This window comes from Lycorma delicatula, chromosome 4 (assembly GCF_047948215.1).
Source record: "Lycorma delicatula isolate Av1 chromosome 4, ASM4794821v1, whole genome shotgun sequence".
NCBI classification, from domain to species: Eukaryota; Metazoa; Arthropoda; class Insecta; order Hemiptera; family Fulgoridae; genus Lycorma; species Lycorma delicatula.
In genome coordinates this window covers 44,596,260-44,668,348 of record NC_134458.1, presented here as the reverse complement: position 1 = coordinate 44,668,348, position 72,089 = coordinate 44,596,260, and positions in this window count along the sequence as shown.

The window sequence follows — 72,089 nt, the reverse complement described above, 5'->3', positions numbered from 1 at the left end:
TTTGCCCAGCCCGTATTCACCCACTATATTTCCTTCCTTGCCTTTTCCAATGCTTGCATTCCAATCTCCAACTATTATTAAATTTTCATCTCCTTTTACGTGTTTAATTGCTTCATCAATCTCTTCGTATATACACTCTACCTCATCATCATCATCATGGGCGCTTGTAGGCATATAGACGTTAACAATCGTTGTCGGTTTAGGCTTTGATTTTATCCTTATTACAATGATTCTATCGCTATGTGTTTTGAAATACTCTACTCTCTTCCCTATCTTCTTGTTCATTATGAAACCTACTCCTGCCTGCCCATTATTTGAAGTTGAGTTAATTACTCTAAAATTACCTGACCAAAAGTCGCCTTCCTCTTCCCACTGAACCTCACTAATTCTTACAACATCCACATTTATCCTATCCATTTCTCTTTTTAAATTTTCTAGCCTACCAACCTTTTTTAAGCTTCTAACATTCCACGCTCCGACTCGTAGAATGTTATTTTTTAATTTTCTGGTGACCCCTTCCTTAGTAGTCCCCACCTGGAGATCCGAACGGGGGACTAGTTTACCTCCGGAATATTTTACCAAGGAAGGCGCCTCCATCATTGTTATATGAAAATGCAGAGCCACATTTTCTTGGAAAAAAAAACAGCTGTAGTTTTCCATTGCTTTCAGCTGCGCAGTACTCAGAGGACTGAGTGATGTTGATATGGCCGTTTAAGTCATTGTGACTCACGCCCCTAACAACTACTGAAAGAGCTGCTGCCCTCTTTCAGGAATCATTCCTTAGTCTGGCTCTCAACAGATACCTCTCCGATATGGTTGCACCTTCGGTCCAGCTACTCTGTATCCCTGAGCACTCTAGCCCCCTCACCAACGGCAAGGTCTCATGATTCATAGAGGAGGCGATAAATGTAAAATTAATAAATGTTCTTTTTTTTGTAACAAATGTATTTTAATTATAATCTCTAAAATACATTTCAGGTAAAAGTAATAAATAAGTGAATACTTGATGCCACTGTTAGTTGAGACAATTAAGTAGCATAGGTGACAATTAAATTGCATTTCTTATGGGAGTTACGAAGAATTATTCATCTTGTAAACATTTACTTATACTGTTGTCTTTGCAATTTTTTTTACTTTTCATTTTTTACAAATAAATCATAAAGTACTTGCTAAATGTTTTATATTTGTTTTGCTGAAAATATATAGGAATCTGGTGACTCCATTATCCTGTGGTAGTGTCATTGCAATCAACCTCTTCAAAACCCCTACTTTTCTCTATTGTACCTGGAAGAATTTTACCTTAAGAATTTCATTATTTCCATTTACTTGTCTGTATTCCTTAGACTCTCTGTTAACCTTTCATCCTTTCTGTTAAATCATGAAAAATCTTTATGGAAATCTTTGTACTATATAGAATTTGAGTACTTGGGGTGCCCTTTTCCTCCCTTTATTGGCATTTATTATTCTTTCTGGCCAACAGAAAGGGATAAAATTACTACAGAAAGATGCACTGTGTTGTTGCAGCCTATAAATAAAGAAAAGTTTGGAAAGGCTTAATGTACCCCAAAAACAATGCATGGAATTTGCAAAACTAGATGTCTCATTATAAATGGATTATACCTAAACTGAAAAAAAAAAAATTAAATAAAGTTGTGAAAATGGCAGTAGTTTATATTAAATCATTCACTGAGAGCCAAAAATTTCACGTATGCATTTTATTAATTACACAATTTACCATTTATTTATTTCACCTGACACACAATTTTACATAAAAAAATCCCTGATATAAAAAATTATTACACTATTAATTATTCTAAAGTTTTTACTCACTAAAATATTATTATTAAGAAAAATTAATACTTTATTCTGATCAGAACATAAATATAGATTATGTCATAAATGATAAGTGTGATAATCTGTGGGTAAATATAAAAAGGAATTGTTTTTAACATTTATCTCAAAGGATCAAAAAACACTGGGGAAACCTTAATGAGAGCAGTATCAAAAACAAAAAAAGTGGTTATGAAATATCATATTAATATATAAAATAAAACAGAAGGGCTCTCAGTTGCAGTTGGTTGATCATGACCTTTCTTTGTCCCCCTCCTTTCCTTATCCTTTATTTCTACTATTTTGGACAATTGGACAAGTTCATGGGAGTTGGGTCAATCAGCCTGCTTTCATTTGTAATATCACCCTGGCACCTTCTGGTGGCTTTCAAGATAGCCATTTCTTTATTGGAGTTTAATGGCACAGAAACCCTATATACCTGTGGAAGTATCTAAGGGCTCTGTTTCCCATTTGGTGGTTGGGTTATGAGCCAACCTAGTGGAGGTGCCTACTGAATAAAGTTAGATCTCCTATTTCTTTTCCTAATCTAGTTTCGTCTGGGAGGACAAAATCTTCCCTGGGGAGGCCAAAATATTATGCATGTTGTAAATGGATTACAACATAAATGCTGTTGAGCATTTTTGAAAATTAAATAGCATTCAATTAAACACTGAATACTGAAATGCTGTAGTAAGCACAGAGGCAGAATGCAGAGAAAGAGAAGATTAAGCTTATCTTAAAATCTAAGGTATTTAATTGTAAAAAGTTGTACTTGTAAAAGGTTTTTCTTGACTAAAGTACTTTTAAGAATAGACAACAGCAGTTCATCATATATTTCTAGAACAAGTAAAAGTTTATGCTTGATAAATAAAGATTTTTTATTAAATTGGAAAAAATTGAACTGCCTCTTCGGTTGCAGAAATATGGAACTGTATGCTTAAACATTACCGAAAGAAAATGATTCCATGCCTGATCAGTGAAAAGAAATAAACGTGTTGAACCATGAAAGAAGTCAATCATCATGATGGAAAAGACCATTAATGAAATAATGCTTTCCTTAATGCTACTTGTTTTCCATTTTATATAATTTTCTATAGTTTATTCTAAGAATGCAGTGGGTGAAATTATTTGAAATATATCAACAAAATTGAGTCTAACCTACCTAATTATTCTTTTGGACCTGTGAAGAAAAAAAAAATTGTTATTCTACAGTTAAGTTTTTAATTATGTATGAACCATTAGTTCATATTTTAACTGGAATTAAGTACTTCTTTTTCCAAATGAAAGAACCAATAATGAACTTGGATTCATGATTATAGCATTTGTATTGTTAGGAATAAATGTTTTTAAAAATTATATTTAAAGTTAAATGATTTGCATGTATTAAATATATTTAAGAGCCTGCAATTTATCACAAAATTCATACACCCAGTCAGAATAATATTTAGTATTATTTGTATTGTTACAACCACTCCTTTGTATCTAATTAAAATGTGAGGTATAGACTATGCTTCTGGCAGATCAACCATTCTAGTTTCTTAGATTGTAAAGAACCATGTTGTTTCCAACACAATCAAATGACTGAAATAGGTCACTCTGTCCCAACTAAGGCCCTCAAACTCTTATAAACCAAATAAAAAATTGTACCATTAATAATTCTCCCCCTTTTGATTTTACCGTATAATTTATCTCCAGCAAGATCTTTCACTTCATAAATTGTAAATATACCAGCATCTCAAAAGTGTTTGAGAACACCAGCAGCAAAGAAATACTTCTGTAATTATTCATTTCCTGAGTAATGTCTTCTTAAATTTTGGTTTCAAATTAAATTTTTTTCAATCTTCTAGAAAGCATTTTTTAAAATTTGTTAAACATATGAATGAGTGGCCTGTTAATAAACTATCTTTTATTTTTATTTTTAGCAGTGAACAAGACTTTTTTTCCAAGCAGTTTGTATTTTATTTCATACTGATTTACCTGATAATATTAAAAAAAAGTTTACAACTTTTAAGGGTTTTGAAATTAATTTACTTTGTTTTTAAATACATTATATTAGGTTTAGTACCCAATACAATGAAATCAATAAGTGAGTGTTGATCCCACTTAGTTTCTTACTAGTTAATTCACGTTTTGATAATTTTATTCATTTTTAGACTATCAACCATTTTTATACTTTGATGTCCTGATTTTTATACTTCAAGTACACATTTTTTTTTTTTAATTTTCCATAAATAAAAGGCCCTATGAGTTACATTTTTACTCTTAAAACTGTATTATTCTTCTATCCTGTATCACTAGCATTATTACTTGTTTTTTGTTCTTCTGTCAACATAGTTTTTCCTATATGTTTCCATGAACTGTATCTTCTACATTCCCAAAAAATATATTTACTGAGATCAGATGATGGCATCACTTAATGGAATATGGGAAACAGTTAATTTTTGATTATTATAAATGATAGGCTGAATAACCATTAGGAGACTGGGAGTAGAGATGTATAATCTACACTTTCTGAAAATATGTTATACAGCATCTTCATTTTTATCATACACTGACTCTACCATTAACTGGTATATATGTGTTGAGCTACTATTAGAATATGTAATATACTTAATAAAGAAAACATGAAGAAGTAAAAAGAGTTCTTTGGTGTTCAGTATGATGGAGTGATGGGAGGAAGTAAAATAGTTTGTTTCCAGTAACAGTATAACATTGTGTATCCTTGGTCACCATTACAGAATTTTTTTAAGAATTACCTGCCAGACACAATTAGTAACAGGAAAATGCTCAAAAACTATTTACAAAAAAAAAATACTTAAAAAATGTTTACTTAAAATGGTAAATAGTATATATATTTAAAGTAAGAAATAATAAATATTAATTCACAAATAAACAGTAGTTATGAGACAAATATCTGTTGGAGATTTCAGTGGTTTGGATGTATATAAAATAAATTTACACTTTTGATTAATTGCCTAAACTATAAAAGTTCTTAGATGGAATAAAAGAAATGTGGTGAAATTACCATTATAATACTTGTCATATTAAGTAGGTTACTGCGTGAAATCTGTTTTAAAGGTTTCAACTTACAGAATCTTATTTCTTCATTTATTTCTCAAAAGCCATAAAAAATCATGAAGCAGTTTTTAAGTCTTTAATCTTTAATGTTAAGGGTTTGTTAAGTCATCAAATAAGACTGCGTGCTATGTAAGATACAGTGCAATCATTCAGATATTGCACCATATGTCTAAGTTTATGAAGAAAGAAATCATTTTAATTTACTGATTCTTGAAAAATTTTCTTTTGATATTCTTTTTAAATGTTCATTTTAAAAATCTTTGAGTTACTAAGCATTGTTATAATTAATGCAGACTTTTTAAAATAAAAATATAGTTACGTAGATTTACGAATATTGTTTAATCTATAAATTTGCATTGTCTACAATTATATGTTGTTTATCCAAAAACTCAAACTATTTGTGTCAACAGGGTCAATAATTCTTGATAACTAATTCATCAAGAAAGCCTGAAAACTTAGATGTGTTAACATTGTATATCCTGGTCACCAGTACATAATTTTTTAGGGATTGCCTGCCAGGCACAATTAGTAACAAGTTAGAAACAGAAAATGCTCAAAAACTGTTTACAAAAAATTCTACTAAAATACTGTTTACATAAAATGGGAAAAAGTATATATATATATATAAATTAAGCCAGGAAACAAATTAATCCAGGTTTTAAGAAGGAAAATGAGTATGACAAAGGAAATAAGTATGAGTAAAAGTAGTCTTTACTTGATAATATATTTTTATATTTATTTGTACAAGTTAAACTAACTGGTAGTCCTCCAAGCATCATTTCTTATTTAATACACAGAAAGGAACCTAAAGTAAAAATTAAAAAAAAAACATAAAAAATTGTTCCAGATTTTATTTTTTTATTATCTCCCTGAAATATACTAAAATTATCTATACCAATCAAACCATAAATAACTTTCATCGCAAAATGGGAGAAGAAACCTATCTCCCTTTTTAATTTCAAAAACGTTTCTGTAAAAAATGTTTACAGTTCTATTTGATATAGTTTCAACTGAAATTACAGAAAGGAACAATATAGCTATCTAGAAAATAATTAGTTAGTGATGCAAAATATTACAATGTGAAACATGATGCTGTAAAATACAACATTCTGATCTAAGCCTTATTGCTCTCCCATTGATGAAGTTGTCTGGATAAATTTACACTTAAAGCCATCCTTAAAGCTTTATAAATACAAAGGTAAAAGAATCATTGAGATTGGCGAAGTGGTTCCTGAGTTTTAGACAAATATCAATACATATTAAAAAGAATGTATAGACATGATTTACATAGGTAGTATGTAATATATTTATCAATGTTATGCTAATAAAGTTCTTTCCTTATAAAACTTTCTGACAAGCAAAACATATTGTTTTGCAACACATTTTTAAAATACTTTTTTGTAATTCTGATATTTCTTAGATAACACAAAAAAGTTAATTTTGTAAATAATAAGTAATTTTGATCAGATATGTTAAGTATGAGCTTGAGTTATTTAAGATTATTAAAAAGCTAATAATTTTTTTCCTTTTTTTAGGGAAAAATGCTTATTATTTGTCAGGGAATAACTTTATATATTTCTATCTCCCATTTACAAAGTTTCCCCCCACCATTTGTGATAGTTGAGCTATGTAGTATGTATGATTACATGCTACTAATTAGCACAGTAACTGTGCTACTATCAATGACATATTATCTAATAAATTAATCATTGATTAAGTCACCTTCATGCTTTACTAATCAAAAAATAAATGTAAGAATAACCTTTTTCCCTCTCTGTTAAAGAAATTAGATTTTTCTGTGATGTGGTAGAAAATAAACAGATTAAATAAATTTATATATTAATTCTTAAACATACTCGTATTATGCACTTTTTATATTAGATATAATATTAAGATATTATATTTTATCGCAATGATATAGGTATACTTTGAAGTAAGAATGATTGATTGAATTTTTATTCATTGTTAGTTTTGAATGAACTTTTGGAACACCATCAAACAGGATACATATTTATATATTTATAAAAATACATTAAAAAAAAAATCATAATTTTATAAACAAGAAAGCCTAATAAACAGACCCATGAAATACAGTCCCCATTCATTCAATTTTGGTTATAATAAATATTAAAAAACCAGTCTAATATGATTTTCATGTTAAGCAAAAGAAATACAGCAAACAATAATTCAGCATCCTCTCCAATTGCTCATTTGATTTCTCTGTTAAAATGTTATATGTACTGCAATAATCAAAGAGGGACATAACCAATGTCATAATAATTATCTTCTTAATAGCAGTTCAAAAATGGTCTTATCTGAAAAGAAGTGGTGGCTTGTGTGTAGGCACTGTGAAATTGCAGCACCCCCCCTATTTCCATGTGATATTATCGATAACATTTAATATAATGAGTACTTTTTTCTTTAATCCTTTCTTTATACTTGTACAATATATAATCCTTAAGCTTAATATCAGTAGCCAACCTCCAGTTTATGAAAAAGATACAAGGATCTTTGTATGGAACTGTGCACTCCACAGTTCCAGCAGGGTGTATGGCTGTTGTGCGCATGCACACATAGGAAGCTGCATGCAAGGTTGTGCAGGGAGAGAGCACTGTCACTCCCGCAGTGTTGATCCTGGCGTGCTGGTGGAAGGTAGTTTTTTTTTACTTCGATGTGTATGGAATGTTCCTTGTTGTTCCCTTTTCTAGTTTAATCAGTGAAAGGAATATGAAAGTTATTTAGTTGTTTTTTCAGTAGTGATCAGAAGATGGTGGAAAGCAAGAGCTCTTTGATTGCCAAATCTGTCCAAAAACTTATTGGAAGGGCAAAAGAGAAGATAATTAGTAAAAACTAATTATGTATTTGTTTCTGTGCACATAGAAATTTAAATTAAGCACCATTGGACTATAATGTTTTTAAGCGGACATTTCATTAAGTTATTATCTAATAATATTAAAAAATATTGTCTATATTGACATTTTATTATTTATTCAGTTAAACCGTATACCATATTCTTGAATGTGATATAAAGTGTAGAATTAGATTATGATCCTGCTTCCAGGTATTCTATTTGATTCATCTTTTTTCAGTTCTTTTATTTTACAGAAAACTTTAAGCATGGGCTTGAAAAGGCCCAGAAAAAATTTTCTGGAACAGCACCCCCACTAATTTTAGGTACAACCACCACTGCTTGTAGCTAAAACTGGACTAGATGGGACTAGTCCCATCTAGTCCCTCCATCAATCACTCCATCATCAGAAGATTTTACTTGCTTGAGATCATACAATATATCTTAAATAACTGTTCAACAGGAAAAAAAAAAAATTGAACAATCTATACCGAAAAATGATACATATTTTTTGGTATGAGACCACTGGTTGGGAGTGTACTATTGGTCACATTTTAAACGAGTAGTGAAATATATTAAATAGCTGCCATTTAAGTTAAAAATTGTTGTAGATTGATGATTTTTAAGTAAAATTGTTTGTTTATTTTTTTTTAATGCCCTTTAAAATAATGGGGCACTCTAGGTGCTTGGGGTTGGCGGTCTCATACCGAAACTCGATCGATTTGAGATGGGATCATTTGCTAAATTTCATTTTTCTTTGCTTTATTGTTGGAAAGTAATTTAAGTTTATACTTTAATTTTATATATACAGGGTCCGGCATATAAATCTGACGATTTTGTAGTAATTGTTATGTTGGCACCACTGTCAATGAGAAGGCGGGAATGTTGTACATCGACAAGTCTATTCATGCTATTTCAGTAGCCAAGTATGTCATGGTCGGGAGAACAACGAGCGTTTGTGATTGAAGCCTATTTTAAAAATAATGACTCTGTTATTGTAACACAGCGTTTATTTCGCAGACATTTCAATTTAAATCGACACGCGTCGGTTCCTAATAGGAATACGGATTGTTGTGGGTAAAGAATTTTATGAACACATCATCTGCTTTAAAAATGAAACCAACAGGACTAAATCGGACTGTGAGAACGCCTGAAAACATTAATGCTGTAAGGTTAGCTGTTACGCGGTCTCCACGACGTTCAGCAGCGAGAGATGCTGCTGCGCTAGCCATTTCTGATCAAAGTGTACGACGAATTCTTCATGCCGACCTGAAATTCCATCCGTATAAGATGATGTTAGTGCAGCAACTTAATGCAAATGATCGGGCGTCTCGCAAAGCAGCTTGCGAGGTCATCCTCGAAAATGTCCACCAGGATGCCATTATTCTTTTAAGTGACGAGGCGCATTTTCATCTGTCAGTATTTGTGAATAAACAAAATTACTGTTATTGGGCTTCGCATAATCCACTGCAAATTCTTGAAAAACCACTTCACAGTCAATATGTTACAGTGTGGTGTGCAGTTTCAAAGTTCCGCATAATTGGCACATATTTTTTTGAGGAGTTAAATCGCAGAGTAACAGTAACATCTCATCGATACGTAAACATGTTGAATGAATTTCTGCAACTGAAACTGAATTACTTTCAAGGACATGAAATTGATGGTGCCACCGCCCATACTGCGAGAATCGCAATGGATGTTCTGCGAGAAACCTTTCTTGGACGTTTGATTTCCCGATTTAGCGACATTCCTTGGCCAGCGTGTTCACCTGATCTGGCTGTTTGTGATTTTTTTCTGTGGGGGTATGTCAAAAATAAAGTCTTCAGTAGTCGACCACAGTCAATTGCAGAACTGAAGGAGGCCATTCAACGAGAAATTGAAGCAGTTCCACAAGTGATGATTGAGCGAGCAATGTCAAATTTTAGAATGGGGTTAAGTGAGTGTGTGGGGAGTAATGGAAAACATTTGGACGACATAATATTCAAATAAATAAAAAAATCTATGTAAGTAGTTCACTATAAATGGCAAAAATTGATCTTTAATTTGATATATTAAATGTTTTAATAATACGAAACACAGTTTAATTATATCCCTAAAAAATCGTCAGGTCTATATGCCGGACCCTGTTTATATATAATTATAAAATAATTTTAACATATAACTAAATGTATATATATATATATATATATACAGAGTGTCACACGAAGAAAAGGAGAACATTTCAGAACATGTTCTACTGATGAAAATAATGAAAAAAACGGAAAGCCACCGGAAATATTTTACGTCGGGCAGAGTGTTGTGCACATTGTGAAAGAGGGAATTTCGAACAATTGCTGTAATTGAGGTTTGATATTCTGTTACCATTTATAATTTCATGTATTTTATTATTTTATTTTGCTATATTAAGAATAATGTTTATTAGGTACAGAAAGAATAATACGATTTTCTGTGTATTCTTCGTCTGTTTTGCTTCAATAAAAAACCGATTTTTAAAAGTTGTTATTTACTTTTTATCGGCTGTATTTACATTAATTTTATCAGAATTAAATTCTCTTCAAGAGTTTTTACTAAATCTTCCGCATTATTAATCTTTTAACAAAGCTATTGTACTACAAACCTAAAAAACTTGTTTTTCGACACCGAATTTTGGGTTTTACGTCAGATATCTTAAAAACTACTGGAATTACAGACCTGAGAACTGTTATCATATTTCCCAGCTCAAATTACATAAGAAATCACCAACTTTATTCCTTAATTTGGGTCCCAAAAATTACAGTAGGGCTTCTTTTTATTAGAAGAGCTAAAATTCTGGCGAAATCTTTCGCTAGCCGTAACTCGAAAACAAAACGTTTCCAGACCTATGTTTATATAAACTTTTTTCATTATTTTCACCAGTAGAACACATAAAATTTTCTCCCTTTGTTCGTGGGACACTATGTAATACTCGTGTGTGTGTGTGTGTGTGTGTGTGTGTGTGTGTACGAGTATATTACAGAATCCCACAAGGAAACCGACATACTTCATAGGTATATTCCTCTCATCAAAATAATGAAAAAAGTTCATTATTTATTTTTTGTTCTGTTTCTTCTTCAGTAAAATTTTATTTTTTAAAACGTTTATTTCATTTTTATTGCGCTTATTTACATCGCTACTTTTAGAATTAAATTCTCTACAAGTTTTGTTAATACATTTTACGCATTTTTTAATCATTTAACAAACTTATTGTATTGAAAACCTAAAAAAAAAAAACGGTTTTCAGACAACAAATTTCTCAGTTTTACTTTGGATATCATGAAAACTACTGGCATTACTGTTCTGGAACCTATTTTATTTCATTTTTCAGGTCAAAAACCATAGGAAACCATTAATTTTTCCCCTTAATTAACGTCCTAAAAATTTCAGTACGACTTCATTTCACCGTGGGAGCAGAATTCCGGGCTAAATCTTCCGCTAGCCGTAACTCGCTAACGAAGCGTTTCTAGACCTGTGTTTATGTGAACTTTTTCATTATTTTGATAAGAGAAATACGCCTGTGAAGTATGTCTGTTTCATCGTGGGATACCTGTATATATATATATATATATATATATATATATATACATACATACAGGTGATTCAGTAATTCCACATTTCAGTCTCTCGGAAGATGATTCTATAACCAAAAATAAGAAAAAAAGTTCATATAAATGTAGGTTAGAAAACGGTTCAATAGCGAGTTTCGGTTCGCGAAACCTAAAAAATATGTATTTTCCGACAAAACATTTTCGTATTTTACTCCGTTTTTCTTAAAACCTAAATGCGATAGAGGTCTAGGACCACTTTTATTTAATTTCTTAGATGAAAAATTATAAGGAATCACTAAATTTACCTCTAGATTTGTACCTCAAGAATTTTAGTACGGTTTAATTTCACAGAGGGAGCAGAAAGCAGGGCTAAATGTTTGACGAGTCGAAACTCTCAAACAAACCGTTTTCTGACCTATGTTTATAATAACGTTTTTTATTATTCTTGGCTGCAGAGTCATCTCCCGAGAGATTCCCGTGCAATATATATATATATATATATATATATAAAGAGGAAGAAGGTTTTTGTTTGTTTGGGGTAAACAAAAAACTACTCGATCAATCCCACCCAAATTTTTACCAATGTTTCTTTGCATAACTGAGAAGGTATTTAGATATATTTTATCTCGAAAAAATAACGTACTTGTATATATTTATATATGCAATAGTGGCGACTGGCCGGTTGAGCACAGAATTTAATGAACTGTGAGTCTCTATCACTGTGAGTTAGGTTTGATCTGAATAATTCGAATCAATCAAATGAATAATATTACAAAAATAATAAAATTAAATTTACGTTAAATAAAATAACATTTAATAAATTGAAAAAATTTCTGTTTAACAATAATGGGCTTCCGGTGGGACTGCGTGTGAGGCTAGAGTGCGAGCCCTCGTGGGAGGCTAGAGCAATCATCACCATCAACTGGTAAAACTCCTGGTGCTCCTGAGGCACTGTTTTGGGAGGTACAATGGAGTGCTCTTATAATATCTTTGCAAACAATCGTCCGATTTTCAAAATTCAAACGGGGTACTCATGTATATATATATATATATATATATATATATATATATATAAATTTTGTCTGTTTATTTGTTATCGTGTCATGCAAGAACCAACAGACCGATTATTTTCAAATTTGCAGGATAAATTTGCGTTATACCAAGGAAGGTTTTAAGCCATTGACCGAGACCCTAGCTGCGTTGAAGGTTAAGATATTAAAAATATTCATTATTTCTTCGTCTCCAAGGAGGGTGAAATTGTGAATTAGAGATATTCATTAAGGAAAAAATAAATTAATCATTTTACTTTCTTATATTTCTGCCACCATGACAAAGAAATAAATTTTAAATTTTTCGTTGTCAAAAGTGTGTGTACTTTAGTTACCATAATTACAGTTATTCTATCTTTTTAATTTAGTATCTTTTTCAGATTTCTATAAAGCCGAATACTATAATTATTTATCAGTATTATTCTCACAACCATGAGGATAACGTACAGTGCGGGGTCCAGGGGTTGGAGCCCTCTGGTAGATGGGAATGGGAATTGAAACAAGCTCTGCGGATGTCCAGGACGCCAGACCCCCTGGCAAATTGGGAATGGCAAGGAAAGCGAGCTCTGCGATCATGGCTCTTGGCTCCAAGGAGCTCCTGGGATTCGCTTGGGCTGACCTGAGCCCCGAGGGTCCAGCTGTTTTATACATCCACACAAATATCTATAATAAAGTTGTGAGTGTGTATATTTACTTATCCATATATATTATCTATGTATATATATATATATATATATATATATATATATGTATATATACAGAGTGTCCCATATAAAACGCAACCCATCAATCACTCAACCATGAAATTTCAAAAGTCAAGCTTACTCACCTACTCGTTACTGAAATGGACTCGTCCAACATCTGAACATCGCGGCGACGCAGTAGAACACTACTGATAGTAACAACAATGCAATCATAACGTTCAGTGTATTGCTAGAGACAAGATGGTGTTTTCACTAGGCGAACGTGTTTTCATTGTCGAGTCGTACTTCAGTACGAAATCAGAGGTTCCAGTGCAAGATTTGTTTCGCCATAAGTACCCAGATAAATCAGTTCCTAACAAAACATCAGTATTAAGGTTAGTCGCAAAATTTTGAGAGACCGGTTCTGTTAATAACAAGGAACATAAAAGATCTGCGTCAGTGTTAAATGCAGATACAGTCACTGAAATCAAAGACCGATTACTCGCCTCGCCAAATAAATCGATCAGACGTTTGTCTGCTGAAATTAATTTGTCTAAATCAACCGTTCATCGGGCGACCAAAAAATTACAATTACGACCTTATCGCATTCAAACGGTTCATCGACTTCTTAAGCCCGACAAAGAAAAACGGCTACAATATTGTCAACGGTTCCGTCGATTTCTGCGTGAGGGAATTAATGTTATGGATTCGTTATTTTTCATAGATAAAGCACGGTTTCATTTGGATGGCTACGTAAACAGCCAAAACAGTAGAATTTGGAATGCTGAAAATCCCCACGTTTATCACGAAAAACAATTACACCCGCAGAAGTCGGGCGTGTGGTGCGCGATAATGCGGAAGAAAATAATCGGTCCTATTTTTTTTGAGTACACCATTAATGCAGAACGATATCAGGATATTTTATTTCAGTTCATCGCACTCTTGGAAGAGGAAGACAGACACTACCGGTTACAACATGACGGTGCGACATCGCACTACGCAGGTTCAACTTCTGATTTCGTCGAGGAATTCTTCGGTAATCGTGTTATCGGTCGAGACTTGTGGCCACCAAGATCTCCAGATTTGACTGCGGCGGATCTTTTTCTACGGGGTTACCTCAAAGAAAAAGCCTACGGCAACAAACCACGAACACTTGAACGATTGAAAGTCAATATTGAACAAGCTGTATTAAATATCCAGCCACACAAACTTTGAAAAAAGTTGCAAGAAACGCTGTAAAAAGAATTAAAGCTTGTATTCAAGAAGATGGCGGCCACTTCCAACATTTACTCTAAATGTAAGGTAATGGATGGTAATAATAAAAATTACATTTACATTTACACATGCCTTTTTATTAGTTCAATACCTACCAATATAAGGTTGGGTTGTGTTTTATATGGGACACTCTGTATATATATATATGTGTGTGTGTGTGTGACCGTGTGAAACATGTAAGTCATTCATAATCAATGCCAGCCAAAACTAGTGAAGATAAATTGATGAAAATTTGTATACACGTTCTTCTTACGGTGTAAGTACACACTATGAAAAGAATTTATTGAAATTCCGAGTTTAAAGAATTAAAATGGAGTATCAATGAAATTTACTATTTTTTTAATTTCTCGGATAGAAATATAGTTATCAACGTGATTTTTGGTGGGTGTAATTTTAATGTGAATATCTAAACATCAATTTATACATTTTTAAATTCTGAATTTAAAGGGTTAAAATGGATTTTTGAATTTTGTTTGAAACCCAGCAATTTTTTTAATTTCTCGGTAACAAATGAAAATATCAATTTGATTTTTGGTAGTCTTCATCTAAGTATCTAAAACAAACTTTCAATATTTTCTGAAATTCGACCTTGAAAAGCGGTGAAGGGTAAAATAAATTTGAACAATGTTAGCAAATTTTCCCGATTTCTGACTATATTTAACGAGTTATTCAGTAGATTTGGTCTTGAAAATACTCTTCAGACAAATATCTAAAAACAATTTTTGTTTTTTTTTTTAAATTCCGATTTTTTAAGGGGTGCGAGCGCGGCGGCTAAATCAACACAGCCACGGCCACTGTTACTGTATGTGCGAGACGACTGCCTGAACCTGCCTCCGGTTACTTGACTAAAAAATATATATAAAAAAAAAATTTCTACGACAAAAGCAAATAACCATATAGAGCGGGTGAAGCTGCGACAGGATGCTAGTATAAAATAAAGCGTACTCGGTAGCATGCTTATCGGAACAGTTGACCAACCATTTTACCGTATTACAGGGGTTCTAGCCCGTACAGAAAAGTTGTAAAAAAATTTTTTTCGCAACTTTGTAATTAACCTTCATTAATTTCAACTGAAAAAGTAAACAAACTCAAACAATTTTCAATTTTGGTTTTTATTAAATAAAAAAAAAAATTGAAATGTATAAGAAAACTTACTGGGGGACGTTAGATTTAACAAATTCTTTATGTGTAGCATATCTCTCCCATAAAAAAAAAATAATTTAAATGATGTAATATTTTAATTACGTTAATTAAAATATAATAACTTATAGTTCATTTCTACCTTATTTTATTATTAGTATTATTATTATTGTTATTCTTGTTTATTTTTTAAATTTTCGATTAAAATTCTAAATTTTTACGTGCGTGGTTGAATTTTTAAAATCTTTTAATTGGAAACCTAGAAATCTGATCAATTATGGTTGAATTTTATAAGCATTTCTACTATTACGTTTGTGGCAAAGCTTTTACATAAAACTTAAATTTATTATGTTTGATTTTGTAATTAAATTTAAAGACATATTTATTAACTAATAACTTAATATTTAACTTAATTAATTAAGTAATAACTTCTTACTAAATTCTGAAGATTTTTTTTTATGATTACAAACGTTTGAGAGGTTTATGTGTTAGATGACCTATGTAAAGTTATGGATAGTTTTATACGAGGTATATTCTTTAAATTTAGTCTTAAGTACATCCAGATGTTTCTCATAAGATGCTTTTTAGCCAGATTAATCGAGATTCTAATTAATCGATTCTAAAGCGTATATTTATTTTTATCATTACTGATTTTTAGAAATTTTTTTTTTATATTTGTAAGGTTGATATAAGTTCAAAGTAAAAAACTTTTATATTTTAATCCTTCTTAATCTAGTTAAATTGAAAATAAGTTTGGATAATCTTTATATTTTCAATAAGATTTATGGAAAATGCAATAAATTATATATTTATGCAATTATACTCTTTCAAAGCATCTTATGAACCGATGGTTGAAGGTCTAGGTCATGATAAAAAATATATAAAATTCTTGTTTAATTTACTATACTGAAATAAGTGATTATGATATAATTTTTTTAAGCTAGATTTCCTAAAAATGTAATCATTTATAACAATATTATATTTTTTTATTTAATTACAGCTTTGTGAGAATTGTGGAGAGGCTGCACCACTCATGCGGAACAAGTGAATTTTCGCTGCTATCGAATCTCGCGAGTTACGCAGTAATATAGTTACTGTAGATTTTTAAATCGACCGTGCAGCTAAATCAAGTGTAGGACTTAAAGAGTACAGGTTGTGGCACTGTAGTTCATTTTCAAATTTTTTCCTAATTTTTTGTACAAGAATCTTTAAAATTACATTTCTAGATACATACTGTGTGTATAATTATTATTTTATTTTACTTATTTAAACATAAAAAAATACCCCAATAATATTAATACCTTGTATACATTTGGATTTTTTCAGGATATTTTTAATTCTTTAATTAATTTCATCGTTAAAATATAACTTGTATGTATTTATATATTTTCTTATATTAAAACTAGTATTCTCCGTCACGGTTTCACCCGCGAATACGTATAAAACTTTAAAAATTGGAAATAAATTTTTTTAGTAATTACGTAAGGGCTGTTGCTCTCAGAGTTACTGCTATTCTCAACTTACCGGATAAAATAGATTAATTTTGATAAATAACTTTTCAGCATAATAAAATTTCATAAAACACGATAAAGTAAGTGAACTATAAAATTTCTGGTAAATTATATTTTTTGTTTTGTCACCCGTTCGTATCAAGATTATTTGATTATCAAATAATTGGCCGTGGGACAAATGCTCTGAACGGTGATCCACTTCAACGGGATAGAAAATATGAACTTGTTTGTTAATAGTAGCAAAAAACACTCTGACGAGGAGCTGTAAACGTTTAAATTGAAATGGTAGATCTGTAAAGATCATAGGTATTCGAGGAATAAATGAAATTTCTCCAGTCGCTGGTACAGTAAAAATTATATTTTCGATGATATTTTTACGCATAGCTCTGATATGTTGTCTGCTACCAATACACAGATCCGGAGGTTGATGTTTACGTAACAAGATAATTGGAGAACCAACTGTTAATATCAGGGTATGAGATGGAAATCCTTATAGATTGAAAGCATAGAGAAACTCTTGTGGATAATGGATTGCATCATCTGCGATTAAAACTGTATCAAAGGATAGATATTCACGGAAATCATCGTTTTAAAAAATAATGTTATTTATTTCTTCGGCCTTTATATTCTATATTAAATCTCAATCACTGATTGTACTAACAAAATTACGTATCTTTTGAATGACAGTTTTAAATCCGTTATATTTTTCTATAGTTCCATCATCAATTTTCTACAATCGGATCGGAAATTCAGGGTGTCTTTCATCAAGATGAGTTCTCATGTTCGTGAGTAAATTGTATTTTTTTATACGTTTCCAAATATGTGAAAACTTTAGAGATGTCTTTATAATGTCAGCCCGAGTACCTTTAGAATTTCTGGTAAAATCTGTCAAAAATCTCCGGCAAAAACAAGGATTACAAAACCCATAAGTTAATTCGATCTAAGATCTCGTAATTTTCGATCAATGGCTTCAATGTGATTCTTATGACTCACTGTACACTGATCTCATACTATGAATCTATATAAGATAGACGATGGTCGATGTAAACAATAACAATCGATATAGACAATGACACTGAACTTATTAAAACAGATTCTAGGTTACTTATTGGCGAGGTTTGAAATGTGGTAAACATTCCGGGGTCATAAGAAAGCTGCAGTTAAAATTTCGTAGTGATTGGTTTTGTAACTTTCGCGGTTATCGGGAACAAACGAAAAATACGTTGTATATTTGTATAGTAATAAGATAAATGCACTTTATATTTATTCATACGGTATTTTATACAAAGAACTTCGATAACAGTTCAAAATAAATTGGTAAACAAGAAAGCGCTTACATATAGATAAAACCGTTTACAAAAAAAAGTTTTACTTAAAATCTAAAATTAAATAGAATTTTTTTTTTCCATAATCATCGTAAAATAAAATGTATAGATCATATCAGGAAACTGGTAGTAAGTATGCTAATTCATACATAAAAAAAGAGGAACTGCCCTAGTGTTTGCCAAGACAGATCAAGAAAACCGTGGTAAAACTTTGATCAGAACAGCGCCACAAAAGAAAAATAGTAAATTAACAAACAATAATTATAAATCAGAATAAAAATAAAAACAATCTTTCAATCAAAAGTATAAGTATCAGTTTAGGTTAGTTTAAAACAATCTAAACCACTAAAATTTTAATTCAGATTACCTATCAGGACTTAATGAACGCCTCTTATAAAGGTGGTAATATAGATAATAAATTATCTCAAAAATGACAGGGACAGTATGAACCTTAAATCAGTCAAAGAAATCACCGCCCACAAACAAAATTTAATAGAGGGGACAACGTTTAATGTTCTTATCGTATAAAACCTCACAAAAAGATTTTTAATAATTTTAAAATTCTTAAAATCCAACAATTAAATGTCGGTATCATTGTTAAATTTCTTAAGTAGCTAATTCCTTTTAGTTATGGATGTATTTTTTTTTAATTCTAGTTTTTAATTACTAATTTTGTGACCAGTTTTTAACAAATATTATCAATTTTCCTGGTCTTCTATATTTATAATGAGCCAATTTCTTTTTTATTTTAATTTAAATATTTCTTTTAATTTGATCTTCGTATCTTATATTACAATTATTGCCTTTACAAATCAATTAATAAATACGGGTTTAATAAGTTTAGTTTTCACGGTATTTCAAAACTTAGTCTTTCCTCGGGTTTTATCATGCCGTATCCAATTTTTTGTCCTTTATTCACTCAATTTAATTTTTTTTTCTTTTCATCTCCTAAAATTTATTTAATATTTTTTAATTAATTTTTATTTTATTATTGTAATAAAGATTTCGTTGTGTGTATGTATAATCATTATATTCTAACAATTTTTTTAATGCTTTATTTTTATATTTATATTTATTTTTTTCGTATTTTATTGATTCAGTATCATTGTTTGAAATATATATATGTATATATATCGAAAGCAAACAAGATATATTTAGATTTTTTTTTTTTTTAATTGAAAAATCAGATTTTATAGTTATTTTAAATTTAAAGATAAGTACCATGAACAATACCTCAGTCTTGTTAACTGTTCTCAGATTTCCGCATGTTCAGCAAATTTTACAAAGGGATTTAAAAAAATAACAACGGAAAAAGTAAGTGTAAATATTATTTATTATACATGCTTAATTGATGATGTATTATTTTTGCGTAACAGTAAATTCTTCCAATTTTAGGAATAAAATATATCTTTGATAAAGTAAAAACATAATTAAAATTGAACTGGTGGGTTAAAAATTGTACTTTACAATCTAAACTATAAAAAAAGAAGAAAAAAAATATTTATTGCGTATGCTAGTATTTATAAAATTGTTGATAAAAAAAACAATACTGCATCCCGTGTGAAATGTTTGTGTATATCTAATTCTAATGTATTTAAACAAGAACAAGAAAAAATCGTAACGGAGGGGAGGTAATTGTGATCATAAATTGGTAACAGCATACGCGTTCATAGAACTGCGGTTAGAATATTCAAGGTCCCGATAATTAGTCTTATGGATATATCATAAGCTCTGTGACCACACTGGATGCAGGGGAGACCTAACATGAGTCACAAGTCAGTTCTACAAATGACAAAGATATCTTTTAGAATAATAAGTATCTCATGCCAAGCTTACAAAGGAAATTGAGAAGTGCAGTGATTTTCCATTACCTTCGTCCCTGAGCCAAATATTCAATTTCGTAACTCCGAGCCAAGCGTAAATAAATGGAGGGTATACTCACTCCTGTAGGATATACCTTTATTCTGTACACCAAAGAGGTTGACTTTACGGTAAACATAATTATTTTCAAAGAAGGCTGAAAATGACTTGTACTCAGATGTTTCATTTGTGCCACAGCTATAGCAAGGAGTGTGGCAGGGTAATGGAAATCTGTAGATTACTTTAACCGTTTCTGTAATAAAATAATACGTTAAACACTACAATTCAGCATTTCAATTGTCCAGAACTGAGACAGGTATAAATGACATTTAATTATTTAATCTGATTTGATGTAAATATAATAATTTATTGTTAATAGTAACTTTCTTGAGTATTTATATAATTATTACAGTTTTACAGACTTTTATAAAAAAGATGTTTATGGGTTCTAGTAAGAAAGATGATTAATTTAAACCCTTTTCAATTTATTTATATAGAAATTTTTATTCAAAATTGTTTACGTTTTAAAAAAAAAAAAATTCGTTTTATTGCATATTTAGAAAAAAATGTTAAGTTATTGATAAAATTATGGATGTCAGTCTAAGGTATTAAATAGATAATATTATACATTTGATTTATCAATTTATAATTTAAAAATATTAGAAAAAGTTTAGAAGAGGTAAGCAATCTAATAGGGTGTTTTTAATGATATTTCTATTTATACAAACTGAAAAAAATAAACAATAATGTTTATATTTTTAGTTAGATTTATAAAAAAAAAAACTAATGAACAATTTTTCGTTTTATCGGTTTTAATTTTTTTTTTTTTTATAATTAGTGATTGCTTTAGTAAACCTGACTTACGATGTCGATAACGTATCAGGTAAAACGTCAAAAGTCTCAGTTTTTTTTTTAATTGAAGTGGATGAGATATTTTTACTATTTCAGTTTTTTTTTTTTTTTAGTGAAAATATAAAAAATTACAAGTGGGCAATTTCTCTATTATTTTTTTAAATTATAGATTGAGGTAATGCTTCTGAAAATCCGATTAAAAGGCTTAATATACTTTACCGATACTATTGTCCTCAACATGTTTTACTTACTTATATGTAAAGAAGTGGATTTCAGTCAGTTTAGGTTTCTTCCCGCGGTTTTTTCTTCCTTAGGTTTCCCTTTCCGTGCTTAGAGGCAGGCAATGCTAATGACCGAGACCCGATCTCTGGCGGGCGGGCTGGGTACGACATAGTCGGTCCTGGTTACCGTCCGCTCGGGATTTGAGGCAGGCAACAGAAGATCCAACCAGGGGGCTGACCAACCTTGCCGGATTTTTAGCCGGTGGGTGGGGAGGCCTCCTTTGAGTTAAAGGACACGCCCCCGGGCCGAGTATACTTAATTGGATGTCCGGCCCGGGGATATAAAAAAAAAGGTTTCACCTGTAAGTTGGTGAAAACATTTAGGTTTAAATTTATACAAACTGTATCGCAAAGTTTTCCCGGGACTTTCATAATCTATTCTGCTCGTGAAAATAATGGAAAAAAATCATATAAACATATGTTCTAAAATGCTTAGTCTGCGAGTTATGGCTAGTGAAAGATTTCGCTCGGGTTTCAGCTACTCCGGTGAAATGAGGTCGTACTGAAATTTTTAGAACGTTAATTAAGGGACAAAATTAGTGATTTCTTATGGCTTTACCTTAAAAATCTAATAAAAAACTCCCAGAACCGTATTTGCAGCATTTTTTAAAAATCTTGGGTGAAAACCAATAAATTGTAGTAAAAACTCCGTTTTTTATACTTGACGTACAATAACCTTGTTAAGTGAGTAATAAATTCATAAAAAATTTAAACGATACTAGTAGAGAATTTAATTCTGAACAAAATGGTGTGAGATAATTTGAGAAAAGCAAAGAAAAGTTAAAAAAATAGTATTTTTTTTTAGAAACAGTACATTACTACATTTATTAGAAAAATACTTATTTAATGTTAACAAAAACTAAGCTAATATGGTATTTATGTGAAATGGTAATGTTACAATTGCTGTAGTAGATTATGAAATACGTTTTCCGAATTGCAGGATTCCAGATGCGATAACAATTAGCGCGAAATTTGGGAATCTTCGGGAAACAGGTTCTCTACTTAGTATTTATTTGTATCAGCTACGAACGATCTCTCCAACACGACGCTGTTATTGATGAAATTATTATCGCAGTTATTATCAGCGCAGTTCCGGCGTCAGTACTCGATGTTTTTCTAAGCGGATCGAAGTTTCGCATTTGATGGTTTGGAGGAGACTTAAACAAAAAAGTCTTATCCTTATCATAAACAGCCAGTTCAACATCTACACCCAGGAGACGGTCCGCTACGCTTGGAGTTTTGCAACTAGTGAAACACAAATTGACAACTCTACAAGTATGTTTTGTTTACCGACGAGGAAAATTTCACTCAAGATGGCGTCAGTAACTTACGTAATGAGCATACATAGCCAGAACTAAATCCTCATGAAACGGTGGAAGGTAATTTTCAACACCGATTTAGCGTCAATGTATGGTGCAGCCTTCTTCACAGTCAGCTGATTGGAACATTCATATCACCTCGCCGCTTAAATTCTAAGGTCTACTTGCACTTTCTTCAAGAAGAATTGCCGCAGCTGCTTGAAAATGTTCTTCTAGCGTTGAGACGCTAAGTATACTTCCAGCACGATGACGCGCCTCCCCATTTCTTTTCTGCCATTTCCACTCACTTAGGTCACTATTTTCCTGAGAAACGGATTGGTCGTGTAGGTCCACATCCTTGGCCATCAAGATCGCCAGATCTAACAAGTTTAGATTTTTGCGTCTGGGGATGGATGGAAAATATTGTATACAAAACAAAAACATATTCTCGTGAGGAATTAATTGCTCGCATTATGGATGCGACCGAGTAACTTAAGAACAGTTCTATAGAGTTAAAAAAAGTAACAAAAGTAGTACAGAAGCGTGCCAAAAAATGTGTTGAAAATGGCGGGCTCATTTTTGAAGATTTATTATTGATTACAGATTTTTGTACTGTTTCTAAATAAAATTCGAATTTTTTTTAACTTTTCTTTGTTTTATTCAGCCTATCTTACAACTTTTTGTTAAGAATTAAATTTTCTACAAGTTTTATTTAAACGATTTATGTGTTTATTACCCATAAAACAAAGTTATTGTACGTCAAGCATAAAAAAATATGATTTTTTACACGTTTATTGATTTTCATCCCAGATTTCTCAAAACCTACTACAAATTCGATTCTGGGACCTGTTTTATTTAATTTTTTCTTGTAAAAATACCATAAGAAATCACTAATTTTACTTCTTAATTAACGTTCTAAAAATATCAGTACGATCTCAGTTCACCCCGGGGTAGCTGAAACCCGAGCGAAATCTTTCACTAGTCGTTTCACAAACGAAGCATTTTAGGTTATATATTTATATGATTTTTTCCATTATTTTCACAAATAGAATAGGTTATGAAAGTCCCGCGGGAACTTCGTGATACACCGCCATATATGTATGTCAGAAGGTATGATCAAATAATTGTAGGCACATCACACGAGTTACTGGAGATGGAAGAGCTATCCTTAAGAATAATTATAATCTTACCCAGCTTTAAGGATGAAATTGAGATATGGTTTCCCTTTGCGTTATCACTGAGATGAACATAATGTTCGTTATATTTGGTTCATTTTTGGGTGTACCAAGTAAAAATAAAATGTAGATTTTTTTTCCTTATAAATAATAGTTTTGTTTTTTACGCTGTCGGTTTTTTGAACATCATTACTTTAAGGAAAAATAATTCTGATGGTACCTCTTTCACTCTGAGCTTTAAATCCATCACCGATGGCTGACTTTCAAAATGTATTTCATTGAAAATCTTTATTATTTTTTCTATTTTTAAAATTATTTATTTATTATTATATCATTTTTAATTTAACGTCCCATTTTATTTTTTACAACAGTTCAGTTCCTTACAAACAGCAGGGTTTAGGGCAATTGCAGTTCTATATTCCTTGTTGAAATTCCCAGCTAATTAAAAAAAAAATCGATTAAGGATTTAAAATTTCTTCTGATAGAAAAAATTAAATCGACACAAAAAAGTTGAAAAATGGAATAAGCAGGACATTTATAAAACAATACCACTGACGTTAAAAAAAAGTAATCACCAAAAGCATTTGCTGTGACCTTAGTCGGCATAACGGTGAATACCACGTGGGTTACATAAAACTGGATATAAATACGCGATCGTATGTTGAGTAAAAGATTTTTTGATTCTTTTGCTTCTTATATGTGATGTATCAAACACAAAGCTGTGCTGTTTTGGGAAGACTGCTGTTAATCCAGATTCAAATTTGAAATTATAAAAAAATATTCTGTGTAACTGTTTACTAATCATATCCAATCATATCAAAGAACCGGTTACATTCTCTTATCAGAAGGTCTTATTCTATTCGGTAGAGTCTGGATGTTGTGTCGTCTTTTACGTAGAATAACAAAAACAACGGTTGATAAAAATTATTACGGAATACTAATCATCCTCAATAACGGCGGGAGCAGGTATTGAGGATAATAGGTGTGTTAGTATGTAGAATATTGTAACATATATTTATACAACCACGTACGTTTATGAGCATCGTTCGTGACGGTGTGAAGTTGAATGACCGCGGTGCTATGCGTACTGCGTGTGTATGCATGAGGTCGGTGATGAGGTTGATACGCGTCACCACAACCAGATATCGCTGCTGTAGCTTGTTGTGCCGTTGTTGTTGTTATTGTAACTGGATTCTAACCTCTCGCTCGTTCTATCTCGCTCCGCATGTTCGCCCCCTCCCCACCGGTCCCGGCAAGACCGTTGCCTCTCCGATCGTACCCGGACCGCAGTTCACATTCACAAGTCTCCTGCTTATCTTAATTGCATTCTCGAACGATGTTAAGCGTTAAACCACGTTTTGATTACACACGTGTAAACGGATGATCCTACAACCGACCGGCAGCGACATATATCGGGGTTCGGTACCCGTTGCGGAGAGGACCGTCGGTCGTTTTGCCGGTTTTCAGGTGATGTAAACCGAATGCTCGGTTAGGGGCTCTCGACCCCCCACCATTACTGCTTCAAGTTCACGGTTCCGTACTGTGTGCTAGTCGGAAACCGTAAGCGGTAACCAGAAGGGTTTCCGTATTCTTTCTTACAGTGCACGTCGAGAATTTTATTATACTATACCTGCTTGGATCATACTCACACCTACACACACGCTCATACGTACACATACATTGTCACTCACAAAAACTCCAGTTTAGTTTTTTTTTAAATTATTAATCGAAATAAAAGTTCAGTCCGGCCGAGGAAAAGTGTGGCATGATGGTTTGATTAATTAATCATTATATGGAATTTATATATTACACTGTTGTGACAAAATTTGCTGACTGTGATCTTATAGAATCGATGTCTGAGTCGCTGACCGAACAAAGAATACAAGCTGTGATTTTAGTCTTGTGTTATTTCAGTTTTGCTGATGCTGGTGTTTTAACAAAAATAATAATAGTAAGTAATAAATCGGCCGCGGCTATTGACCCCGCATACGATTGTCTTACCGTCTGATAGAATTGCGCACCGATTTTTATACACTATTAAGGCAGTATTCTGAAACGTGTGCTGACAGTTTTAAATCGTACGTAATCGGCTGTCACCGAGCGACCGATAAAACGGTCTATGTATTATAAAGAATTATGGTTTAACATTCGGGATGAGTAATTTCGAGTGCGAATTTGAATTTGACGGAACATTTGTAGGGCCGCCAAATATACTAAGGAATTCCAAGTATAAGAACAAAAATTGAGTGTTAAAAGCCTCTGGTGTGCTTGTGTTTGTGTATGTTTGTGGTGACCATGAATTTAAAAACTCGTTACTGCTGATATCACAAGCGGTGATAGAATTCTACCTGTTAAAGCACCTTTTATTGTTATTATTATTTTTTGTTTTGTGAACGATATGGTCCTCTTAAAAATTTGATTATTAATTTGGGGATTATGCATCGACAACCGAGTCAGCTGAGCTGAATTATTCTGGATTCTATAGCGGTTCCAGCAGTGATATTATGCCAAGTACTATAAGAGGTAAGTCGATGGATCGAGTTCTTTTTGCACGCCTACTTATTTGTATATACTGTATGCATGCAATATACTTATATCGTGTGCATGTTCGTATGTCTTTTTATTATACTTTTCTACTATTTCTTTTTATGATATCATATGTAGCAGATAAAACAATTCGTTGTAAATCGATATAAAACAATCGGTGGATGATTTAAACCGTTATAATTATATCGTAAAATTCGATTTTCCATAATCACTTTTATAATAGTATTAGTCTCTTTAAAACTTTACTGTCAAATCTTGTATCTCTTAAAACAATATAATATGCTTAATATGCAATATAAGTATAAAGTTCTGTAAAATACTATATTCCAATCGAGATTAACGAAAAACTTAAATGCGATAGATTACAAAATGTACTAAGAAATTCACCACCACTTTTAACGCGTGAAGTTTGATCGAGCAAATTTTTTTATCGATGTTAATTTTTGTGGTGGAGTAACGACTATAAAAAAATTGCTGAACTTTTTTTTTAAACTAATGTGAAATTTTTGTAATTTTTAAAAAGAACTTTGATTATAATAGTAAATAATATATATTACGTGAAATCTTTCTATGTAATTTCGTGTTCAATTATTCAAGACGGTAAATCTTTTAAAGGACCAATTTTATAAGTATAAAATAACATTAAGAGCTACTACACAGAAGTTTGATTATCAAGAATTTTTTTTTAATTGAAAATGCTAATTGTCAATGATAATTTTATAAAATTAAAATATATAAGCTGATGAAAAACCTTACTTGAATTAGTTGTTTAATATAATATAAAAAAAAAAAAAAAAATAATAATAACAGAAAACATTTTACTCAATGTAAGATTGAAGAGATATACCTTCTTCCGTTAAAAGTTTTTAGCAAATTAATAATTGATGATGTGGTTCTTAGATACGGTACTTTTTACACCACTAAACCGCGCTGTGATACGGCTGTGATATGTATAATAAAACATTATGCGTTTAATATAATAAAATAATTTATAGAGATGTTATTTTTCCTTGTTATATAAATATTATTAAAAATATACATGCGTATCTTGAATGAATTTACATAGGGTTCATATACATCTCTTAATACATCAAGTTTTATTTATCTCTTCAATACTTTAATGAATGTTATTCGTTAGAATTTGTTAAAATCTCTTTTTATTATTATTATTACTTTTCAGTTAAGGAAACAAGAATTATAGGTAAATAGTATAGTTTTTTATTTGGTTATGAATTGTGTCGTTTTAAAGATTTTCTGTTTTGTTTACAATATGTTCTTTGTATATCCCGCGTTAAAAGTGCTGTATGGAACAGGTCGGTCGATGGTCGAGTTCATTTCAACTCGGTCGTCCGTATAGCAGTGACGTCAGGCGAAGTAACGGTTTTCTAATATTAAATTTTGTATTTTCTCTTATACGGTGTACGTTAACTATTCGTACTGCTTACCGCTATATAAGTTAACTAATATTTCCGTTTATAATTTGCAATAGAAATATTTCATAGTAAATCTAAAAATGATAATCACGAATTGGTATATAACTTGCACATACAAAACAGTAGGAGTAATTAAAAGAAAAAAAATTGTAATAAAATAATTTAGCAAATGTTAACTAAGAGAAATGGCTTAAATTCACAGATGATACGGTAGATATAATTTGATTTTTATTGTTTACGGAATTTTTATTTTGAATTCTAAATAAATCGTATGTTTATTTAAATCTATAAAGTTGTTTTTAAGGAAAAAATATTGTTTTTGTTAGGATTTAAAAAAAATTGTTATGTTATCTTTTTTTTAGGTATAGTGACAAAAAAAAATTAATAAACATATAAAACATCGTATTTTGAAACTATTGTTTTAATCTTAATATGTTTTAAACTTTTAAAGATGGAAAATTATAAAATTTTTTCATCTCTGATAATTATGTACAAAAATATAACAGAAATTTCAGAGAGGTGTAGAGCATGGTGTTATATGTATTTATTTATTAATTAGAAAAACGTTGAAAAAAATACTCAGCTAGATATTTTTTCTAATTTTATCATTTTTCATTAAAATGTATGAGAGTGGGAAAACGGGAAAGAAACAAAGTGGTATAGATCTTCCCCAGAAAAAAAAATACTATCTTATACAAATATATACAAAGGTAGAAATATATCAAATATCTTTCGCTGAAATTAGGTAAGCCGTTCCTGATTCTAGTCGGAAAATGGAATATAAAGATTAATGGTAAGAATTATCGCGAGTAATCACCTGTTATAAAATAAACATTTTAAAAACAGTTTAACGTAAATTATTAATAATAGTAATAATAATAATGATAAGTCTTTCCTTTTAAAGTTAAAAAAAGTAATTTTTTCCCCACAGTTCACCTTGGAACCCGTTAGATCTTTTATGAATTTTCGGTTGTTTCTTTTTTTCTGTTTTTCTATCTACCCAGAACTTCTTCATCTTTCTGATATCTCTTTCCTTCGTTCTTCAGAAAGTTCAGCTCTCTTATTCTTGCGTTTTGGCGCTTCTTGGAATCTTTTATTTTCATCTTTAATATTCTCTTTAAAATTCCTCTTTCTTTTATAATTTCTTCAGTTATCTTCAGTTGTTTTAGGTCATCTTACACTTCTTTGAATACTAGATCGTGGATACCGGTGTTCTTTGGTGGTTGGGTTTCAATTAACCACACATCTCAGAAACGGTCGAACTGAGAATATACAAGACTACACTTCATTTACACTCATACATATCATCCTCCTTCATCCTCTGAAGTATTATCTGAACGGTAGTTACCGAAGGTTAAACAGGAAAGGTCATCTTACACTTACGTTAACCGTTTGTCTTTAGTTTTTTACTTTGGAAGAAATCAAAAATTTGATTAGTCGATTTGCTGTTATTCATTCTAAATAAATAGGAGTAAAATGCAATTCGCCTATTCCTTATCGTGTCTGATAGTTTTTCTATTTTATTATAAAGTTTGTTATTTGGAACTAATTTTACATGATTATTTTTAAATTTTATTAATAATTTTCCTTTCTTTTTTCTAAATCTTCTAATAGACCTTTGCTGAACAGGGGTTTCTGCCACATAGAGTGCTTCCGGCTTTATCGCAGTTTTGTGTTGTCGAAATTATAAATTCTATGATAAGGAATGTTTGTTATATGTTTTTTTGTTAGTTGGAAAGCTAATTCCATTTCATTAGCTCTAACTGTTGACGCTCTTTTAACTAAAGAATTCCAACTGATCCATTCTCCTAGATATTTGAAATGATCCATTTTCTCTATTTTTTATTATTTATAGTATGGAAATTCGGACAGTTTTTATCATGAGTCAAAATTTTTGTTTTCTCAAACGCGATTTTTAATTCAGGTTTAGCAGCTTGTTTTTCTAATTCTTTAATTTGTTGTAAGCTTTTTTTCAGTTTTTAGCTAACAATGCCATATATCATCAGCGAAAGCTAAATAGTTAATCTTAAAGATAAACAGTTAAAGGGATAAAATGTAATTTTATTATCCCTTTAAAAAATTATTATTTTGTGTTGTGTCCCTTGTAAATATTATGTTAGTTGTTTTTCTTCGAATGGTTTGTGAACGTAAAACGTTCACAATCTATTTACGTTTAAACGTAAAACGTAGAAAATTTCATATTCCATCCTGAAAATTATTAGAAAATAATTCCTAAAATTTCAAAACAAGTATAAATATGAAAATAAAAATGTAGTTTTATTTCAATAGCCAATGAGAAAAAAAATGTAATACCAATTAAATCAAATGTTCATCACAAGTATTTCCATGAAAGATATTAACATTTAAAAAAATCAACATACCTAAAAAAAAACCGAGTTTTTATTTTATTTGAAAAACTACTCGTTGAGCAACTAGTCAGCTCAACGAGTAGTTTTTCAAATAAAATAAATATATTTTATTGGATTTTATATCCAATAAAATATATGTTTACTGTTAACTGGTCTGGAATATTCCCATTACCTGGTATAGTACACCTTAATCATTGAGGTTCAATTAAAGGTTATAGAACGACAGTTAAGGTAACAAATCACAAATTTTAAAAATTAATAATTTTGCAAGAAAAAGAGTACAATATATTGTTTTTTCATCGCCGATTCAGCAATTTACAATCGCATATTATGCACGACAATGTTACTTGGAATACGAAAGCGCTTTATATTTATTAACTAACACATCGTTCTAACGATTAAACTTATGAAATATACACATCTAGTATTTCTTGATTCGCGAATTGTTATTTTTTGCGTGCTTTCCTATATATTTGAATTCTTGTTGAAACAAAATAAAGAGAAACAATTTCAATTTTTTATTTCAGTACAGGCATGATTTAATCATAAGTATGAAAAAAAAGTTTAATGGGTTAAAAACCAATTTCAGGAAGGGTAACATTAGTTAACTGCATACACGCAGTAAGATTATAATTGTTTTTGTTAACTAGATATGATTAATCCTTAACAAACCGGTCAAAAAAACACTTGAAACTTTATATATATATATTTTGACAAGTAGATAATTGAATATAGTAAGAATACTAAAAAATATTCGAAATTCCCAATGTAACGCCATTTAAAAATAAAACTGAATATCCTCATATACGTAAAAACTGGGTAAATATTACATTCCGCAACGAAGCATAAGGTGCTCTTTCAGAGCTGTCATTTATTATAAAAACGTTCTACTAGATCCACCCAACTGTTAATTTAATAGTAATTATCCTATTTTCGCTTAAAAATATTATTTATAAAGTACTTAATTACACCAGTATCAATAGTTTTTTCTTTTTAGTATGACTTTTTTGAACTTCTTGTTTAATTTGTTATAAGAAATGAAAGAGACTTGATCTTCATTGTTTTCCTTAAATAAGAATTTGAAGTAGTGAGTTGCATATAGAATACTACTCGATTGTCTAAGCTTAAAGTAACGTTAGTAAAGTAGTTCCAAAAATTAGATTGAAATTATGATAAATAAAACGTTTCCTTGAATTGAATAAAACGTTTCCTTGAACGTACGTACGTATCTCGCATAACTAAAAAACGATTAGCCTAGTATGTTGAAATTTTTTATTTAGGACTGTTGTAACATCTAGTCGTGCACCTCCCCTTTTGATTGCAATCGACTAAACCAAAACTGTCCAAAAAGCCCAAAATCCCCAAAAATTTGGATTTTGGACTTTTTCTTAACTGCAATAATAAGCCCTCATTAAGCGCTTTTCAACGATATGTCATGAGTGGTAATTATTTTCATTGGTTCCAGAGTTATAGCCAAATAAAATTTTAATTAATGAAATATTTGAATCTTACTAGGGAAGGCACATCGGTTCTATTCAGACTTTATTTCCTTTTTTTTAAATTTATTTATATTGATTTATTAATAATTATTAACCCGTGATTATAAAAAAATATATAATAACTAATAATTCAATAATAATAATAAAAATATGAAAAAAAATCAGAAGCTGTTAGTGAAATAAAATTTTATGTTTAATTAAAAATGTGTATATATAATTTAATAGGCATTATTACATATGTGTATATGTAATAGATTTGGTGAAACATCTGATTATTTAATATTCTAATTGAAAATTATAATTTAGAATTGTACTATTTTTGGATTTTCTAGTTTAATTTTATTTAATTATTCTGGAATTTCTATTTAATTTTATCTACATTAAAGTTAACTACAGAGTGACTGGAAAATAGACCCTCACAACAGCATATACACTGAGACATGCATGCCCGATCTTTAACAAATTGCAAAAAAATCTTATCTTTTAGTTCATTACTCCTCTGATATTGTCGGACAATATTCTCCCTGAGTCGAAGTTGATCATTTCGTTTATTTGTTTTTTGTTGCCAATCATTTAGTCGCTCTTTGGTTAGATATAATTCTTCTGATCTTAATTTGTGTACACGTTCTCTAGTTTCAGCAATTGTGTAACTGTCCATTTTATTAAAGAATTGGAGAATCGTATCTCATTTTCAAATGAAATAAGTTTAAATGAATTGTAGCAAAAAATGTGTGTATGTAATTTAATAGGCGTACAAGAAAGTCATGTGGTGTCCACATCAGAGTTTTTTCTTTTTTTTGTAACATCTTTGTTTTTACCGACTTTTCGAAGAAAAGTACAGCATTATTTTTGGTCGCATGGTATGATGGGTAGGGGGGTTGGCGGGGGGAATGAATTTTCTTTACCTTTTGAGGTATTAAAAGTACGAAAATACCATTCACCTAAATTGTGGTTTCCTTATATATTTATTTATTTATACGATTATATTTAAAATTTTCAAAACTACTTGATAAATTTCATTGTAATTTAGATATCTGAAGTTGTGCATTTGAAAATTTGATGGATTGGTCGAGTCGTTCTTCAATTTTTTTTCTTCAAGTCGAAAAAATTTGAACGGTGCAAGTTAGAAGCGTGGTTCGTTATGGTACTACAAGTTGAAACGTTTCTTTATCTCCGGTGTCTATTGTTAGCAATTATGTTCGGCGTATTCAGGTAGCCTTACCGACTTTGAGGATCATGATGTCTGGGTATGTGTTTTTTATCTAAGGGATATGTTGACTGAGTAGTGGTGTATTTCTCCTACGTGCTCATGCATTGAGTTACAGTTAAAATTTGATGTTTGTGTGAGGGTTTTAATAGTTAATTGAACGTATGCAGTGCGTTTTACTCTGAAAATCAGTGCGTTTCTGACTGCGAAATAGTGAGGACGTCGGAGTTATTAACTTAGTTACAGTTTATTAAAATTATCTATATTTGTGTATGGTTTTATTTTATTTTCTTCTTGATTGTTTACTTATTTCTGTTTCTTATTTCGTCTTCTTTGTAAAATTTTAGATTAGACTGAGTTGATTTTTCAAAAGGAAACAAAATAGAATAACGAAAAGTCGATCTTGCACAATTCTGAGCAAGAATTTTTTTTATTTTTAACGTTCGTTGCACTTTATTAGCTTATTTAATAAGTATATATCAAATATATAAATCTGATACATGAATTAGTAAAAACAAGAAATTAATAAATTCAAATTGAAATGTGGCACGTAAGGCTGGGAATAACGATATGTGTTTTACAATATTTGAGATATCTTAACATTCGAGGTATTTGAATACAGCTCTAGCATATAAGATTCAAATTCTACGGCTTATGTACACCAAATGTATTTTTTCGGAATGGTGAACATACATTCGACGGTAAAGCAGAGGCAATGCTCCCAAATTATTTTCGTATTCTGGAAAAATAACAGTCTGCATTCTCGTATATCATTGTTTTCTCGTGAATTTTCTGTTTTCTGAATTATTCGGTATCTTATTTGAATTCCAGAAAATTGAGCTCGTTTAATCGATTACTTCGCATCCTTTTCTTACGATTATTAAACGAGAAAACAAAATTTAAACGAAGTAATATTTAAAAACGATCTATACGTTAAATATTATTCGATATGACATAATATAAAAATATATACATGAAATATAAATAAATATTAGTTTTTACTGATAACGTATAAAACACGTAATTTTGTTGCTGTATTCAAATTTTAATCGTACTCACTTCCTTGTTATCTACTAGCTTTATCACTTATGCTTTGGCCAAAAATATCGTCACTGTTAGCCCCATATATTTCTTATGTTATTTATTGGTTATTATTTAACCGACTGCAGCATGATATGTTACGCTGTTTCCATAGCATATGAAAAACTCATAACTACGTAAACATTTCATCTCAACAGAAACCTTTATTTGTAGTAAATTTACATATTTTTTTTTTTTAACTTTGAATAAAATATTTAGCCGGCAGACAATTCCACCCTTAAATATTAACTTATTTTTATAAAAGCTTGAATCTATACTCAGTTTATTGTCAAAGTGCTATTACATTTTCTCAGGTGAAAAAATAATTTTTTTGGTGAAATCTATTCATAATACATTGTTTTCATAAATTTGATCGTATACAGGTTAAAATAAGAGAACCCCAGGTAAAAATTCCTCGATAAGAAAAATTTATTAGAGTTAAGATTGACGGTTCCCTTCTGAATAATAAATAATATCTGTTACTTGGAGAAATACAGATTACTTTAGCTTGCTTATTTATAATTAACAACGATAATGCATTCTTATTTCATTGTATCATGCTTTAATTATTCATATAGGTTCTTGTACCTTCATTAAACAAATTCAAATAGGCAGGCCTGAATTAGTGTGTGCGTCGTCTGGTTACTGTGATGCAGGGACTTAATTTAATTATATAAATTATTATAAATAAAATTTATGAAATAATCGAGTTAATTATTTTTGAAAATATATGCTAGAAGATACCAGTTAAAACAGAAATGTATAATTTTTTCTTTTACGTCACACACACACACATACACAACACAATTTTTTATTTAAGAAAAATAAATAAAGCTGGAAGAGCAAAGAATTGTATCTATAAAAGTACTGAAACGACCAGAAAAATTAATTATAATTTTACCCTTTTTCCCAAGTAAATAAATCCAAACTTCATAAAATTTCAGTACGACCTCATTCACCGGGGGTAGTTGTAATTCGAGCGAAATCTTTGACTAGCCCTTACTCGCAAACGAATCATTTTAGGAAATATGTTTATATGAACTTTTTCAATTATTTTTAAAAGTAGAATAGGTTATGAAAATCCCGGGAAAACTTTGTGATACACTCTGTATACTACACAAATATATAATACAAAAGTATAAGTAAATTTATTTCAAATTTTATTATTTGTTTATATATATATATATATATATATATATACATATTTTTTTTTGTTGAAATTATGTCTAAAACGTAGAACTACACTCCATTTTAACACTAACAAAAATTGATCTACACACAACGGCGAATCGGTAGCCATGGGTAAAAAACAATTTTATATTACTTTTCCACAGTTTTATTTGCGTTGCTATTTAAAAATGCAGTTTTAATTTTTATAAATAATTTAATTAAAATTTTTACGAATCTACCTTGTCGTAGTTGGTGAAGTACACTATAGTGTAAAAAATAAAACCTAAAAATGTGATCGTAAAAACCTACAATCTTTTATTCTTCCTGTAGAAAATCTTTAATTTTAGTCTCAAATACGGTCGCTATTAGAATATTTTGTAATATTTAAAATGTTGTAATTACAAGTGAAACAACAACAATAATAATAATAAAATCCGTAAAAGTTTATTTGTGGAGAAGTTTTTCGAATCATATCTCAATATTTTATCTTATTTAGAACCTTTGACTCATAATTTCTCATGATATTGGTATAAATTCCTTCATGTAGTTCATATTCATTTCTTTTTTTTAACATGAACTGATAAAAAGATAATTTATGTGGAATTCATGAAAGACTGCAAATAAAAAAATACATATTTTCATATCATTCATTTTATGAAAATAATAACTAGCTTTTATCAAAGGAATTCATGTCTTTTTGTGTTGACTTGACAACATACGTAAGAATTTTGTGAAAATATACCGTTATTATTTAGCCCTATAATTTATTTCGATAATGTTTTCTTATTTAGATAAGAAATGTAAAATTACCCTCAAGGGTGTTTCTACGGAGGAAGTTGTAAGATAGGATGAAACCCCTAGTTTTTGTTTAAATGTGAAAAAGTTTTCACAGTTAATGTGTTTAGATTCACGAATTGGGATATTAATCGATAAATTTTGTAAGAAAAAATGTAAATTTAAGTAAATGAGAAAAAACAAATAATTTACTTTTGACCGGATTTGGAATATGAAGTTTCTGAGTTACTAAGATGCTTATATTATCGAATAAATGAATCACATTTACTGTAAATGTTTTCAACTTTGTTCATAAAAAAGGAATTAATTTATTAATACTTTTTTCGAAAACCATTTTATTATAAATAAATTAAAATTAATAAATATATATAAATTAAAATATGAATATTTCTAAAAAAAAGCAAGTAAGCAATTTAAATTCCAAATTTAAAAGCCCAAATTTTCAGTGTTTTTTATGTCTTCAAGAACATGAGAATAATTGAGATAATTTTTAATATAACCATTAAAGAATTAAAATTTTTAAATGTACAGTCGATTCAGTAAGAAAAACACTTAATTATTAAGAAGGAAACAAAATATAAAAGATCTAACGGTAGTTATATAAGGGTTACAAGAAAAAGGTTATTTACTCGGTTCAGCTGAACACAATAATATCCCTCGATTCTCCATTTTACCAGATGATAACTAACCCTTAGCTTTATTGTACGTTTATAACTTGGGATTTACCTGGGCGGTTATCGGACCATTTTTTCCCTTTCATTTAATTAACTTTTTTTTACCACCTTCCTCTTTTATTTCCAACGTTTCGTTGACCTTATGGCTTGATCAACCGATAAAAGTTATTTCACCGGAAATAATCTCAGATTCTTGCCCACACGTGTACGCACGCGTGCACACACTCTTTTACCATTTTCTCTGAATTACCTTACTTCGTTCATGTCAACAGTTTTTAAATGTTAAGTACAACGCTAAGTTATTACTTAAAAAAAGCAAATATTTTATTAGTACTTAATATTTCAAACAGGTTTGTATTAAACTAATTTCAAACACATTATTTATGTAAAGCAATTAACACCTATCATTCCTGGCAAGGCATGTATAACGTACAATTATGCTATGATTCAGTTGACACAACGTATTTAATACATATTAATACGTATTAAATTAATTAATATAATATATTAATATTCAAATTCTAAATGAAATATAATTTATTTTTTGCCTCCATTCTCAACACTGAACCCAGTGAAATAAAAATAAAAATCTGTAGCAAATTTTGTTATTCTTATTATTTTTTTCTTTAAATCGATCCTAAGCTAAGAAATTATGACAATAAAATCTTAATTGTGAAATATCATTCCGTGTAATTCATAAAAACATTTTTTAATGTAAACTAGAACAAAAGACGTGCCAAATTTTGTGTCATATTTTATTACATTAAAATATATTTTCGATTAGGATACATTCAAAAATATGATTTTTCGAAGGAATGGAATATATTACAATTATTTTGGAATTTACCTAGCCACTCCGTCTGGGATAACGGGAATGTCTGGCGAGAACCGTAAATATTTTCCAAATGTCTGTTATACACACGATTCCTGTAAGATAACTATCCGAAAGAATGCTCGTTTTTAAAATTATACTATTAATTTTACTATACGAGCATAAAGAATTTAAAAAAAAAGGTTTTGCGAATTAATTTTTAATTATGAGATGGATGAAATGAAGTAAAACAATCTGTTCAAAATGTATTAATGAAAAATCTTATTCAAAACTTTTATCGTTTCTTATTAAAATACATAAATTAGCACGCTCCATTACTAATTTAATGAATTATTTAATATAAAGAGTGTATATATTTTTTTACAAAAGGTTTTAATTACTTTATTAGCTTAACATTTTTTTACAATGTAGAAATACAATGTTGAAATAATCTATCCTTAGCCAATAAACACGATGGAAAAGTTCCTCGTTTAATGTTTCAGAAAATGTTCCTTACTGAATCAATGGAAATTTTACAATTTTTTATTTTTGTCTTATCATTTTTTTTTCTTGTAAAATAGATACTAAGTGAATTATTTACGAAGATTTTTCTTCGTCAAGGAAGAGATTTTAATCCTCAGTAAATATTTTAATTAAGGTATAGCTTAGATTATATAATTACGACACAACTTCAATTTTTTTATAAATAAATTTATCTTTAATTATTTTTATAACACTGTAATGTCTTCCAATTAGTTTAACCTATAAAAACATTTTCTTTCTAATTAAACATACAGAGTGATCAACTCAAGATGGCCAGCCATTGATCTCAGAAACTAAGTTTTACGAGAAACATTAAATAGGAAACCTTCCCTAGATTTTCCCTACATTAAAAATACAGTATTACCTCTTTTCCAACATAGTGGCCAAATTTATTATTTAAAATGAAAACCTCATGTTTTTATTGATTTCTGAGTAGAAAATATTATTTAAAACATTTTTATTCTTGGCTATTTTACTCTAAATACAGCCGTTACGGAGCTACGAGCTGACAACTGTAAACTTACAAAAACAATAAATACAATTTTAATGCTAAATATCAGCTGTTTTTTGCATTGTTGAAAATTTTGTACAGATCAGTAATGGGTGGGTTTAGAGAAAAATACCGAAGGATAAAAAAGTCTTAAAATATTTTTTTTGTACCCAAAAATGCAAGAAAACCATGAGGCTTCCATTTAAAATAATGAAGTTGGCCGTCATATTGGATAGAGAGCGAAGATTTAAAAAATGATAATACTGTAATTTTCTATAGGGAAAATCCAGGGAAGATTCCCTTATAAAGTTTCTTATTAAACTTATATTTTCTGAAATCCCAATAGTGGCTGTCTTGAGTTGATCACTGTATATCCGATTACTGTTTATCGTACAGTACATTATTATTTTAATAATTTCTTAAGTATCAAAACTATAAGCTTTGGATCACGTAATGTGAATTTTTTATTGAATTTTTAACTAGAGCGATCTATTTATTTTGCCTTTATATTCAAAAATATGCTCATAATATTAGATACTAGTCACGAATTTACGTTAAAATATATAATAAATCTTTCGGTTAACACACCAAAGAAACAAATCGTTCCTCATTTTAGTATTTTTTTTTAAGAACAATCCATTGAATATGTAAGAAAATCAGGAAAGAGAAATTCTCATCATATAATTAAAACAATGTCATTTATCTCATTGAAAAGTCCCTTTAAGGGAATTGTGGGAGTTCGTGGACTTAATTCGTCTGTCCCTCGGACAAGGAAATATTTGCTGTTGTATCTTTTTCCAGCATTTTCCATTAGTAACAATTTTTCTAGTTTGGAATTTGAACAACTGCAATAACAATTAGGTTTTAAAACGGACAAATTCTTCACTTCTAGAGTGACCGTATATCATGGAGGAGAATTCGGGATAGTCTGCAAAATTTATTTGGGGATTGGCATAATGAGCAAAACAAATCATTAAATACTAGTAATGATGGTTATTCAACTCACCTTCTGAAGATGTAACTATGTATTTTACTTTACAATTTACATCTAAATTAGTTATAAATAAATTTAATCTGCAGGAATAGTCCTATTTTAATTCTCAGAAGTTTTTATGATTAGTAAATAACTTCGCTCGATTTGCCAAAATGGCTATGAAGAATGACTATTCTCTACTACATACTTCTCTACTTAATTCTGAAATCGTGATTTTCGTAGCTTTTTTGAAGTATTTTTTTCAAAGGATCTGAATTTGAGAACAATTTTTAGGAACGTTTTCAACTAATATTTATTTTCCGTGTACAATTGCTCTAATGTTTTTTTTTTTTTTAATTTTTAGGATTTATTTTAGAAATTAAGATAGAATCTATTCGAAATTTTAAAGGGGTACAATTAATTTTTTGAAGGTTTCTTCCGTTATTTCTGAATTATTTTTAAATTATACAACCTATAGTAAGTAATCTAACCCATACGTTTTTTTTTTAATCAGTAACACTTAATTTTGGATATTAATCTTCTTTTATAAATTTTTTATACAACTTTATTTGGGGGTTTGATCTAAAAAAAAAATTAAAATTTGGAAGACTGACTTCAGTTGATCCACAAATTTGCAGTTTGGACAATTCCTTGATGGTTGTTTTTAATGGGGTTGAAAGATGAAGATTTTTAAGAACTCAATATTTTTTGAAATTTAAGAATTAGTATTAGTTATTAATTAATTATTTTTTTTTATAAATTGAATAATACTAATTAATTTAATTAGATTAGATAAATTAAATTTATTATTAATTATTGACAAGTCTAGTCTTTTACATTAATTAAAATTCATGAATGTGTTTCTACTTCCTAAAATCATATACGGAACGTCATCCAAAAAGAGAAGCTGGCAAAGTATTGAATGACTTTTCCGGTTATTAATAATAAAAATTAAGAGAGTTAAAGCCAAAAAAAACAAAAAAAAAAAAAACAGAATATATCTTTTTTAGGGGGTGGTAATAAATTATAAGAAAAATTAAAAAAAAAAAAAATTATATATAGGTTAAGTTTAACAGATTTGCTTAAGTAAAGTTTTCTCTAAATCGAACACCCTCTCCAACAAAGCAAAAAAAAGAGATTTCTCAAAAAAAAATCTCTAAAAGGTTTAAGTCCGGGATTTATAATTTAAAAAAATTGTAATCATTTATTGAAAGCTTTATCCAGTATATAAAGTATAAACTTTCAAAAATTCTTTGAAAAATATTTAAACCGAAGGAAGATAGTAAAAGAACAAAAAACATATATTTCAATTTTAAGAGGTGGAGCTTGATCTTCGAAAAAAAGTCCTGTTATTTATAAGTACAGTGTAGGTAACAAATTTACTTTTATAAAGTTAGCTCAAAAATTCCACTAAAGAAAATCAAAAATGGTTTCTTTTAATATTCCATATCTCCCATCCCATTAAAGAATTTGGAAAAAGGTTAATAATGATATATGTAATGACGTTGCGTGAAACAAATTTGAAGAAAATTGGTTTGATCAATCCTGAGATATAAGGCCAAAAGCAGTGCAACACACATACATATGGCTTTTTTTTTGGTCTAGATGAATTAGTAAAGAAAATCCTAACACGTAAAAAATTGGTAAAAACCCAATACCCCATTTTTGATACGATCTCCATATTTTCTTCTTTAATGTAGTTACTCTAGCTATATTCGCCGGGTAAGTAGTAGCGCTTGAAAAATCGAGATTTTCAAAGCCCTACAGCTAGGATAACTAATCTAAGTAACATATTCATTGTTTGATTATAATCGATTAAAGATACCGACAGCTTCGATGTTAATTAAAAATGTCAACTAATTTGGTCATTTATCATATTATATCTTTTATTTCAGTTCATATTTAAATTTATTTTAATTTCTTATAGTTCATTTTTTACTCGTTCAGTTTGTCACGTGTAAAAGTTATCCGTTAATAAATACATTTAATAGAAAAAAGTAAATAAAAGGTAAGCATTAATAAATAAAACTTTATTTTAATAGCAATATTGATCAAGTTAAATATAGAATTACCAGCAAAATGATTATTATGAGAATACGAGGAATTAATGTTTTTGTTTTGTGGTAGATAATACTTTTGTTTTGTGATCGGTATTTTAAACAATTGTTTATCAGACATTTTCGCACGAGTTATATCGAAGTGAAGATTGATAATGTAACTAACTATAATTTGTCGTAGCTAATTAAATTTATTCAATCAACCTGTAATAGATAGCTTTAAAAAAAAATTACATAATATTTTTATTTTTTGGTATTTATAAGGTATTGTAATATTAATCTATTTGAAAAACCAGTATAAATTTCGATAAGCTTAACTATAAAGAATGGAAAGCTTTATCTAAAACGCTGAGTTACACGGGAATCAATTTATCTATTAACATGCAGAGAGAATTTTTATAAAAAGTCAGAAAAGAGCTTCTTACGAAACCTGTGTCAAATGTTAATATACTTAATTTTTTTTCTTGAAATGTTTCTATAAAATTAAAATAATCAACGAGTGATTACCGAAAAATATTTGAATTTTAGGGAAGTCAAAGCGCGTGTTAAAAATTTAAACATCATAAATATGTTTAAAAGGTTTTAATTTTTATAATATTATGGAAAGCTTATTATTTTTGAAAACGGCTATGAAATTTTCAGGAATGACTTAAAAATCTTGTGGTTTTAGTACCTAACAGAAATATACGCTCTGTGTATAATTACGAAGACCATATCGCACACCCAGTAAAATCGCGTTGTAAGTCAGACTTTAATGAAATTTAAAATATAACTTTATTTTACTATAAAAATAATTGTTTGGTAAAGTATAGCAAACGATACCGATCGATTCAGAAATTTGTGCTCTTTCTTTCCCAGAAAAATAGTGTTGTAACTCATATACCTATCTTACGAAATATTATTGAAATGAGTAAAGGTTTGTATTTTATTTTGCAGTTCCAACAATTCAACTGGAATTTTTCTCGAAATTATCACTTTAGACTTGCGACACTATTTTACTGATGTGCGCTGTACAAATAAAAAAAAAATTATACTAGAAGAGCTAAGTTGTTTAATAAATGTCTTCATTGCCTTTGTGAGCATTCTCAGTGAATGACGCTGCTGTTATTTCTCTTTTTGATGTCAACAATAACACTAGTTGACGCCATTTTATTGCACAATTTGGTTCGGTTTGCCTTTAAAACACAATTAAAAATTTTAATTAATATCATGGATAAGAAAAAAAAAAATTAATTTAATCGGTTGTTTAATATTTTAATTAAAAATTATTTTTGTATAAAATTGAACATTAATTTATATTTAATAACTTATTTTATATAAAAAAAAAAAAAATTATTATGTACGTAAGTAATTTTTATTAATTAAATTTGCGATTTTTTGCTTGTTTGTAATTTGTGTCCTATTTTAATCAGATATTTCCCTAATATAATTATTCATAAAACGTAGTTAAAAATACCTTAAATGATAATTTTTTGTTTGCTTGAATAAAACATAAATTAAAAATGAATATTTATAATTAAGTTAGGTTTAAAACTGTAAAAATTTAGAAACATGCATAGAATTTCAGTTTTAAGAAAGAAAATTGTTCAGAGTTTGACTATTTTAATATTCAACAATATTAGACATTGTTATTTTCTACAGTATTTTGATTTTATAACTAGTTATCAATGAAAAGTCTAATAGACTTTCCCGAACGAACATTCTTATTATTTTTATTATTATTATTACTGTTCTTTAAGTCATTTTATTCATTTCTAACAAAATTATTATCTCTAACTTCTACTTAAATCAAATTATTTTATACTGTATGTATGTATAATATATTTGAGTATTATTGTTTGATTTCACATATTATGTTATTCATTATTTTTAGTCTTATATGAAGTTGATTTCCTTTCAATATTTGTTCAATTAAAAAAATAGACATTTTTCTAATTTTAAATTAAATTTTTCTTTTTTTTAAATTTGCAGATGGCACAAATGGGTTTGTTATAGTTTTAATTAATGTCTATTGTGGTCCTGCATGTGCTAAATTAATATAATTTATTTTTCTCATACTTTGGCGGTTTTATGGCATATTTAATTTTTTTTCAATTATTAAAAAGATAGTTTCTCCGCCATTCTGAGGTCTTAAACTTGATTTACAAAATTGATATTTATATATTTTATGCATTTTACTAAATCTTAACAATAGTGGATTTGAACCAACTTGATGGCTTACACCGTTATTATGTAATGACTGTTACAAAATGTTAATATCAGCCGATCGCTGCCATTCATGTATGTTTGTAATCCGAATACGAAATCAAAAATAAAAATCCGAGACAAAAACTGTTCACCCTTATAAATATTGAATTCAATAACGAAATATTCGTCGGTTGAAAATACAACAAATACATTTGTTCAATTTTTTTGTTAAGTCAAATTTTCCTAAATACATAACACCCAAAATACTTCTTCATCAGACTTTTTCCGAAATTCATTTGGATTACTCTTCCCTTAACATTGAAGGTAACATCCAAATTTCATTATTTTAAATTAAATCGTTCCTGAGATATTAAAACCAACGTTCATAGAAAATTTTGTAACCAAAACTTTAGAATTTCTTTTATTCAGAGTTACTAATCTCAAAATACAATGGATGAGGAAATAATTAATAACAGACCGCATGAGATGCGGTCTATTTTCATCCAAATCAATACGTTCTCCCATTTATGCTATAAAATCCGGTTACGTAATATAAAAGAATACATAAAATTTGAAGTAAAAGATTATAATTATGTAATAAATTAAAGTACAAGTTTCAAATAAAACTGTTTAAACAAAATACAACAATTTTGCACGACAAATATCTTCAGTATTTCAGATTAAAAGTAACTACGTGTACTTGTAAAAACATAATGATCTTTTTAAATATTTATAAATAAAAAATATAAGCATAAAATAAATGTTTTTAAAAAAATATGTCATATTATAAACCGATGTTAGACAATGAAAAATTATAGATTAAACAATGAAAAAAATTATTAAAAAATATATATTTAATTTTTTTTTTTTTAAGTGAAGGATTCCAAATAACCATAGTAACTAATCGATGAAGGAACTACCTAACAGGGTCTTGGAGGTTTTACCTTCCCTACCGATTATAAAAAAAGGTAACAAAAAATAGATCAAAAACGATCGAAGTGAACTTCTGTAAAGATGGAAATGGACACATAGTCATGCTTCCGAACTCTGTTAATCGTTCCGAAATTACATTTGTCAGCTTTTAACCACATAATAATTTTAACTAAAAAAAAACATAAGTTTGAGAAAAACCAACTACAGATATATTATACTAAATCATTAATGTAGCAATAAATTCACTGAAACACGGGTATATTGAATAAAAAGCAAAATTTGAAGGGTAGGTATTGATCGTCAATTCTTTTTTATTTGTTTATGCCTGGAAAACTTAGAACGACTTAAAAAGTCGTCAAAGATATGTTCTCCTTTTCCGTATGACCAGCAAGAACAATAAATTTATGTAATTAATTTAGAAGTACATACTATAAATTTATTTCGGTAAAAAAATCAATAAAATACATAAAATCAAATAAGATTGAAAGAAAATCCAAATATAATAGTAGAAAACATAATAATTTGTTGCCGATCTCCGTGGCGGAGTGATAGCGTCTAAGCCTTTCATCCGGAGGTTCTGAGTTCGAATCCCGGTCAGGCGTGGCGTTCTTCATACTCTAAAAAGTTCCATTCTCTCATAGGGCAAAATGACCAAAGCAGTCGATGCCCGTCATCTCAAAAAGAAAATTGTTCCGCAAAAAATGTCTAAAGAAAAATATTAATTAAAAAGAAAAGTAAATAAATCGACATATGTTTCGTAAGTTTGATGGATGTATAATTTTTTTGCAGATAACTTTTAAAACACTAAAAATATTTAATAATATATATAAGTGCATTCATTTTCTTGTCCGCATGTTAATTTAATTTCTATTATTTTAAGTACAAATTTTACAAAATTGAATGAATTTTGAAATGGCCACTATACACAAAAAATAAATTGCTAATTAATGTCATTTCTACAAGTAGTAGTAGTTCTTTGTATTACTGGATGTTCGGTGAGAGAAATTTTTATGCTCTATCACATCAAAAAATCGAAATTGTAAATTTTCAATAAAAATTATTACACGACTGCTCAAAAAGGAGTGCAATGTATTTAGGATATATGTATGTTTGTTCCACCATAGCAGCTCAACGGCTAAACCGATTTAGACGTATGACCCCGCGTTGAAATCCTTACCTTATCGAGAGCTTCAAAGGCTATAATATCTTTTAATATGTATATGTTTAAATAAATTTTAAAAGTTTGAAAAACGTTATGCTAAATACAAAATTGTCACCAGCACGCTGTTTAATTATCCTACATTGTTAGTAATTATCCTATATTAAAGAGTCAGCGATGTTTTTTTTTGGCAGTCGTGTTTTTTAATGTTTAATATTTATCTTTTGTTTTATTTTATTATTTTCAATAAAAAAGTTTTGGGTATTTTTTCAAGGAAAAAGAACAAAGATTCTTTATTTACTAACTTGTTTATCAGTTCTTTTCGGTACTAATTATGATAATTTTATTACAAGATAAATTCAATAATACATAATTCAAAATCAGTTCATTTTTTAATTATAATACGTATATACGAGGCTCGGCCGCTAAATTTTGTACATATATGCGTAGCATGGGAATGAAATAAAAAGTGAATAAAAGTACAATGCATTAGCTACAGAATGCAATATTTATTTTTTCAATATAATCCCCGTTTACACTGATAAACTTTTCCCAACGCGTGACAAGCTTTTTCATTCCGTCACTGAACAATTTTGGTGGTCTTTCCCGGATCCAAGTGGCCGCAGCTTCCTTCGCCTCATCGTCGGTAGTGTAATTATTACCTTTGAGATCTCTCTTGAAAGGAGGGAAGAAGCGGAAGTCGCACGAAGCCAAATCTGGCGAGTATGGCTGATGCGAATAAGCTCAAACTTCAGCTTGCGGAGAACCATCAGTGAGTCTGCGCGGTACCCATCGTGCCCAGATTTTACGGTAATCCAATTCCTCGATAATATGGCTTACTCGTTCTTTAGATATGCCTAACTGAATAGCTATGCGTTGCTGGTTGATTCGCCGGTCACTTTGAAGCAAATCATCCACCTCCTTTCGATGTTTCTCGTCAGTCACAGAAACTGGCGGTCCGCTGCAAGATGCGTCATCAATTGTAGTTCTACCAGAATCACATTCCCGAAATTTCAATTCCCACCTATTCAAACTACTCCTGTCAACAATTATTCTACCGTAAACCGTTTTTAAACGATGAAAAATATTCGTAGGATTCACATTTTCTGCTGTTAAAAGTTCGATCACTGCACTCTGTTTTAACCGTGTTGACGTATTGGCCGTACTCGACTCCACTTTAACTGCTACTGAAAACAAACCGGTGAACAGGTTTCAACGCATTATTGCAGGTTTGTAGAGGGGGATTTTAGCTATCATGTGCTGCCACACCCAAATCGATAGTACCTTTTATCTCCGTATAGCACGCTAATGTGCAAATTTTATCAGACGAGCTTCGTATATATTTAAATATATAATATAATATATATTTTTAATTATAATTCAAATTCATTCTTTCAAAATCGGATGCTGAAAAGTATCGAATTTTGAAAAATACTTTATAAAAAATAAAATGATTTTTTGCAGTAATTTAAAAAAAAAACTTATTGAAGAAGTTAAACAGTTTAGTATTAAAGTACTATGTTAATTCATACATTAAATAGATTAGAAATAAAAAGAAACCTTGAAACCGTTTTAAAAAAATCTCATTAAAAATCTGTAACTTTTTTTAAAATTTAGAATACTAATATTTTTCGAACTTCTTTCTTTTAAAAATTATCAACACGTATTAAAAATACAAAAAAAAGAAAAATGTTGTGGATAAAAATAGAAATAGTAGATTTCATAAACTTATTTATTTAAACTTAATCAAATTAAGTCGTTCTGTATGTATTTATGGAAAACGTTTTTTTGCGATAATGAAGCCTAAGAGAACGGTAAGGAATGAAAGAATTTTTATTTATATTTTAAACAGGAAATTCTAGTTATTATTACTGTTTAGCACTCACCATATAATCGAAGAAGATTTAATAAAAGGATACTTTAAAAGAAGAATAATATGCGCAAATAAGGTAAAAATATATATAATTTTAAATTTGACACACTTAAGTAAATATAATGAAAAATATCTGAACTCATTAAAAACAAAAGTCATAGGATTAAAATTAAAACGAGATCTTTTTAATTAATCTTTTTCTATCAACAAATAAACAGTAAGAATTTTCTAAAGTGAAAAATGATGGAAATAATTCTAGTTAGAAACCTTTCAATTAGTTTTATAAACAAATAAACAACTGTAAGGTAATTTCAAGATAGAATCGCCGTTAAAAGTTAAATCTTTTTAAACAACTGTTATAGGTTTGGTGTATGGTGAGTGCGAATGATACTGTTAGAAATTTTGGCTGTTTTTGGATAATTGCATTATTAATGACATTTTTGGATGGTGGATTTTATGGTGCTATTTTGAAATCAGTCTGGTGTTTAATGTTTTATTAAGAATAACCGAATAAGTGATATCTTAAAATAAACATAAAACGCAAATAAATGTAACATAAGAGAAATATCAAAGAACTAAGTCCAATGAATAATTATTATCTTACAGATTTTATTTTTACTTTTCAAAATATTTATGAGAAAAAATAATTAAAAACGAAGAAATTATTAAATTCCAATATATTAAATAATCATACTAACAGTTTATCGATGTAGTATAATGTAAAATTAGTTAAAGAAAATATAATAACTTATGAAATCAAAATAGAGAACGAATTAATTTTACCTTAGATTGGTATTTAGAAATCCTTTTATTTTCATATATCAGCTCCGCTATAACGTAAATATAAATTGTCAATTGATATATCAGAATATAATTAAAACCAGAAGTTACGGACCTTTAAACCTACTGCAATCGAAACTCAAAATATTTATCTAAACCAACATACCATGTAAATAAGAAACCGTTTAATGTATCATAGAGGATGAATACGGTACACTTTCTTATAGAACATAAAATTTGTCCTTTTAACAAAATAAAGCGGGCATCAGTTATAGGTTTCACCCGATATAGATATACCGGGTGATTCAAAAAGAACTTTAAAGCATATAAAAATTTATTAGATAACACAGATTCGGCTGAGGTCTCATTTCATATAAAAACAAATCAACTTTGTCAGCCAGCACTCACTTTGGTCCAGTATGGCTTTCATTTGTAATGCGACATACATCCCATCTGAAGTCAATTTCATTCCAAACTGTAGCCAGCAAGTCGGGCGTTATCTCCGCAGCTACGGCGTTAATTTGAAGTCTTATCTCAACAAGATCAGCAGCCAAAATTGGTACATAAACCCGATCTTTAATGAAATCCCGCAAGAAAAAATCTAGCGGAATCAAATCTGAGGAGCGAGGTGGCCATGCAATTGGATCTTCACGACCGACCCACTGATCTGGGAATCGAGTATCACGAAAATCTCGGACTTCTAGGTGGTAGTGAAGTGGTGTCCAGTCTTGCAAATAGTAAAGGCGTCCATCTTGGTCATCATCGTCTAACTAAGGAATTATAAAATTTTACAGCATTTCCAGATGATAAACGGTATCATTTACGGTTGCTTCCTGGAAGAAGAACGGGTCGTACAGTCTTTGTTTGCTTAGGGCACAAAAAATGTTGTTGCTATCACGAATGTGTTGCAAATTTTCATGAAGATTTTTGCTACCCTATATTCGGCAGTATGGGTGATCACCTTGCCACTGATATGAAAAGTTGACTCATCAATAAGAATCACACTGTCTAAAAATGTATCGTTGTCTGCAATTCCATGCATCATTTCGACACAAAACTGTAGCCGAGCAACTTTGTCGTCATCTGTATTGTGTTGAACCACGGTTAGTTTGTATGGTTTCAAGAGAAATAATTTACGTAATATGCACCAAACAGTCGTTTGCGGAATACCACTCTCACGTGACGCACGTCGAGTTGATTTCTTCGTACTACGTGCAAAGCTTTCTCTGAGTTGTTCCACAGCAGCTTCAGGGACGCGTGGGCGTCCTGGTGATTTTGCTTGTTTAATAGAACAGCCTGCCTCAACGAAGGTTTGGTGCCAAGAGAAAATTTTACGCCTAATAGGAGGCTCCCTACCGTACACTATGAAAATTACGTTGAAATGCAGTTGCTGACTGCAAATCGTGAAACCAAAACACACAGCGAGCACGTTTCGCACCAGTAAATATATCCATTTTTAACAACACTAATGGCCAAATTCGGTATTAACAAACTATGTGAGTCAAAACTTGATGGTTTTTACTATGAAATGAGACCGTAACGGAATCTGTATGTTACCTAAATAAATTTGTATATGCTTTTAAAGTTAAGTCTTATTGACCCACCTGGTATTATAACTCACCTATGATGACTTTCGATGTAATTTTTGTAATGTAACATTCAAATTTCAGAGGAACGTCAGATTTTTCATACAAGAGTTAAAATCATGATTCATTACTATAAAATTCTTTTATTTTTTTAACAATATTTTGAAAATAATAAGAGAAATGTGGTATTAAAAAAGAAGGGGAGAGGTTATCAAGGATAATCACGGCTTGCTGAATAGTATTTTTGGGATATCAAAAATTTATCTTTGTAAAATATTAAAAAATTCTCCTAATTTTTCTATAAAAAAAAGGATGAAAAACTTAAAATCTGTTTCTAAGGTTTCGAAATATGAATCGTTATTAATCCGAATGTCTGCTACGTGTGTCGGATTATTGTTGACATGATATTAATAATTGTAGACGTATCCCTTTAATAAAGATGGTTTTTTAAGGATAAATACTTTTTTTTATAGCTTCAAATTGCTTCTTAGGTGAATTAACCGTGACTGTTGTATGAGACTTACTTTCCTGTAAATGGTAGAGAAATCTTTAAAGAACATGAAACATTTTGTGCCAGACATACTACGAAAAGACATGATATAATCTTTTGTTATCTTAATCACTGAAACGAGTAAACAATTGCAAATTACTATTCTAAGCTCTTTCTTTCCCTGTTTAGCCTCCGGGAATTACCGTTCAGTTATTACTTCAGAGGATGAATCAGGTTGATATGTATGAGTGTAAATGAAGTGCAGTCTTGTACAATCTCAGTTCGACCATTCCTGAGATGTGTGGTTAATTGAAATCCAATCTCCAAAGAACACCGGTATCCACGATCTAGTATTAAAATCCGTATAAAAATAACTGACTTTACTAGGACTTGAACGCTGGAACTCTTGACTTCCAAATCAGCTGATTTGCGAAGACGCGTTCACCAGTAGACCAATCCGGTGGGTTACTATTCTAAGATCACCAAAATGTAGGTGATATTCAATACTAAATGACCTTCACTCTTTTGCTAACTATATGAATTATTGAATAGTGAACATCATTATCAGAGAAAGTAATTCCAACTCGAAACCCATTCATAGACGTCAAAGCCAAAAGAGTGTAAATCTTGCGTATGAAGAATACATCAAAATAATGTAACTGTTTCTGTCGTGGAAAAAAACTTGGTGTATATCTTGGTAGGGGAAATAATCAAATTAGAAAATTTAACAATGTGAGGTCCAGTCTTCATGGTCGTTCGAAATATACTAACAGGTTCAAAAAGATCAACCTATTTTAAAACTGATCATTCAAGATCCTAGAGTAGAAAAAGGCGAAAAGTGTAGGTGTATCTTGAAAAATTAAGTGCTCCTTTTTTTTATAATAAAAAACAAAAAAACGTAAATGCAGTTAAATTATTCTTGTCTTGTAATTGCTTTTTGAAAAGACTTCCTATTTTAGACCACCCATTAATATTTTAATTCTGGTTTCGTCTTGAAAGAATTATAAAATTCATTCAAGTATAATCCCAAAATATTGCCAATATAAATCACTTAATACACTTTCTCACATTGCTGTATAATATATAATCTTAATTTAAGTGAATGTTATTCATAATTTGGGTTAAGATGTTTGTCCCTTTTTAGATTGTTATATTTGTTTAAGATTAATTTGAAATGTTTACTTAGTAAATATTAAATTTTGAAAAATTACTTACATTTTAGTTAAAAAAAACAAAAAACAGAAAACCATGTACTACTTCATAAAGTAATTCATTAAAAATAAAAAAAAAAACATTCTATCTTCCTTTTTCGATGACCCATCTGGTACTCAAGTCGGTTGAACGAATAGGTTTACTCGGAAGTACTAAACATACATGACGTGGGTGTTTAACCTGGTAATTTAAAAAAAAAATATATTAGTTGTAGTTCGGATCAGTGAGGAGGTCACAAGGAACAGGAAGGAAAGGAAAAAAAAGACAGTAAGAGATAGTCGAGAGAAAAGGGCTGGCTAAAAAGTAGGGACGTGGTAAAAGAGGCAGAGGTGGATTTCTATTGACCGATGGGTAGGTAGGTATATACACTGTATGTAGATATAACGGCACAGCGCACCTGCCTGTTCCTCACTCTATCTACGTATCTCTCAACACTATGTACAACGTAGAGAACAGAGTTCATTGACATCGGGTAGCCAAAACCTACCTGTTTCTGTTATACTGTTATTTCTTACCTGATATTAACTGTTAATGTTTAAGTAGTCGTTGCATTAATTGTTGTTACCGGATTCTACTTTAATCTATTCCCATATTACAGCTTTGTATGAAGACTGATACTACAGCTCTTTAACAACATTAAAGAAAAAATGTAATTTGACCTACTATGTTATTACCGCGTTCAAGTTGAAATTAATATAAAGAGTAAGACAGATTCGCGTAAAGAAATTAGCTTTTGTATCCTTGTTCAATTACCGGCTATATCGTACACAGAATTCAATAGTCGATGCTGATTTTGTTAACTAAAGGAAACAAAAAAGAATGATGACAAAAAAATAAAACCAGTCACAGTATTTCAAAATACGAATTGATTTTTTTTATTTTTTAAGGCAACCATGTTTCTAAAATTTAATTAATGAATGATCTTTAAAAAAAAAAATTGCTGATTTTTTTTCCACCGTCATGACCTTTACAAGTAAACGGTTCTCAGTGACATTATCGTAACCTAATTGCTGGATTAAATAAAACAACAAATAGTAGAATCTTACCGATGAGGTATTATATAAATAATAATAATTACATAGTTAGTTATTTACCCTTAGACAGGTCCTTTGGACCATGTCCGTCCCTATTTTCAGCTAAATTTGTAAGATCCTGATACTTTCCATTTCCTTTTAAAAGTCCTTAATTTTACTTTTTCCAGTTTCTCAATATCCTATAATTAACCCTCAATCCGTTTTATTTATTATATATGAATCCCTGTAAAATGATATAATTAATAAAATAATACTAAATTCAACAACATTTTATTTTTAGTCTATGTGCGTTTATTATAATCAAACTGAAATATTTAGTTATACTCTAGAAAATTTTATATCTTTTAGTTCTTCTCCTTTGAACCTTTTATTAAAGTTGATCCTTAGCAAGCAAATTATTAAAAATTACTAGGAAAGGAAATCCATCTAACATTTCTAAGAAAAATACTATGAAAATTGTAAAAATTCTATTTTCTTTAATTTTTTATCGCTTGAAAGTTTTTTATTGAAAAAACGTTCAAGGCTGAGAAGGCTGAGTAAAAAGAAGGCTGAGCTTGAAGCTCAGCCTTCTTTTATTTGAAAAGTAAAAGAAAAATTAAAAATTATGAACTGTAATTTAAGAATAAAATTTCAGCTGATAGGAGAGATAATTTTTTTCTGTTATTTTAATTTTTAATTTTATCGTTAAGTCCATCTTGAGTGATTAAATGCAAGTTATGTATTTCTGGTCAAGACGGGAAACCCCCACTAATAAATAATCCAGTTACAGACGTAAAGAAATAAATTTATATTAGAATAATAACAATGACAATAAATGAAATTTCTTCTTGTATGAAAAAAAAGGTTACATGAAAGTAAAACGTAAAAAAAATTTACAGAAATCACTTAATTATATATAAAGTAACTTATAATGATAGAACTCGCTATAAAAAAATTACGTCAGTTGCATTCTTATTAAAATTATTTAAATGATATAAGTTTCTATTAAATCGGATAACTTGAAAACAGTTAATCGGCTACTCAATTAGAGACCTTTTTGGTGTAGAAGTGACGTTGTCAGGTAAACCTTTATAAAAGCGACAATTAGTAAACTCTTATATATATATATATATATATATATATATATATATATAAATAGGCGATGATATTTGAAAATTTTATGTATTTTTACAGCAGTAAACATTTTCATTTTCAACCTACAATGTTCATTACTTAATTATTTATATTTAAATAAGTAAGATGGAGAGGATAGAAATAATGGTAATCTTTCCGATCACCAGGAAATAATTTAAGCTATGTTCAAATGCTGAAAAAATTTATAAGTATGTTAAACAGTTTTTTCACTTTTTTAAAAACATTTCTCTAGTCTGGACTAAGCTCTATTTGTCGTTGTAGTTATAATAAATTTTCGATATTATCATTATACGGTTCGCTTCGCCATCAAAAAAAAAAATTATAAGATAATAATAAAGCTATAAAACAAAAAGAACGAACGAAAATCAACAGACCTCAGTTGTTCTAAAAAAACATTGAAGAAATGAAATTATCTGAAGAAATAATACAAGATAGAACAACGTTCAAAAACCTGTTACAAGATTCCAAGGGTTTCCAAGAAAAGGAGAAAAAAGAAACCAAAAATTTCTAGTTAAAAGAGAGAAGGAAAAAATAAAGTGAAAGAATGAACTGTTGGAAGATCAGGAATGAAACAACTAGAAGAAAGAGAAATGAATGAAAAATATTGCTTAACATGGTTCTCAGTTGACCGAAATAAATCATCCTTCTTTTTCCTAATTATATAAAGTAAAGTTTGATAAGGAAACTCTTATATTACCTAATTATCTGCCTAAAGTGATTTTTAGATTTGGTCAAACAATCAGGATACAATTAGGAAATTCTTCCATTATGATCGCTTTCTATTAAGTATAATGAGTAGACTGTTCAGAAAATAATTTAATAACGTTATTCTTGTTTTCTTTTAATGTAACCAGCCTGTATTTTCTCATTACAACTTGAATTTAATCCAATCTGTTTTATATTTGTGTAAATACTATCAAAATAAATTTGTGAACTCTTGCTGACTATTTAAAAAAAAATATAATGGCAGATGCTTTATTTATTCTTTATTCTTTTTCGTTTCTTTTCATTCCTAATCCATATATAGATATATTTATTAAATATAATATTACTTTTCTACGTTTAGAAAGCTCATTTGACGTGTATGGTAGCGGTAAACTGCTATATCGGCGACTGGCTTCTTGCTACCTACAAATAGTTCTTTCACGATACACTAATCCTTCCACTGTTTTGACAAGTGTTAACAAAACGGGTAAAAGTATCGTGCATCTATTTGTTTACGCTATCTAAACTTTTGCTTTTTTACTGGGCAATAATTATTCAAACAATATCTGTTATTCTATCGAATATTTAAAGTATTTATTCTGTTTGATAAGATTATATTTAATTCAATAATTCTATTCTAATAAGGTTTTTTTTATAAACAGAACAAGGCGCACACCATCATTATTTTCTTTATTATACAAATATAGAATGGGTATCATTATTGTTTTTCCCTATTCTTTATATTATTTTATATTTTTTAAAGATGCCATGTGATATTTTAACATTTTATTTAGCATAAGCAAATTATTCTAAGATTTTATATTTCTTTAAAACTAAATTTTACGTTCCTTCTTCTCTATAAAACGTTTTTTTTTTGGCTCCAAAAGTTATATACGATGATCAAAATGTAAAAATAAAGATAAAATTTTGGTAAGAGATTCTACACATTATATAATTTTTAGCTGTACCCCATTCCCGGGGTTCGCGCTCGCGCGAGCTCGGTTAGCTAGTTCAGAGGGATACGATGTAGGACATTCAAGATATCCGGATGAGGTCTACAGCGAAGGCAATAAGCTGAGTTATTAAATCACCGATGCAAATGTCTACCGAGGCATTTGCATCGGTGGCATCCCAACGAGGCTTATTACTATGAGATATAAAAAGTCAGAGGGCGATAGACAACTCCCGTTAAAGCCCAACAGGGCTAGGAACGGCGGGGTTGGTGTGGCAACTGGAACGTCACTAGGCGGGTGTCTTCCCCTACGGGGTTGGGATGTGCCCCATTCCTCTTGTAAGCCAAAAAAATTATTCAAAAATAATTTTTTAACGAGCATTTCATTACAAACATTTTTTGCCTTTTGTGCGAAAAGATTTCCAAGTTTTATAATTTGATCTAATATAACTTTTATTTTATTTTGTATAATATAATTCGCATTTAGAAGTTCCCTGTCGTAAAAATTTTATGAGGTTACAAATTTTGATGGAAGGCAACCTTAATATATAAGTGAAAAAGGCTGTTTTCTATAGGTATAATGGATTTCATGTTTTATAGAAAATTTTCAAAAACTTTAATGGGCTTTGATTGTATAGCAAAAAAAAATAATAAAAAAAAAAATCAGCTTGGAGTGTCCTCAAAAATATCTTCTAAAAATCTTAAATATTTTAATTCGGTCATAATCGACTGATATTTCAAGGAGTTTAGTTTAGCCATTCTTTCTTAGTGCACAGAAGAAATGCAAAGAACCAGTGAAATGAAAATAGAAATACTGATCGATTTACAATAAGTAAATGTTATACTTAGATATGAAAAAGTGTTCTCTTCACCAGAAGACCGAGATTCCTTGTCATTTTAACAAAAAGTTATTTCCTTTTTTGCTTTGAATTTTAACTCGTTTATTAATTGAAACTATGACTTCCTACACGTTTGCCAATAGCCCTGTTTTGTAAAGACGTATTTTTTATCTTTATTGAGAACCAAAATTATATATTTTGTTGTCACACCGACAACAGTACAATATTTTAAAGTACTTAGGTGCACATAATAGGAAAAAAAGTTTTTTAAAATGTATTTTAATACAATTAATTATGCTAGCTAAGAACAAGTTATGGAAGCTTGAACTTAAAAATAAAAAAATAAAAATGGGTTAAGAAAATAGATTTAAAAAGCTTTAAATATTCTTTTTTAATTTTTAAAACCGATGTTATTATTAATAATTTCGTGTGTGATATATTATAATTTCAATAGATTTATTTTTAAATAAATATTCAAACCACTTGAACCAACCCAGAAAGAATAAATTTAATTTTTTCTTTCTTAAAGTGATTCGTAAAATATAACTTTTTTTTGTTGAAAATTACCAATTAAAAATAGTTTTGGATGGTACGGAATCTCCGTTAGGTATTGCACAGAGTCATTTATATATGTTTGATAAATTAAAAAAAAATTTTTTTCTAATGGATTATTGTATTAAAAAATGGTAATTAATTAGCACGAGGTTTTCCGTTCAGTATTTCTAAAATAAGTTTAAATAATTTCCTTAAAATTACTACATGTGTTTTTTTTTAATGACCTGCAGAATATATACAAAATAAATTACTTTAGACTACAAAAAAAAAGACATTATAATTTAATTAAAATAGTATTTAACACTTTTAATAAATTAATTTTAATAAATAATAAATAATTTAATAAATTAAGTTTTGGAATTTAATATTATTAATAAATATTATAGAAAATTATTGTTTATTTATAATCTGAGATTTGGTTATTGGTGCTAAAAATATCAATAATAATAAAACACTCTTAGTAATAACAAACAATTAAAATTCTAATGAAATCATTAAATCGTTTTTGAGAAATTTTGGTTTGAGATTTTGAAAATGGTTGAAGCTTATTTTAAAATATATTTTATTATTTGTGACTGTGTAGTACAGGTGTGCCTATTTTGTAATAAAACTTCTTTTTCATATGTATACATACATATATGGTTTCTACTATTTATTTCCATTTATAAAGTATAATTTTAATAACACACACACACACACACACACACATATATATATATATATATATATGTGTGTGTTTTCGTTATATATATATATATATATATATATATATAACGTACAAATAGCTGCAAAAACAGATGATATGGAAGGTGGGATTTCAATTTAATTAATTAGAACATCTACTATCTGAAACGATACAAAAAATAATAAATATAATAAACGTGCGTGTTTATAATTATTTTTGTACAAATATAATTTTTACACATAAAACGTAGGTGTTTTTCAGCATCAAATCTCTGCTGGAGTATTTCAAGGAGTAATTAAATTTCAAATGGTTAAGAGCTGGTTTGAAATTTAACAAAAAAGTACAATTTAAATTAAAATTGAGGGGTTACGAGGTGTTGATTTTCAGAAAAATATCGGGTACTTATAGAGATAGGTGACTGTTTAATATGTTTACATGCTTTATGTCGATGGAAGAAATTAAACATAAGTTTGTCAGCCCCTCCCCTACAGTTATGTCACTGTCGACAAGAATACGTAAAAACCAGGACAAGGTCATAATACAGGTCAAGTTCAATGGTATTAGATAAGAATGAACGCTGTTCTACTATAATTGTTTACAACGTATTTTCAATCATTATTACAATGTGATACATTGAATACTAGTTCTGGCAACAGTTTTTACGGTGGATAATCTTACTTGAGAAGTCTTTGATTCATGCAGAAATGGTATTCAACGATTAATAAAACTGCTTAAATGTTAAATTTGTACTGATATTTGTCCCATCGATAATTTCTTTCTTTATAATAATAACTTTTAAAGACTTAAAAAAACTAAAAACGAGTAGTAAAATAAATTATCATTTAATAATATAATGCATTTTAAGACGTTTGACGTGCATTTAAAAATTTTTTTTCAATATTTTTGTTTACAGCACACGTCTAAGAGGAAAGTAATTAATCTGTAAATAGAATATAAAATAATTTATTATATTTTACATCAGACTTTAAAATCCATTTATCAGCTCGGACATACACACTGCTTGCAAAAAACCACTTTTTTCCGTTCAAAAACTTTTTCGAATTTCATTGTTCTTCCTTTTAATTATTTCATCGTTGAAATAATTGTACCCTCAGTTTTACCATTCACACTTATTGTATTCATCTAGTTTCCATTTAAAACACCAACTAATTTTACCATAATTATATTTAAAAATTCACCATTGCTGGTACAGTTGTACTTTTCCTAACTTAAATAATCTTATATTCAAAGAACATCTTTATTGTTTCAGTTTTAGCATATCGAACTTTCTTTATCTACCAATGCCACATTTCATCCAAACGTTGGTTTTACACCATTTTATCTTAACTTACATTCGATCTTTCAGTCGTAGTCAGATATTTTACTTCTATTAATGATACGTATATATAATACAAATGATAACTTAAAACATGAAATACGGAATGATACATACATAAAAAAAAAATGATTAATAATAAATTGCTTATAAAAAAAAGTAAAATAAATATATTTTTTCAATGTTCTTTTAAAATCATATTAATTTTTACAATTTTCAGTAAGCTTTCACACTCGCGTCAAATCATCAATAAGTATTTAATAGTCACATTTTAATAATATCAGTTACATTTTGAAATTTCTCTTTAATTGGGTCTCACACATTAATTTTGATTATAAATACGCAAAATACTAATTCCCAATCGTTTAAGTTTGATTATATTTCTTTTTTTTATAATATATTTTGGTTAAAAGAAAGAAAATTCTCCTAAACAATTTTGTTTGTCTTTATTTCTTTCCTTCAAATTTTTTATAGATCCTGATCAAATTAATGACAAAAAACTGCATCCTTTTTTGTTAAAAATCGACTAATCCATCTTACACATCTTGAATTTCACTTGTAACATCTATTATCATTTTTTTTTATTGTTGGTTTCGATTAAAATTTTAAATCTTTAGTCGATTTTATTTAGGCTGTTGATCGCTCCAGAAAATAAAATTTAGGAAATTCTCACCTGATATCCGCTTAAGAGAATATTACTCATTTTAATATGTATAGGACTGTGGGCAACTTTATACTTTGCTCTCGAATTAAAAATCAGCTTGGAGATTGAAATATTAATTAAAGTGGATTGAGATATAACCTATTCAAATTAAAAAGAAAATTATCGTAACTATAAAATCAGGTAAAACTGAAGCATCAATCAGCAACAAAATATCTAATCAGAGTGGCAGAGTTTAAATTCACAAAAATATATTTTTTTTGTATCAGATTTGTGCAAGTTTAATGAAAAGTGCCAAACACTGGTACAACAAAGGTATAACAGAGTGCTGGTTAGAAATTAAAAAAAAAGAAATATTACTATTAAGGTTTTTGAAAATTTTACTACAAAATTTTCTACTTATAAGTTTTTCGGAATGTACCCGTAACATTAATTGAAATATATAGTTGGAAACGCTAGTTGTATTTATACGGCCAGTAGAAATTGGTGCAACCATCCGAGCCAAGATGCCTAATGAAATCCCTTTTCCAAAAAAAATTCTTTCGGACAAGAATTCAGAAGTAACCAAAAGCTTTTTACATTGCAATATTATTATTAGATAATGCAAGCTTATGATGGAAAAAGGAATTACTAAATACCATACACCTCTTTGTTGGTGCCAAGGCTTTATATACCGATTAGTAATACTATTGGAAGCGTAAAAAAAGCATTAATGCTTAATAGCATCTTAACGAGAATATGGCTTACTTAGGTTTATTTCTTGCCGGCTATAAAACTGGATTTACCGAACGTTTTGTAAATTTCTAAATACTTTAAAATATTAAGGACAATCTAATAGTCAAGTCCCGAGAGAAGAAATAATTAATCAGCAGCAGAAATGTTATAATTGTATATTGTGCATTTTCACGTAAATTTTAAGGATTCAATATTTATAAACGAATTCAAAAGAGCAAATAATAATAGGCCGAAAATTATCTTTTTGTAAGTCTTCATTTTATCTTCGAAACTATGAAAATTGTGGTAGCAATATTTAATTGATTTTTCTGCATATTTTAATGAAAGCAATAAGAACAAATAATGATTTTACAATAAGTAGCTTTGGAAAAAAATCGGTTAAAATTAGCCATTCCTAACAAAAAAGAAATTTATATAAATTTTAATATTTTTATAAAACTTAATTTCTATATTAATTTACTTTGTAAATATTTTTATGCATCGAATAACTAACTTTTTAGAGCGTTCTTTAAATATCACTATTTGGCAAAAAATACAACTATGTAAAATTTAAAGATTTCTGATCAATACTGGAATCCAGATTTTCAGTCGAGAAGTAAGGTAAAATCTTTTCTTTTTACATAGAAAGAAAACAAAAGAAATATCTCATAGGGTAAAAAATTTCTTCAATCCTAAAAAATTGTTTATGTTAATATATACTTACAGTTCTGCTACCTATTGGAATATGGATATTGTGAAAATACCTTATTGCTGGGCTTCAATCAGTAGCACCGAATCAGAAATAATCAGCTAAAGGTAGTTTAAGATCAACAGCAAAAGAGAATTTGGCCATCTTTCAGTAGTTATGTAATCTTAAGATACGTATTCTATTAGCCTTTTTACATATCAACCGGTGTGATTTAAGAACTAAAATGTTGTGAAACAAATTTGTTTTATTAGTTTAAATATGTCCTGTTATTGTTTATCAATAAAAAATTAACATGTTATTTTTATTTAGATAATTTTAGTTCTGCTTTCTAGGCTACTCTTTCATTCGTGGAAGTCATCTTTTGTATTACCTCTATCTCTTTCAATAAAATATAATTTTTTTTTTGTAATTTAAACTAAAATTTCCACTATTCAAGAATAAAGTTAATTATAATTATTAAGATTATCTATTTAGTGAAGGTACATCTAACAAATTTTTAGATATCGGCTGATGAAAATGTTTTAGAAACAAAAATAATTTTGGTTTTTAAAACATATAACTTCTAAATAATTATTTACTTTAAGGAGGTAGGTAAATTTTACACCTATTTTTTGAATTGATTAGGTTAATTATTTGAATTTTATATTAATCCTTTAACAATAAAATGAACCAGAAAAAAAGTATTGGAAAAAATGAAATCTATACTGAAGATAAGCCACTGACTTTTTAATATGGTTGCACAACTATTGGATTATCTTTCATCGTCAGCTAAGTTATATATTTTTAAATTTAGTTAAAAATTCTATAATGTTTACCCGTTTGAATTCAAAAACAATCGTATGAAAATGATTTTTTTTTTGAGATAAAAAAGACTTCTTCATTGTAAGTACATATATGTATACATATATATTTATGTATATTGATAAGCAAGTAAACATTTTTATAAATATTATTCTCTTTTTCAGGTATGAAAAATAGCTTAAGAGGAAAGTTTATGTAAATCAATAAGGGATATAATATAATAAAATTAATAAATTTTATATCTTAATCAAATTTTGAATAACAATTTATACGATCGATACAAATTGGAAATAAAAAGTTTTAGTATGCCGTATAGTTTAATGTAGTAAAACTTTTTGACATCCTCTCTTGTCTGGTTAAGTAATAAAGTATTCCGTTTTCAAACGCCTGCAGAGAGGCAACAACCGTTGTTACTGGCGTGGTCTATTTTTCAGTCGATTCATGTTCGTAAAATCACTACTGTTCGAGTGATGTCATTACTTACGTAGTATTAGGCTGGAAATTTATCGATTATATGTGGAAAATTCTTATTAATGGCAGTATCTATTTTGAGACTGAGAGGTAAATACTACCTAATTAATTTGTGTGTACTCAATTTTAAATAAATTAGTTCAAAATTCATCTTTAAGAGGTAATTAATTTATGTAATATTAATCATTTATTTTTTTACGTATCTTAACGTAGTTTGTACTTTAAAAATAACTGGCAGTAAATAATCTTAGATAGTAGGGGTAATCATAAAACAGTATTTAGTCATAAACAACGATATATGGTGCCTGATAACTTATTATTATATCTAAAGATAACAAAAATAAAGTTATTACCCCAGTATCTCAATCCTAATATAGGGATTAAATGGAAATAATTTTCATTCGTTGAGAAACAAGATGACTTATCGACTGAAAATTTAATCTATTACTATACTTTATAAATAGCTTATTTGCAATTCTCTGCTGATAAATGGAAAATATATTTATTATAGTTTTTTTTTTTTTAAATAATTAATTACTAATAACTACTTACGATTTACTTTCAGATATATGGAAATTTTTTCCAAAAAAATTATTTGAGAGCTAATTATGCAGCTTCTTTTTCAATGCAGAAGTAAATTGACTTTACAAACTGTTCGTAGCATATCTTTTCTTATTTTGACTCAAGTTAACAGCTTGCAAATTTTGAGTTTTTAAATCGGTGCCAAAGGGGTTAATAAGTTGTTAATAATTATTTTTAATTTGAAACTAACTTTTAGAAGTTTAAATTTAAAGAAAAATTGAAAAAGTATTTTCTATTTTGTAGTGGTTTCTTTTTAAAGTCGGCTGTTTTTTTTCATTTTATTTTATTACTGAGATTCTTAAGTTTTTGTTCAAAACAAATTCATGCAGTTCAAGATCAAATTACTTCAATTACTTTTATGGTCTTTGTTAACATTATATTAATATATATGTATGTTACCGTGAAAGACCGATATCTGGAAAATGTCGATATTCTCCTGTGAGTGTCAACACATACCAAATATGTCGGTGAAAGATCGAAATATTTGCTTATTCGGACCTTTGCCGGTATATGTTAACAAACACAGATAACACAAACACAGATGAAATTAAAAAAAAGATCACCCGATACCAATCGCTAAAGTAAATATATTAAGAGAAACCCTCGTAATAAAAAGGAAGTTTAAATTTATGCCAAACATAAACTACACTCGCTAACCTCGTCTAATTAACGTTAAATATACAAATTATATATGTTATTCCCTAAAATTTGAGGCGATTAATCAAATTCACCCCATTTATAAAAGAAAATTAATCAAATTTTCAGCATTTTATAAATCGAAAAGCCCAATCAGGATACACAGAATATATTAATTGCACCGATAAACGATAACGATACAAATAAATGATCAGATGGTTTGTCCTTTGTTCAAGTTTTTTATAAAAATATTTTTATTCAACTTTCACCATCGGTGCATGCTATATGCGGTGAATTTGATTAATCGCCTCAATTGTTGGAGAATAACATTCGTAATTTATATATGTATATAAAACGTTAATTAGACGAGGTTAGCGAGCGTAGGTTACGTTTGGCTTAAATTTAAACTTCCTTTTTTTACGAGGGTTTCTCGTAATCTATTTATCTTAGAGATCATTATCGGGTGATTTTTTTTTAATTTCTCGTTTTCGTTTCGACCCCCCATCAAAGCCTATCATCTGTGTTTATCAACGTATACCGGCGAAGATCGTAATGTATAATAATATAAGCAAATATTTCGGTCTTTCACCGACGTATTGGTATCTGTTGACATTCACCGGAGAATATTGTCATTCTGTAATTTCGGTCTTTCGCGGTTACATATATATTTAATTTTCATGTGGATTAAAAAAGTGAATTCATTGACAATATTGGTATTGAAAATGAACTTTAAATTATCTAAACTGAACCAAATTTTTAAAGTTGAGACTGACTCTTCATAGTTAAGCTGATTCTTGATAAATGATAGTTAAATAATATTTTTCTTCTTTAATTTTACAAGATGTACAATCACCAAGTATAAATCATTTATTATTTAGTAGTTAGATATGTCATGCCTTAAACCGGAAAAATAGGCTCACTTTCAGAAATTTTAATTTTATAATTTCAAAGAAGAATTTTCCATAATGGTTAGTATGATTTAAACCTATTATTACTTAGACTGCTTAATTCTTCCATTGACTTTTAACAACTGCAACAATTTTTCATACAAATATTGAAAAATAATAATTTGTAAAAATTTCTTTAAAAACATATAACAGTATTTTCATAGGATTTCATTATTTTAATTTTTTTGGAATATTATATTTTTATGATCAGCCCTAAACAAAAAAAGAAGAAAAAAAAAATGTTATAATTATTTTTTTAATACCTTTTTTTATCTAAAAGTGTTTTATGTTGTTGGTAACCATTTTATAAAATAGGTAGTTGGGACTTCATACTGATAAAGATAACATAGGATTTTTATTAAACCAATCCATAAAAAAAAGAAATCGAAATCAATCTGAAAAATTATTTTATGAGCGGGTATGTCCGCTTATACATATACATTTACGTAGATTATGAAGCAAATGCTAGTGATTATTAGAAGAAAAATAATTTTATTTGTTAAAATTTACTCTTTTCAAGAAAGTTCCATTTTTTATGAAGTTATCAAAATCATCAAAAAATAAACAATATAGCGGTAATAACAACATTAATTATTATTTAAAACTTTTAAACAGTGACGTCATTTATATGGAATTCAAGTTTTTAAAACGGTTTTTAGATTTTATTTTTAAATTAATTGACACGTACAGCCTATGATGAGATATTCAAGGTTATTTTTCTTTTTATACTTTACTAAATTCGTTCTGGTTTGCATCTTTCCTAAACATATTGGTTCGCATCCATTAGTAAATATTTTTGGTGTAATGATGTTATAGAGATTTCCTTTATTGATAGGAAAATACGACATCGCAGACATTTGATTGGGTATAGATATTTACCTATTTCGTTTACTCATTTCTGTAGATTTTTTTTCAAGTAAGTATTCTCATGAAATTTTTTTTAAAATGGAGCCAGAAAGTTGTCTGATCGTGGTTATTTTTTGAAAAAGTTTATTACTACATGGAACAAAGGAAATGCGATAGTCTTTTAATTTTTTTTTCTCAACAGAATTAAATAATTTTTATTACTCCTAAGTTTTTCCTTCGTTTCCAAATCGAAAGGGGATGAGTGATAATAAAAATTTACTTTTAAGAATGATTTCTGTTTATTGATTTTTCTTAATTTATTACATTTTTGTAACAGAAGATCCGGAATGACGGAAAATGAGAAAATTTTTATCGCAGTTTGGATGAATCAATAAACAGAATTTTCTCTTATGGTTTCACTAATGTAAAATCTGTTATTTACGGAGCTAATAGAATATTTAAATTCAAAATTGAAATTTTCCCGTAGGATGAGACAGTAGTTTAACATCTACAGTAAAAAATATATTCATAATAACGAGAAGGTATGTTTAGTACCGATACCGGCCGGATAGTTATATGAAGGATTCACGAGTGAAATAAAGAATGTGGACCGAGGCGTGTGACCCCCAAGTAGACGGTGAGAGATACCGTTGCGTGCATCTCTAGCTAGCGGCATTATGTGCTATGTGCGGTGCTCAGCGACTAGCTAGCGGTCTTACCTCCTTACTTTTAACTACTCGATCTCGTCATCAATAAGACTACTACTTCATTCCACTCATTAATCAGCCTGTACCGAGTACAGGTCTTGAACGTATGTATTTATGAACTAGTATTTGCTGAAAGTGGGTCACTATTGCCATTTGAAACGATTACAGAGAACACAAAACTAACAGCAGATGATCTATTGATCTTTACTCAGTATTTAAATGTCAAGTATATAGGAACTTAAATATTTTTGTTTTGCTGATTGAATTGTCATCTATAAATTATTAAAAAAATTATGTTATAGAACTTTTATATCTTTATTTTTTGTCTGTTAAATAAATAATAAGCTAATATATATATCTACACACACATACACAACGCGAACACACACACACACACACACACACTCACACATACTAAATTTACAGATTTTATTATAGTAATAAATAATTTATTATATTTTAAATTGACAAAAAAAAAAATTAAAACGAAATAAATATTTAATATTTTTAAAACATTATAGAGTGAGCACCACAGTCTGCTAATATTTCTTTTTTTTTCACTCAGGATATACTAGGAAAAATAGAAAAACATATAAACTTAAAAATTCCTACAATTTTGAAGAAGCTTTTCAAAACAAAGAAGAGTTTATTCACTAAATTTCCCTTTGTAAAAAAAAATATACCTATATATCCTTCTATTTTAAAATTTTTATTGCATAAATTAATGATAATTACACACAAAAGTTGTTAAAATTTAAATATAAAATAAACTTGTCCAAAAAAAAAAATTAAACAGTCTCCATTACAATGGAAGTTAGTTTACTTGAAATCTGTGAACATTTTATACATGGACACATAACTCAACGTTAGGAAGGTATGAGCAATTAATATAGATTTATTATATACGGTAAATGAAATATTACACAGAATTTTTTTCTTTCCTTTTTTTTTTAATCTCTGTTTCATATTCCTAATTTTTTCCACGGCTAGTCATTGTTATAAAAAGATAAATTTCATTAAATGTTGAAGCGATAAAAGTGCATCAAACCGAGTTACACTTCAAGATTAGAATTTATAATATTATAAGACACCTTATAATATTATGACATTGAAAAAAGAAAACTTCAAGTTAAAAAGAAATTTAAAAAATAGAACCCGAGTTGATAATATTTCAGGAATTTTATATGCAAATATTAATATTAAATAGAATATTTCAGTAGATAAACTATTCTTTTTTTTTTTAACGACGTAAGCTTTATCTATTTTACAAATTGATCACTAAACTGTTATTTATCGATTATTTACTCAATTATACTTTATTTAGCTACAAATATATTTCACGTTTTTGTGGCAGATCGTTTTCTGAAGTTCTATTATAAACAACAGAAAAATGTAACCAATCAATTGAAAAACAATACGGATTAAAAAAAATTACGCTGAATTTTGTAATCGGTGTATTAAAATTTATCCAAACAAATATTTAAATATTTTTATACGAATCCCAACAAAATTACCAATTATTTTAACGATTTTATTTTGTACTGTAGTACAAAAGTTTTATTATTCAATATTGCCTTTACCAGTAATAAAGATTCATCTTTAAACTAATATATTTTTTTATTATTTAGTCGTGAAACTATCTTTATTAAAAATATTTGCATGTAATTGTTTTTATAATACACAGTATACTCTCTTGGTATATTCTCTTGTTTTAATATTTATTAATTGGGATCATGTCTTTAATGGACTAATTTAAATCATTATTTGTAATTTATATATTGTAATAATAAGTTATCTCTGTATTTAATAATATTGTTCTAATCAAGTTTTCCTTGATTTTCATGGAAAATGTTATAGATCACCTATTATTACTTCTGGTACAGCACACGTATAAATTACTAACGTGATATATACATTTTTACCAACATATACAATGTTCTAGGAGATTCCTGTTAAATTTTACAGAATTATTTCTCTGATTAAAATAATGAAAATTGTTCATAAAACGCTAATTTTAGGAGTTACGAATAGTAAAAAATTTCGTCTAGATTTCTGCTTCAATAAGAAGATAGACTGTACTGAAAAATTTTTTTGACGTGAAACGTCTTTAAAATCACCCGAAACGTACGGGTACCAGAATAGAAAGTAGCGTAACGAAAAGGTCTACAGTGTCCTGCCTAATAAATCCCCAACTATTAGTCTCAGAGACGTAAATGCGGTGTCATTTTATAACTTACATGGTCAGCTCGCCGATACGACTTTGAATTTGCGTCACTGGCGAGCGGATTGGCGAGGAGGAGGCACAGCGCAGATCAGCTAAACTGGTGCTCTCGCTCATTTCCATTCAATGTAGCTCTAGACTTAGACGTGATAGCGAGATGATTCGTGTGTTTGTCCATTTGTTAGAGAGTTTGTATTTGTTAGATCGATTTAAGTAGTAATAAGTGTGTTTTAGACAATATTTCTGTGTAAAAAATTAAAATAAACATGTAAAAAAGTATACAAAATTCAATATATCAGCCTCAGTCCGCGCAAAAGCCAGCCGGAGATATAAATTACTCATATCGTTGGAAAGGGAAGGTTATGGTCCACACACAGGTACCCCAATGTCCGGTACCGAGCTAGCGAGACTGTTTCGGGAGCGTTGCAAAGCTGGGATGGCGCGCTCAGTGAATGACGCCGACGGCGCGAGCACCTCTACCGTTGCTTGTTATGTCTTATGTCTCTTACTTCTCATATCACAGGCTAATGTTAAACAAAATTGTCGTGGAATATAAGTCAAAATAAATATCAGCTATCATTCAGTGTCTGTTTTATGTTAAAATTAAATTTAGTACGCAGTCGATGTCTCGTCTTTATTTCGATTCAATACATTAAAAGTGACTCGCTGACATACAGACCGACCAATTTATTTCTAGAGTTGGGCAAATGAAGGAAGTAACATTTTTCATCGGAGCCTTTCAGTTTTGTTTAAAAAAAATACGATGATAACTTTCCCATTTAATTCTACACATAAGATGGTCGGTCTGTAGCTCGGAAGAACTTCATCCAAGGTCTGTAACGTTTCACGTTAAACCAACAGCCGTGCGAAAAAAAGACTTTCTTCTTTTTTTCGTAGGAGGAGGGAAAATCTGCAGTCAGACGCCCAGTAGCCCGCACTACTGGGTGTGTGGGGTTTCCCGCCTAGTGCAAGGTACCCACTAAAAACACCTCCCTCTTATAACAGCATTCCTCAATATTTGCCTTACCGGCATTACCCGGGACATACTGTGTTCGCTACAGGCTTTAAGAAAGTTAGAGGGAGCCAGAAATTTCTTGGATACTGAAATATATTTCTGGATATAAATTTCTTGGATACAAATAATGTGACAAGATTGGTAGTTTGATATCTACGAGGTGCAACAATAAAGTAATGAGACTGATTTTTCTTTGCAAGATGTAGCAACCCTGCAGCTTGCGTAGGCACACCATCTTAGACCTTGGTCTATAACCTACTTCTAGTCCAAGCGGCACATTGATGCAACTGCTCAGTCGTGAGTTGTGCTGTAATAAGTGAACACGTGTTTGTGTCTCTCGTCACAGAAATGAAATCACAAAATATTGCGCAACGGTATGCCAGTTCTTTTTGCGTTAAATCGGGTGAAAACGCGACGACAACTTATGGTAAGCTTCAGAAGGCTTTTGGAGCGAGGGTTATGTCAAGAGCTCAAGTTTTTCGGTGGCATAAAATTTTTAGTGAACGCAGAACGAATGTTGAAGATGAAGACCGCAGTGGACGACCATCAACCTCACGGACAGATGTCAACTTGACCAGGGTGCGTGAAATCGTACGATCTGATCGAAGATTATCCGTGAAAATGATTGCAGAAGAACTCAATATCAATCGAGAACGGTTCGTCTAATATTAACTGAAGATCTTGGTATGAGAAAGATTTGTGCAAAAATGGTCCCCAAAAATCTGGAAACACGGAAAAATGTGGCAGCCGATCTGTTAGAGCAAACGGAAATCAATCCAGATTTGTTGAGTCCTGTTATCGCTGGTGATGAAGGTTGGTTTTTTCAATACGATCCAGAGACAAAACGCCAAAGTTCGCAATGGTGCTCAAAGGGATCACCCAGACCAAAAAAAGCTCGCATGTCAAAGTCAGAAGTGAAATGCATGCTTCTGTGCTTCTTCGATTCCAAGGGAATTGTTCATAAAGAGTGGGTGCCTCCTGGACAAACAGTTAACCAGTTTTTCTACAAAGAAAGTTTAGAAAGACTTCGTAAACGTGTTCTTCGTGTCCGTGCCAACATTGCTGATAATTGGATTCTGCATCACGATAATGCGCCATCCCATACTGCTCTGTCAGTACAGCAATTTTTAACCTCAAAACAAATTTCAGTACTACCACAGCCACTTTATTCACCAGATATCGCTCCATGCGACTTTTTTCTATTTCCAAGAGTCAAAATGGTGGTCAAGGGACACCGTTTTCAAACAACACAAGATGTCCCAAAAGCTGTGACGAGGGTCTTGGAGGATATTACAGAAGATGAGTTCCAGAAATGTTACCATCAATGGCAGAAGCGCTGGAATAAGTGTGTGCAGAGGGGAACCACTTTGAAGGAGACAACACTAAACATGACTAAAACAGTAAGCAACATTTTTTTCACATCATTCTCATTACTTTATTGTCGCACCTCGTATATGACGAAAAAAATTGGTCTTATAATTTGTATCTCCAATAGTTTTTGAAAAAAAAATTGTTTCCGAGTATAACTATTTGGAATCGAAAAACATAAATTTTTAGGTTTGGTTCAAATGTAATTTGTTAAATTGGGAAAAAAAAACAAAGATTTGAAACAAAATTTGTAGAGAGAATTTAATTCATAGAAAACTGTTAAGTCAAACAAAAAGAAAAAAAGTGTTATAAATTCGTTTTTTTTAAAAATGAAACAAATGATTAATGCACATACTGATCGAAAAAAATTTTTTCCGAAAAAATTTAGAAAAACATTAACTAATCAATATAAATGAAAATAAAAAAAAGAAAACATTTCAAAGCTACGATTATGTAACTTGTTCAATACTGAGTTTAAAGAATAAAGTGATGTGAATTAAAAAAGGCAAAGTATTATAGTAGATTAATTCCTAGAACTTTATATCTTGATTGATAACTATACAAAAAGTTTCTTTCAGCATGTAATAATAAAACACTCTTCTCGTTTACTTAATTAGGGAATAATTGTGTACGTGTACATTTATTTAAAGAGACCCTAATACGGCGTCCGTTATTTGAAATGTACTTTAATTTCAATTAGTAAGGCAACGGACAGATCAGTAATGTGGCTTTTAAATACGGATCTTAATTCATAAGTTATGTCAGTTAACTTTAATACTTTCATATTTAGGTAAAAATAATATTAAATATAACTTGTTACTTACATTTAATAATTACAATAATATAATGTAACTGTAGACGTAACGGGTAGAAGGTATAATAGCACATGATGAGTTATAGCGGGTGATAAATTATATATCAGCAGTTACAATAAAGACGTCATGTAAAATTACATAATTAATGACCTCTGAAGACAAATTATTATTATTATTATTTTAAATTAAAAAAATGTGTAATATCTGGGACTTTTTATTTACATTAGAAAAAATACTAAAATTAAAATTTCATTTAATTATGAAAATTTAAAAATATTTCTCAAAATATTTACTTTTATGACTAATAACAATGGTATAAAAAGGGATTAAACGGGTGACATAATTCTGTAGATCTTATTAAAAAAGAGGTCGATTATTTAACAACGAAACTCTTTCGTAATCAAATAAATAAGAAAATTAATAGGTAAAGTAACGAATTTTCTTTAATAATTTAATTAATTTATTAAGTAATAATAAGTAATTAATGGGAAAGATGCTTCCCAAATGGTTAATAAACTTCTGAAGAAAGATTTGGAAGTTTGTGCAAATTAAAAATATTTTGGAAATATTGATTAATCACGGTGAAACAATTTTATCAATAAATTTGATGATACTCTTGGGCGTAATTTTAATGTTGCATTTTATACATAGCGCGTCATGTATAAAAAAAATATTGTGTAATTTTATATTTAAATGAAAATACATATAGAGAAGTTGATT